The sequence below is a fragment of the Myotis lucifugus genome, unplaced genomic scaffold (genome assembly GCF_000147115.1).
Source record: "Myotis lucifugus unplaced genomic scaffold, Myoluc2.0 scaffold_386, whole genome shotgun sequence".
Lineage (NCBI taxonomy): Eukaryota > Metazoa > Chordata > Mammalia > Chiroptera > Vespertilionidae > Myotis > Myotis lucifugus.
Genome location: NW_005871434.1, coordinates 215,567 through 285,801, shown reverse-complemented (window position 1 = coordinate 285,801; position 70,235 = coordinate 215,567). Strand labels below are relative to the sequence as shown.

Here is a 70,235-nt window from a genome sequence, read left to right as displayed (position 1 = left end):
TTGCAGGCTGGAGGACAGACCTGGACTCCCCCAGGACCCTGGAGCCCTGGCCTCCCCACCATTACCCCATAATGGGGGCTCAGCCTCATCAGGGCCACCTGGTTCCTTGGGGACACACATCTCTGCCATCCTCTTCTCCTCTCTGTTCTTCTTTCCAGCTCCTCCCTGGACTATGGTTTTTATAACCTCATGAATTTCCTCAACAGCCCCTCCAGGGGCTATTCCTCCCAAAGTCAGGAAGAAGAATGAGGAACTATGTGGGGACACCACTTCCTCTTGGAAAAGTTGCGGGTAGAGATGAAATGCCTGACACAGCTATGAGAGAAGTCATCTAGGGTGGGGCAGAAGCTTGAGGTCAATGCTAGTGTCAAAAGGCACTGCTCCAACCCCCACCCAATCCTGGGAACTTCGGCCCCACCTTATCAGAGCCTCAGTTTCCTCATCTGTAAAATGGGACAATTACTCTGCTTCATACTGTTAATGTGAAGTCTAATACAGTGCACTAGTAATGGTTATAAATTTCCTATCTCAATGATAAATACTCAGTAGTAATGGCACTTAGCACATACACACCCCAGAACCCTGTGCTGTCCATTCTACCTTGCTGCAACAAATAAAAAACCACAGGTGTGCTCCTGGTGGTCTTTGGTTGAGGAGCACTGACAGAAAAAGGTAGTTATTATCCTGCTTTAGAGATGAGGACAGAAATAGAGAAGGCAGAAACTGCCTGAGGTCACACCGCCTATAAGTGATGGGCTGGGAGTTAGAACCAGGCAGGTGGACCTCTGAGTCCCTGCTTAACCACTGCACGGAGCAGGTACCCTTTCCATTTTGTAATTACTATCTTGTAGAGAGTTTCTTTGAAACTATGTGTATCAAGTTTTGAATTTATTTATGTATGGACTCCTGATTTCCTATCTGATTCAGTCAGTTTTATGTTACTATCTTTAATTTTTTAAATATACTTTTATTATTGATTTCAGAGAGGAAGGGAGAGGGAGATAGAAACATCAAGGATGAGAGAGTATCATTGATAGGCTACCTCCTGCATGCCCCACACTGGGGATCGAGCCCACAATCCGGGCATGTGCCTTGACGGGGAATCGAATCATGACCTCCAGGTTCATAGGTTGATGCTCAACCATTGAGTCAAATCAGCTGGACACTATCTTTAATTTTAATCTAAAGTGAATTTCTTTGTCCAATGGTGGGGCAAAGGTGTAATGGCTACTATAAGGAGAAGTTCTCTTCAGACCAAAGAACAAAGCAGGCAACTCCATAGAAATAACAATTTATTATAGGATTATTTACTTACAGGAAGGTTAGGCTGGAGCAGAGCAGACAACCCAGCAGTCTGTGCAAATTATTCTTTACGTCCTAACCGGTTTGGCTCAGTGGATAGAGCGTCCACCTGCGGACTGAAAGGTCCCAGGTTCGATTCCGGTCAAGGGCATGTACTTTAGTTGCGGGCACATCCCCAGTAGGAGGTGTGCAGGAGGCAGCTGATTGGTGTTTCTCTCTCATCAATGTTTCTAACTCTTTATCCTTCTCCCTTTCTTTCTTTAAAAAATCAATAAAATATATTTAAGAAAAATATATTCTTTACTACCAGACCCCTGTCACAGTACTTTTTTATAGTATAACTCAGGTACTGATGATTGACAAGACAAAGGGACAAAGAATGCAGTAGTACCATACCTCCTGATGGTCTTGTGACAGGTGATTTCTTAAATCAGTACTATCACCAGTTTGATATTTATCTGTTGTCATGCCATTGTGGCCACTACTAACAAAATTTTATGGCTACATTTTAAAGAACACATATAATCATCAACTAGAAGGCTTTGATGTGCTTGTTAAGGATAGTGAAGTTGATCACAGCATGAAACTTAAAAATGAAATGAAATCTGGATGCAGAGATGGAGTTGGTTTTGTTCACATCTAAATCTATGTACTCTATAGACAGCATATAATTAGGTCATTTTTATCCATTCTGTCAATCTCTGCCTTTGAATTGGAGAGTTTAATCCATTTATATTTAATGTAATTACTGATAAGGAAAGGTTTATATCTGCCATTTTGCTATTTGGTTTTTATATCCCCTACTAGAGGCCCGGTGCATGAAATTCGTGCATGGGTAGGGTCCTAGGCCTGGCTGGCGATCAGAGGCGATTGAGGCCTTCTGGCTGCCAGCTGCTGGCCCGGGCCTTCCTTTCTTCTATGCCATCCCCTAGTGGTCAGTGCAAGTCATAGCGAGTGATCGAACTCCTAGTCTCCCGGTCAAATTCCCAAGGGGACAATTTGCATATTAGGCTTTTATGTATATAGATATCTTTTTCTTCTTCAGTTCCTCCATTACTATCTTCTTTTGTATTAAATAAATATTTTCTAGTGTGTCATTTAAATTCTCTTATTTATTTTACTATATATTTTTTAATTATTTCCTTAGGGTTTGTCCTGGGATTACTTTTAACATCTTAATTTATAACAATCTAGTTAATATTAATAACAACTTACTTTTAATAGTATGCAAAACTTTGCTCCTATATAGTTTCATTTCTCCCCACCCTTTATGCTGCTTTTATCACAAATTACATCTTTATACATGTGTGCTCATCAACTTTGGTTTCTAATTATTGCATTATACAGTTGTCTTTTAAATCATATGGGGGAGGAAGGAATAACAAACAAAAATGTTTTATATTTACTTGTGTAGTTACCTTTATTGGTACTTTATATTTCTTCATGTAGATTTGCATTATTGTCTAGATTCAGATTTCATCCTGAAAGACTCCATTCATTTCTTTTATTGGTAAAATACACATAACATAAAACTTACCATTTAAACTATACAGTTCAGTAGCATTTAGTACATTCATATGGTTGTAAATGTTGTGCAGCCATCAGTAGCTAGTTCCAGAACATTTTCATCACCCCAAAAGGAAACCTCATATCATTTAAACAGTTGCTCCACATTCTCACCTTCCTCCAGAGTCTAAAAACCTAATCTGTTTTGTCTCTATCAATTGACTTATTTTGTATATTTCATACAAATGGAATCATACAATACCCTTTGTGTCTGGCTTCTTTCATTTAGCATAGTGTTTTCAAGGTTCATCAATGTTGTCACAGTACTTTATTCCTTTCTATGGCTGAATAATGTCATTTTTCTGGATATGGAATTCTTGGTTGACAGTTTTTTTCTTTCAGCATTTCATATATGTCTTCCCACTCACTGCCTTCTGGCCTCTGAGCCCTACTGGAGACCAGACCCTCTTCCCACCTTGCAGGCTGGAGGCCAGACCTGGACTCCCCCAGGACTCTGGAGCCCTGCCCTCCCCATTACCCCAGAATGAGGGTTCAGCCTCATCAGAGCCACCTGGTTCCTTGTGTGAGAATAAACAAGTGATCTTTTCTGTCAAAGAAGTTTAGACAGCCGCCATTTTGGCTCACGTGACTTGGCAGCCACCATGTTGGCCGAATGACTTGCAGCTCCCCTAGGGGCCGCCATCTTGAAATGTCAAAGGTCAACCCCTTCCTTTGAATTAGCCAATTGTGAAAGACTGTGAGCCTGAGCTCCAATCAAGAGTAAGGGACTGGGGGCGGGGGGGGGGGAGACATATGTAATACTCTTTGTAATACTTTAAGCAATAAAACAAAATAAAAAATAAATAAATAAATAAATAAATAAATAAAAAGAAAATAAGATTTCCTCTTCACTTTTGGGCTCAAAAACAAGAAGTACCAAATTTGCTTAAAACTGAAAATCTCACCAGACATTCTCTGTAATTGACTGTCAATTGAGTCTGGGAGAGAAGAGAAAGGGTCAGGCAATAGGCAATTTTCTCTGCTGAATTTCCACCCCTGAACGTTATCTTCCAGAAACAAAAGCCCAGTCTTTCCAGCTTGCCCAGGACTCTCTGAGCCGTCCTGATCCCTCAGACACGCCCTGGATGCATCTCCACTATGCCAGGACTTCACTCCACTTCCACGGTTTACTGATGCGGCCAAGCACAGCCATGTTGCTCAGAGAAGAAAAGAGCATAGTCTTCTTAGAGGCACTCTGTGATTTCTCCTGCAGCTGCATGCTCTCTATCCTCTCTCATTCCATCTCATGGAACCAGGAAGTTACAGTAGTGCTACTCAAATCAAATGTCGCATACAACATAGTTTTATGACAAACCTCCAAATTTCTACAAGCAAAAGCACAAAAGAAAACTTACAGATTGACAAATAATTGTAATTGTGGTGATATATGCATCATTTGGGCTGTGTTACTTCTTTTGATAAATCAGAAACAGCCTCCTAGAAGGTGGGCCAGGGGCAGGGTTTAGGGGATATTAGTAACTGGGCCCCCTGACCTTCAACCAAACTCAGACATTTCCCACTACCATTTGCCTCTGTGCCCTGTATACATGACCCATAACTTAATGCTAGAAAAGGCTGAATCAAATATGCCCAAGACAGCTTTTTTTAATTTTTTTTCTTTATTGATCCAAGACATCTTTTGATTAGTGTTTACTCCTTATCTAGAATCATCAGGTATACAGTAATCTGTTTTTCTATGTTTTTAATTTGATTTGGCTGCTGTGAGACTTACATGTATTTTCTTAGGTACAGAAAGTTCACGGATTGCATTTTAATGCTGAAATTGCTGTTGCACTAATAGATCCTCCTAGGGGTGTTGGAGAATGCTGGTGAAGAGAGACAGATATCAAGTCATTTCTTTTTCTTGTGTCATCTTAAACTTTTGGAAGAGCAAAGTGAGAGTTATTGCTATGGATGTAGTTTCTTCATCTTCATTACAGTATCATCATACATCTGATGCCTCTATGTGGTTATTTTATTAAATGTGTTTTTACTAAAACTAATAAATTGATACTTTGAGGAAAAAAAAGAGTAAGGGACTCACCCAGCCAGTGTGGCCAGTGGTTGAGCATCAACCTGTGAACCAGGAGGTCACGGTTCTATTTCCGGTCAGGGCACATGCCCGGGTTGACAGCTTGATTCCAAGTGTGAGGCGTGCAAGAGGCAGCCGATCAATGATTTTTTTCTCATCACTGATGTTTCTATCTCTCTCTCCCTCTCTGAAATCAATAAAAATATTTTTTTAAAAAAAAGCCCTAGCCAGTTTGGCTCAGTGGATAGAGCAACGGCCTGTGGACTGAAGAGTCCCAGGTTCAATTCCAGTCAAGGGCACATGCCTGGGTTGCGGGCTAGGTCCCTGGTAGGGAGCATGCAGGAGGCAGCCGATCAATGACTCTCATCATTGATGTTTCTATCTCTCTCACTTCCTCTCCTTTCCTCTCTGAAAGCAATAAAAATATTTTTTTTCAAAAATAAATAAAAAAGAGTAAGGGACAGCTCACGTGCATCAGGTTTATAAAGCCGAGCAGACTGCCTGTTCAGTGTGCGGTGCTTCCAAACCATGTGCGTGCGCACCCTCCTGCAGGAGTAAAGATATTTGCCTTGCTGCCTGGCTCCCGAGTGTGCTTTGTGTTCTACCAGGACCCCTGAATCTGAGGATTCGCCTTGTTTCTAACACTTGGGGACACACATCTCTGCCATCCTCTTCTCCTCTCTGTTCTTCTGTCCAGCTCCTCCCTGGACTATGGTTTTTATAATCTCATGTATTGCCCTCAGCAGCCCCTCCTCAGGTCCATTCCCCCAAACTTAGGAAGAAGAATGAGAAACTATGTGGGGACCCCACTTCCTCTCAGAAAATTGGGGTAGAGATGAAATGCCTGACACAGCTATGAGAGAAGTCATCTAGGGTGGGGCTGAAGCTTGAGGTCTATGCTGGTGTCAGAAGGCACTGCTCCAACCCCCACCCAATCCTGGGAACTTCGGCCCCACCTTATCAGAGCCTCAGTTTCCTCAGTGAAAAATAAGCTGTTAATCTTGTTAAGGATCACTTGTACATGATGAGACACTTCTCTCTTGCTGCTTTCAAGATTCTTTCTTTGTCTTTGATGATTAGGTATCTAAGTGTAGACCCTTTTCAGTTTATCCTACTTGAAATTCTTTGTAGCCTAACACTTTCATCAAATTTTCAGTTTTCAGCCATTACTTCTTCAAGTATTCTGTCTTTCTCTTTTCATTCCTCCTCTCCTTCTGATACTCACATTATGCATATGTTGATATGCTTGATGGTGTCCTTCAAGTCTCTGAATCTCTGCTAATTTTTCTTTATTTTCTTTTTCTGTTCCTCAGACTGAATCATCTCAATGGACCTATGTTCAATTTTTACTGGTTCTTGAGAGCTAAAATGGCAGCGGTATAGACGGACGTGTCCCGTGCCTTGTCCTGGAGCAGATAGGGTGAGCAGCTGAAACAAGGAACATCCAGCCCGAATAGGCAGAGTAGATTCAGCTGGGAGACAGTTTGCAGCTGGGAAAGGCAGAGGCCTCCTGGAGAAAGGGGACTGTTGGAGACTGCCGGATGGGGCTCCCCTAACCAGGCAGCCTCCACTGCTGCTGAAATCTCTCCCGGAATGCTGGCTCAGCCGCGGAGACCACGCCATCTTGAGTGGTTGTTATCGGAAGCGTATACATCCAGAAATCCTGCAACCACGGCATCCAGGGATTACCTACTAACTCAGAAACACCAGATCTCAAGCAGCGCGAATACGTGGACTCAGAGGAGCCCTGCTCCTCCTCACGGAAAGGTCAGATTTCGCCTAGATAAAGATGCGGTTTGCAATTCAAGTTGGAGAGAGGAATGCACGCGGGGGTAGTTTGCCCCCCACAAAGTCCGTGGGCCGTTGGGGCCAGCGTGATCCGCGAGTGTGGAAGGGGTCCCACAGGGCTGCTGGCAGAAGGGAACTCTAAAAATAAGCCCATAGCTGGACTGGATGCAAAAAGGCAGCATCGGATTTTGCCAGTGTACCGGCTGCTTAGTGCCAGGGGAGAGAGGACGTGCGGAAGAGACTGCACACAGAGCTGGACAGTGGAGGGTTGCGAATTCGCACACCTTCTCAGGCTCTTCTTTTTTTCTCTCCCCCTTAAATCTTTTCATTTGATTATTAAACCCAATACATAGGATCGCCCAATTGGGGTCACTCACAGAGACTGCAGGGGAAAGTTGTTTTTGTGGAACCTGGGAAACAGAGCAGGGAGTAATGATCAAAGAACCAGCTCTGGGCAGTTGACTCTCCCAAATCAGTATTAAGTGCGATAGGGAAAACAAAAACCTAACTACTGGCTAGAGAGGACTTATAGCCTCGGAGGTCAATCCAGAAACACTGCCACCCAGGGGCTGAACCACAAACTGTCTCTTCTGTAAACACAAATAAAGGCAGTCTGGGAAACAAATACAGCCTGCTTTAAAATCAGGACTGTGGTTTACAACACAGAGGAACAGTGTATCGCAGGGAACTTCAACATTCTCCTGAATACCTGACAGGACTAAGTCGTGCCACACAGAAGAGTAGACATGAAGGACCTTCACTACTACACATTTTTATTTTTATTTTCACCTTTTAATTAAGAAACTAATTTTTTTCTTTTTTTATCACCTGATTTTACCTTTTTAATTACTACCTTTTTCTTTTTAACCAGTATTATTACTACTACCATTTTACCTTCTTTTTAAGTGTCATTTTATTTTCTCTTTATTTTATTTTGGGATTAGTGTTCTACGTTCTATTTTCATCTTTCCTTTAGCATCATTTTTCTCTACCTCAACTTTACCTTTCTGCCAAAACTCTCTTCCTCACTTTTCCCCTTTTGTTGTCCTATTTCTCTTACCCTATTCCTGCTTTAGATTTTCCCTATTCCTTCTTTTTACCCCCGTTAAAAGTTCACCCTACTTATGTATCTAATTTCCAATCCCCTGCTCTAAATCCATATACACCTCTCTCTTATCTTTCTTCATTATCCAAATTTTTTTCTCTCTGTCATTTTGTTGTTGTTTGCTTGATTGTTGAGTATATTGGGTTTTTTATGCTTGTTTGTGAGATTGTTTTGCTTTTGCTTTTTATTTGTTTGTTGGTTTTTTTCCCCGGTTATTTTTTTGCTCCTGTTTTCCCTCGCCTCACTTAATATTAGTTGTTGTTTGTAGATTGTATTCATCTCCAGGGATCTGTTGCTAGAATTTGTTGGGATTAGTGGCTGTTCTATTGGAGTTTTCTCCTCATATAAATAGTTTCTTCCCCTCTTCTATTTCCTTCCCTTTCTTTTCTCTCTTACTTTTTTTTCCTTTTCCCAATTTCATTTTTGCACTCCTTTTTTTTTCTTTTTCTCTTCTTTCTTCCTTATCCCCTAATTCTCTTTGCTCTGGTGGTCACCTTTATTTGGGGTTGTTAGTATCGTGAATACATTTGTGTTCAGTGCATTGTGCCTTGTTGTGTTGTATTTTGTGCCTTTAAATCAACACAGCAGAAAGAGAACTACATAACCAAACACCTGGAGAAGAGAGATCATGGGGAGACAAAGAAACAGCCTGCATATGAAAGAAAAACAGGCATCACCAGAAAAGGAAGTAAATGAAATGGAGGCAATGGAGGCAAGCAACGTGTCAGAGAAAGAATTCAGAGAAATGGTCATAAGGTGGATGAAAAGAATGGAATACAAATTCAACAATATGTGTAAGAACCAAGAGGAAATGAAGAAGACCCAAGAAGAAATGAAAAATGACATCACTGCTATAAAGAACTCAATAGAAAGCATCAACAGTAGACTAGAAGAAGCAGAGGACTGCATCAGTGAGTTAGAAGACAAGGTAGGAAAAAATACCCAAGCAGAGCAGCTTCTAGGAAAAAAAAATTAAAAAACGGGAGGAGAGCCTAAGAGAACTTTGGGACAACACGAAACAAAACAACATCCGCATAATAGGGGTGCCAGAAGGAGAGGAAACTGAGCAAGGAATAGAAAACCTGTTTGAAAAAATAATGACAAAAAACTTCCCTGATATAGGGAAGAAAAAACTCACACAAATCCAAGAAGCTCACAGAGTCCCAAACAAAATGAACCCCAAAAGACCAATGCCAAGGCACATTATAATTAAATTGGCAAACACCAACGACAAAGCAAGAATCTTAAAAGCAGCCAGAGAGAGACAGAAAGTTACCTACAAAGAATCCCCCATCAGACTAGCGACTGGTTTCTCAACAGAAACACATCAGGCAAGAAGGGAATGGAATGAAATATACAAAGTCATACAAAGGAAGGGTCTGAATCAAAGAATACTGTACCCAGCAAGGCTATCCATCAAAATTGAGGATGAAATCAGGAGCTTCACAGACAAAAAAAGGACTACAGGAGTTTATTACCACCAAACCAGCAATGCAAGAAATGCTAAAGGGTCTGCTGTAAAAAGAAGAAACAGGAAACAAAGAAAAAAAAACAGGGGTAAAGAATAAAAATGGCGACAAACAAGTATCTATCAATAATAACTTTAAATGTAAATGGATTAAATGCCCCAATCAAAAGACATAGGGTAACTGAGTGGATAAGAAAACATGATCCATATATCTGCTGTCTACAGGAAACCCACCTCAAAAAAAAAAAGATGCACACAGACTGATGGTGAAGGGATGGACAAAGGTTTTTCAGAGGAATGGAAACGGGAAAAAAAGCTGGGGTAGCAATACTTATATCTGACAAATTAGATCTCAAATTGAAGGACATAAAAAGAGATAAGGAAGGCCACTTCATAATACTAAAGGGAGCAATCCAACAAGAAGAAATAACTCTGGTAAACATATACGCACCCAATATAGGAGCACCCAAATACATAAGAAAACTTCTGGAGGAGATCAAGGGAGAGATTGACAGCAATACAATCATAGTAGGGGACTTTAACACCCCACTATCACCATTGGACAAATCCTCTAAACAAAAAATCAGCAAAGAAACATCAATCCTAAATGACTCACTAGATCAGATGGAATTAATTAACATCTTCAGAACATTTCACCCCAAAGCCACAGAATATACATTCTTCTCAAGTGCACATGGGTCATTTTCAAAGATAGACCATATATTGGGTCACAGGCAAAGTCTTTTTAAATTCAAGAAGATAGAAATCATATCAAGCATCTTCTCAGATCACAATGGCATAAAACTGGAAATCAACTACAATAAAAACAATCCACAAAATCAACATTAAACAATGACTGGGTTACCAGAGAGATCAAAGAAGAAATAAAAAACATCATGGCAACAAACGACAATGAAAACACAACAATCCAAAACCTATGGGACACAGCGAAAGCAGTCTTGAGAGGGAAGTTCATAGCTTTACAAGCCTACTGCAAAAAAACAAGAAACAATGATAATAAATTACCTAACCCTAAAACTCAAAGAGCTAGAAAGAGAGCAACAAGAAAAGCCCAGTGTAAGCAGAAGGAAGGAAATAATAAAGATCAGAGCAGAAATAAATGACATAGAGACCAAAAAAACAATACAAAAGATCAACAAAACCAAGAGCAGGTTCTTTGAAAGGATAAACAAGATTGATGAACCTCTAGCCAGGCTCACCAAGAAACAAAAAGAGAGGACCCAAATAAACAAAATCAGAAATGAAAGAGGAGAAATAACAACGGACCCCACTGAAATACAAATGATTGTTAAAAAATACTATGAACAACTCTACTCCAACAAACTAGACAACCTAGAGGAAATGGACATATTCCTAGAAAAATACAACCTTCCAAAACTTAATCAGGAAGAATCCAAAAATCTGAATAGGCCAATAACTATGGAAGAAATTGAAGCAGTCATCAAAAAGCTTCAGCAAACAAAAGCCCGGGGCCAGATGGCTTCACAGGGGAGTTTTACCAAACATTCAAGGAAGAACTAAAACCTATCCTCCTCAGACTATTCCAAAAATTTCAAGAGGAAGGAACACTTGCAAGCTCATTCTATGAAGCCAGCATCACCCTAATACCAAAACCAGATAAAGACAACACAATGAAAGGGAATTACAGGCCAATATCCCTCATGAACATAGATGCCAAAATCCTCAACAAAATCCTAGCAAATCGGATCCAGCAATACATCAGAAAGATCATACACCATGACCAAGTAGGTTTTATCCCAGGGATGCAAGGATGGTACAATATCTGCAAATCAATGAACGTAATACATCACATAAACAAATTGAAAGATAAAAACCACATAGTCATATCAATTGATGCAGAAAAAGCATTTGACAAAATCCAACACCCTTTCTTGATAAAAACTCTCAGCAAGGTAGGAATAGAAGGATCATATCTCAACATAATAAAAGCCATATATGACAAACCCACAGCCAACATCATAATCAATGGGCAAAAACTAAAACCATTTCCCCTAAGAACAGGAACAAGACAGGGATGCCCCCTCTCACCACTCCTGTTCAACATAGTATTGGGAGTACTAGCCGTTGCGATCAAACAAGAAGAAGAAATAAAAGGCATCCAAATTGGAAAAGAAGAAGTAAAACTGTCATTATTTGCAGATGACATGATACTGTACATAGAGAACCCTAAAGACTCTATCAAAAAATTATTAGACTTAATAAATGAATTTGGCAATGTAGCAGGATACAAAATTAAAGCCAAGAAATCTATGGCATTTCTTTACACCAATAGTGAACTTGCAGAAAGTGGACTAAGAAAGCAATCCCATTTACCATCGCACCAAAAAAATTAAGATACCTAGGAATAAACTTAACTAAGGAGGTAAAAGACATATGCGAAAAACTACAGGACACTGAAAAAAGAGATAGAGAAAGACAAAAACAGATGGAAGAACATACTGTGCTCATGGATTGGTAGAATCAACATCATCAAAATGTCCATACTACCCAAAGCAATCTATAGATTCAATGCAATCCCCATCAAATTACCAACGGCATATTTCACAGATCTAGAACGAACATTCCAAAAATTCATCTGGAATAAAAAATAGACCTCAAATGGCTGCAGCAATACTGAGATAGAAGAACAAAGTAGGTGGGATCAATACCAGATATCAAGCTGTATTACAAAGCCACTGTTCTTAAAACAGCTTGGTACTGGCACAAGAACAGACATATAGATCAATGGAACAGAATAGAGAACCCAGAAATCGACCCAAACCACTATGCCCAATTAATATTCGACAAAGGAGGCAAGAGCATACAATGGAGTCAAGAGAGTCTCTTCAATAAATGGTGTTTGGAAAATTGGACAGATACATGCAAAAAGATGAAACTAGACCACCAACTTACACCACACACAAAAATAAACTCAAAATGGATAAAAGACAAACGTAAGACGGGAAACCATAAAAATACTAGAGGAATCCACAGGCAGCGAAATCGCAAACATATGCCGGAGGAATTTCTTCTCTGATACTGCTCCTAGGGCAATGGAAACTAAAGAGAAAATAAATAAATAAATGGGACTACATCAAAATAAAAAGCTTTTGCACAGCAAAGGAAACCATCAACAAAACAACAAGAAGGCCCACTGCATGGGAGAACATATTTGCCAATGATATCACCGATAAGGGTTTAATCTCCAACATTTACAGGGAACTTATGCAACTTAACAATAGGAAGATAAACAATCCAATCAAAAAATGGGCAACGGACCTAGATAGACACTTTTCGAAAGAGGACATACAGAAGGCCAAAAGACATATGAAAACATGCTCAAAGTCATTAATTATACGAGAGATGCAAATCAAAACGACAATGCGGTATCATCTCACACATGTCAGAATGGCTATCATCAACAAATCAATAAACAAGTGTTGGAGAGGATGTGGAGAAAAAGGAACCCTTCTGCACTGCTGGTGGGAATGCAGACTGGTGCAGCCACTGTGGAGAACAGTATGGAGTTTCCTCAAAAAACTAAAAATGGAACTCCCATTTGACCCAATGATCCCACTTCTAGGAATATATCCCAAGAAGCCAGAAACACCAATCATAAAGGATATATGCACCCCTATGTTCATAGCAGCACAATTCACCATAGCTAAAATTTGGAAACAGCCTAAGTGCCCATCAGCAGAAGAGTGGATTAAAAAACCATGGTACATCTACACAATTGAATACTATGCTGCGGTAAAAAAGAAGGAACTCTTGCCATTTGCAACAGCATGGATGGAACTGGAAAGCATTATGCTAAGTTAAATAAGCCAGTCAGAGAAAGATAAATACCACATGATCTCACTCATTTGTGGAATATAGAGAACAACATAGACTGATGAACAGGGACAGATCCAAAGACAGAGAAACATCGATCAGACTATCAATCCCCAGAGGGAAAGTAGGGGAGGGTGGGGTAAGGGGAAGAGATCAACCAAAGGACTTGTATGCGTGCATATAAGCCAAACCAATGGACATGAACAACAGGGTGATGAGAGCATGAGTTAGGGGGGGGGAGGTTGGGGGTTAATGGGGGGGATGAGGACACACTTGTAATACCTTAACCAATAAAGAAATTAAAGATTAAAAAAAATAAAAATAAATTTAAAAAATTTTACTGGTTCTTTCTTCTGCCTGAACAAATCTATTGGACTCTAGTAAAATTTTTATTTCAGTTATTGTACTATACAACTCCAGAATTTCTATATGGTTTATTTTTATAATTTCTCTCTTTATTGATATTCTCTATTTGGTGACATTGTTCTCAGACTTTTCTTTAATTCTTTAGAAAAGATTTCCTTTAAGGCCCTGAGCAGCCCCACCACCACTGCTGACCTAGTAACCATCACACCCTTGGAGAAGCCACAGCTGTTGCAGCTGGCCCCAGTCACCATCACCACAACCATGAGCAGCAAGACCAATATCCAACAGCTGCTTACCGCCCCGACCCTCAGTGCTGTCAACACCAGCCCAGCACCACAGGCAGCAGCACAGAGAGTGGTGGCCTGTGAAACCTCACATCAGCACACTTGTGGACAGGGACAAAAGGGTCATCACAAAGAAGGTTTGAGGAACAGTAAAATGGTTTAATGTAAGAAACAGATGTGGTTTCATCAACAGGAATGACACCAAGGAAGATGTATTTGTGTACCAGACTGCCATAAAGAAGAATGAACCCAGGAATTACCATTGCAGTGTAGAAGATGTAGAGGATTTGTTGAAGGAGAAAAGGTTGTGGAGGCAGCAAATGTTACAAGCCCTGGTGGAGTTCCAGTGCAAGGCAATAAATATGCAGCAGACTGTAACCATTATAGATACTGTCCATGTTGCAGGGGTCCTCCACGCAATTACAAGCAGAATTACCAGAATAGTGAGAGTGGGAAAAGAATGAAGGATCAGGACTGAGTTCCCTCCCCCTTTGCCGCCAGTCCACAGACCCTGGCCTGGCCTGGCGGGGCAATGCTGGGTGAGCATTAGGGCCTGCGGGCGCACTGACCAGGAGCTGGAAGCAGCAGCCACGCCGGCGTGAGTGGCTGGCAGAGGCAGAGGTCGCATGGGGTGGCCCTCCTTGCTCAGCATTATGGAGCCAAGCTTTTTGAGAGAACAAGAGCTGTTCAAAAAAATGAGCACTTTCCACTTTTGTAGTATGTTCAGTATCTTCTGAGTCATCAACATCATCATCATCGAAGAAGAAGAAAGCAAAACTAGAACATGGAGGATCATCAGGCTCTGAACTGGTCTGTCTCGCTGGGACTAGTGATACCTAAATAATAATAAACACACTGAACATCCAGGTCTTGGTTTCTGAATTCCATACTATACTTAAAACCAACCAGGGTATGTGGCGTGATCGTGATTTAATTCATTTTTTCCATATAGATCTACAACTGTCCCAGCAACATTTATTGGATTGTTTAACTGCTCCACAATGATCTGCTGTGTCAAGTCTGCATGAAATAAAATTTCCAGTATGCTTGGATTTGTTTAAAAAACAACAAAAAAAAACAAAAACCAACCAGTCTAGGCCTAGAAAAGCAGCAAAACCAGATGGGTGACACCAAGACCAGCTGCAATGACTAACAACCCCACCTATCAATGGAGACCACAACCCTGAAGGAGCACACCTCGAAAACTGATGAATGTTCTGCTGAAACCCTCCCCTAAGGCCTCCCCTAAGATTCCTGCCTGCAAGAGACATAAAAACCTCAAGACAAAGGACCCAGTTGTGCTCTCCTTCCAGGAGCACGCCCACACCTCCTCCCACCCCATCTTCCCCCACAGGCATGCATCTCCTAAACTCTAAGGGACCCCACGAGGTTTGTAACCTGGGCAGCAATGGGAAACAGCAGTTCATCCCAGATAAACCCTCTGAACCTGTCCCCAAGGCCCCTTTTCTCTGACTTCCCAGAGAGCCAAGCAGATCAATCTACTAGCCTCATTTCCCCAGCCCTTTCTTGTTTCACTGTCATCAGCTTTAATAAACGTCCTCTAAAATTCACCTTGACTCATGAAATTTTTCCTGCAACAAGTCAAGAACCCACACACTACAGGCTGGCCCTAGGTAGACCCATTCAGGAGCAGATTCCCTTTCCAGTAACACCAGGACCTCTCGTAGATAAATGGGAACACACAGACACACACACACAAATATTTCTCTATAGTTTTTTTCTAGCATATTTTATTTATTTTTATTGTTGAGTGTGTTAGGTCTGATCGAATAATTGAAGGGACACACCCTCCCCTGGAAACTGACCTTTATATCACTTCAGAACCGACATTCCCTTTTGCTTAGCACTTGCTAAGACCACATTCCACTTGCTAAGACCATTATCTTTCCCCTCAGGACCTGCCCAGAGAATTCTCCACCCAGAAAAAGCCTGCCTAGAGTCCTTTAAAATCTCTGAGTCCCTATCCCTGGGTGCTGGGGCCATTTTGGGGCTCAGCCCATCAGGCTTTCCAGAGGACCTAATAAATTCATAATTCTTTATCCCTTTTGGCCTCGTGCGTTCCTCCTTCGGTGACCCTAACAGAGAGTATTACAAATGTCCCCTATTTTCTCCCCTTTGCCCTCCTCCACCTGGTTCCTGTCCCACCCCAAGCCTTCATAACACTATTGTCTGTGTCCATGGGCTATGCATATAAATTCTTTGGTTAATCTCTCCCCATCCACCCATCCACATCCACCTGCCCTCTGAAATTCATCAGTCTGGTCCAAGTTTCTATGTCTTTGGATCTATTTTATTTTGTTTATTATTTTGTTTATTATATTCCACATATGAGTGAGATCAAATGACACTTATCTTTCTCTGACTGGCTTATTTCACTTAGCATAATACTCTCCAGGTCCCTCCATGCTGTCTCAAAGGATGAGATCCATCTTTTTACAGCTACATAGTATTCCATTGTGTAAATGTAACACAGGTTTTTTTATCCACTCATCTACTGATGGGCACTAGGGCTGTTTCCAGATCTTAGCTATTGTAAATAACGCTGCTAGGAACATAGGAGTACATATATTCTTTCTAATTGGTGTTTTGGGATTTTTAGGATATATTCCCAGAAGTGGGATCACTAGATCAAACAGCAGTTCTATATTTAATTTTTTGAGGAATCTCCATACTGTTTCCATAGTGGCTGCACCAGTCTGTATTCCTACCAGCAGTGTACTAGGGTTCCCTTTCCCCCATATCCTCATCAGCATTTATTTTTTTGTTGATTTATTGATAGTAGCCATTCTGGCAGGTGTGCGGTGATATCTTATTGTGGTTTTGATTTGTATCTTTCTGATGATTAGTGATGTTGAGCATTGTTTCATATGTCTATTGGCCATCTCTATGTCCTCTTCGGAGAAGCATCTATTCAAGCCCTTTGCCCATTTTTTAAATTGTTTGTCTCCCTGGTGTTGAGTTGTATGAGTTCTGTTTATTTTGGAAATTAACCCCTTAGTAGATGTATCATTGGCAAATATGTTCCCCCATACAGTGGGTTCCCTTTTCATTTTGAGGATGGTTTATTTTGCTGTGCAGAAGCTTTTTATTTTGATATATTCCCATTTGTTTATTTTTTCCTTTGTTTCTCTTGCTTTAGGAGATATATCGGTGAAAATTCTGCTACATGAGATGTCTGAGATTTTATTGCCTATGTTTTCTTCTAGGTTTTTTATAGTTTTGCAACTAACATTTGTCTTTAATACATTTTGCATTTATTCTTGTGTATGGTGTAAGTTGGTGGTCTAATTTCATTTTTTTTTGCATGCACCTGTCCAATTTTTCCAACACCATATATTGAAGAAACTATCTTTATTCCATTGTTTGCTCTTGCCTCCTTTGTCAAATATTGACCATAGTGGCAGGGGTCAATTTCTGGGGTCTTTGTTCTGTGCTAGTAGCAGGCTGTTTTCATTAGAATGTCTTTGCAGTAGAGTTTGAGATCTGTATTGTGATCCCTCCAACCTTTTTCTTCATTATCAAGGCTGCTGTTGCTATTTGGGGTCTTTTTTGTTTTCATATAAATATTTGGAGTATTTGTCTAGATCTGTGAAGAATGCTGATGATATTTTAGATTATAGATTGCATTCAATCTATAGGTTGCTTTGGGTAGTATGGACATTTTAATGATATTAATTTTTCCAATCCATGAACACGGTATATGCTTCCATTTGTTTATATCTTCCTCTATTTATTTTTTCAATTTCCTATAGTTTTCCAAGTACAGGTCTTTTATCTACTTGGCTAAGTTTATTTCTAGATATCTTTTTGTTGTTGTTGCAATGGTAAGTGGGGTTTGTTTTGTTTTTAGTTTCTATTTCTGAGAGTTATTGGTGTGTAAAAATAACCTATTTCTGAATATTAATTATGTATCCTGCTACTTTGTCAAATTCAATTATTAGATCTAGTAGGGTTATTTTTTTTTTTTTGGTGGAGTCTTTAGGGTTTCCTATGTACAATATCAGTTTTACTTCCTTCTTTTCAATTTGGATGCCTTTTATGTTTTTTTCTTATCTGATCACTGTGGCTAGAACATCCAGTACTATGTTGAATAAGAGTGATGAAAGTGGACATTCCTCTCTTGTTCCTGTTCTTAGGGGTAATTGTTTTAGTTTTTGCCCATTGAGTATGATGTTGGCTGTAGGTTTGTCATTATATTGAGGTATGATCCCTCTGTTTCCACTTTGCTGAAAGTTTTTATCAAAAATGGGTCTTGGATTTTGTCAAATGCTTTTTCTACATCTATTGATATTATTGTGTGACTTTTATCCTTCATTTTGTTTATGTGATGTATCACATTTATTGATTTGTGAATATTGCACCAGCCTTGCATTCTCAGAATAAATCCCACTTGGTCATGGTATATGATCTTTTTCATATATTGCTGGATGTGATTTGCTAATATTTCGTTGAGGATTTTAGCATCTATGTTCATCAGGGATATTGGTCTGTAATTCTCTTTCTTTGTAGTATCTTCATCTGGTTTTGGAATTAGGATAATGCTGGCCTCCTAAAAAGAGCTCGGATTTTTTAATAGTTTGAGGAAGATAGGTGTTAGCTCTTCTTTGAATGTTTGGTAAAACTTGCCTGTAAATTCGTCCGATACAGAACTTTTGTTTGCTGGGAGTTTTTTTATTACTGCTTCAATTTCATTAGTTATCTCTATATATATGTTTAAGAGCATGAGTTTACACCAACACTTTTAATTAAATACAATAGAGTTCATTGTAATTTTTTCTCTATTCATCTTTGTAACATCCTTCTCTAATGGTGAAAATCCTGAATCAATCCCCCTGTATATAACCAATCTCCTTTTTCATCACCATCCCCTACCTTGTGTGGATACCACCTCACTGTGCTTGGACATTGCGCTCTCCCACTAGGCAGACGACCCCCATACTGTTATCCTTCTTACCTCATTTGTGATCTCACAGCCCATAGTAGTAGACCATCCTCTCATGTGGATGCTCTCCTCACAAGAACTGGACTCCAATACCATTGTGAACACTTATTTACTCTAACCCTAATGGTCTCTCCATCCATGCAAGCCCACCCATACTCAGAGCCAGAGTCCGCCTGTTTCTTGGTATGGAAGCTGCCACTGTTCTTGGCTCATTTTATCTCTGAAATCCATCTCATTAAGGCTTCCTTGCATTCATCATCTTAACTAGCCCTGATGTAAAGCATGGATTTTCCTCTGGTTTTTTCTACTTGTCACCATGGAAGTGAGGGTCTTTGTGGTCCTTCTACATTCCAGGGGTGGGCAAACTTTTTGACTCGAGGGCCACAATGGGTTCTTAAACTGGACCGGAGGGCCGGAACAAAAGCATGGATGGAGTGTTTGTGTGAACTAATATAAATTCAAAGTAAACATCATTACATAAAAGGGTACGGTCTTTTTTTTTTTTTTTTTTTTAGTTTTATTCATTTCAAACGGCCAGATCCGGCCAGTGGGCCGTAGTTTGCCCACGGCTGTATCTAACCAGAGGCAGAAATCCTACCAGCATTCCTCGAGCACTTCTTTTGTGCTGAATGTTTTTTGGACATGATTTCAGTTAATCCCCATAACACAGCTATTAGTGTCCTCATTGTACCTATGAGCAAACAGGCTCAAAGATTACTTCACCTGCCCCTGGTCCATCAGCTTATAAATGCTACAGATGGATTCAAACCATGAAAGCACATTGTTTTTCATTCACCTCTCTGCCCCCAACTAAAACCAGCTCAAAATAAAGTGGGGGTAGAGGCTGATAGTATTGCCTCTCATATTTGGGAAGTCCAAGAAAGAGAGGGAAGGGCCCAAATTCAGGCTTAAAATTTATGTTTACTATCTGTCCCCCACAATGCAACCGTCTAGACCCGTGGTCGGCAAACTGCGGCTCGCGAGCCACATGCAGCTCTTTGGCCCCTTGAGTGTGGCTCTTCCTAAGCCTTAGGAGTACCCTAATTAAGTTAATAACAATGTACCTACCTATATAGTTTAAGTTTAAAAAAATTTGGCTCTCAAAAGAAATTTCAATCATTGTACTGTTGATATTTGGCTCTGTTGACTAATGAGTTTGCCGACCACTGGTCTAGACCAAGGGTTGACAAACATTTTCTGAAAAGAACCAGATAACAAATATTTTTTGGCCTTGTGGGCCATAAAGTTTCTGTCACATCTACTCAACTCTGCCACTATAACATGAAAACACCACGGATGATATATCAGTGAATGAACAGGGGTATGTTTCACTAAATTACAGTTGGCCTTTGACTAATTTGGGCTTGACTGCACGGGTCCACTTATACATGGATTTTTTTTCAATAAATACCTGTACTGTTTTTTATCAACAGTTGGGAGTTCACAGGGGCAGAGGAATGACAGTATGCAATGATCTATGCCATTATTTTTATTAGGTCATTTTTTAATTGATTTTAGAGAGAGGAATGAAGAGAGAGAGAGAGAGAGAGAGAGAGAGAGAGAGAGAATCAATTGAAGAATGGACCTTGAAAGAACTGACTGAGAGAGAGAGAGAGAGAGAGAGAGAGAGAGAATCAATTGAAGAATGGACCTTGAAAGAACTGACTCCGTCCCATCCCCTTGCCCTCTATCTAAACCATAGACATCCCATTTTATTCCCATAAATTTTGTTAGGACTGACTTTCAGGCACAGATGGTCCATTAACCTGTTAATTCCAGGGTATAACTAAACCAGATAAGTAACTAAGCTATTTCTAGCTTCTGTAAATATGCTTGCTTGAATAATGGGAAAATAAAAGGCGAGGGGGCTGGAAATCTGAGCCTATGGCGGGAATCTGGTGTACATTCTTATCAGTTTTGGTCTGCTCACTGCTCCCTCTTAAATTGTCTATCTTGGAGAACCTGTTTGCTTAACCATATTGAAAAGGCCATAAACTAAAATTCAGACGGAGTTGTCAGGGCTGGCACCAGGCCAGGCCTTGAGATAGGATCTCATAGCACCAATCCTAGAGTTTTTCCCCTCTTTTTGCCTTTATAAGCTTACCCCTAACTTCTGTTTGGGATTGTGAGGTTTAGAGTGGCAAAAAGCCCTTTGTGGTCCCGGTGTGTCAGTTTTGAAATAAAAGCTCCAAAATTCGACCCTCTGGCTGTGGCGTCTTGCTGAATTTCAATACAACACAATCAGTTGCCTCCCAAACGTGCCCTGACCAGGAATTGAATCCAAAACCTGGGTATGTGCCCTGACCAGGAACCGAACCTACCACCTTTTGGTGAATCGGGTAATGCTCCCACAAACTAAGCCACACTGGCCAGGGTGATCTATGTCATCTACACTAATAAAAGAGAAAGATGCAAATTGACCATACCTTCATGATACCCACCAGCCAATCAGGCGTGAGTATGCAAATTAACCTCATCGCCTCTGTGGAGACTGACAGCAGGGAGGCGGCAGCTCCCAGCACTGCACTGCCTGCTTGGCCGTCGCTGCGGCCCACAGGCAGCTCCCAGCACAGCCTGCTTGGCCATTGCTGTGGTGACCTGGGAGCAGGCAAGCACCAACTACAGGCAGCACCCAGCATGGCCTGCTTGGCAGTCGCTGTGGTGTGGAGCAGACAGGCCCCGCAGAGAGCAGAGAACCACTGGGAGCAGGCCTAAGCCATCAGTAGGACATCCCCTTAGGGCTCCCAGATTGGACAGGGTGCAGGTCAGGCTGGGAGACACACACACACACACACACACACACACACACACATGCACAAATTTCATGCACTGGGCCTCTAGTTTTATATAAGAGACTAGAGGATCTGTGGATTTTGGTATCCACAAAGGATCTTGAAACCAACCCCATGGATATCTAGGTGCAACTTAGAAGTTTTGGGAAAGTCAAAGTTACCCGTGGATTTTGACTATGTAGGGTGTCAGCACCCTTAACCTCTGTGTTGTTCAAGTATCAACTGTTTTTATAAAAAGAGCTGGGGACTGGCTGTTCAGAAGGAAGAGACTGAGTCTATTTTCTTCACTGCTATACCCCCAATGTAAAGAACACTGCCCACCACATAGTAGACACTCCATCAGTGTTTGTTAAATGAATGACTAAACGAATTATTTTTGTTTGTATGTTGTTGGTGGAGAAGAGGTGACATGACCAGAGTGAGTGGTGCTGGTGGATTTGTTGAACAGACATTGCAAGATCCAACTTGGAAATATGTTACAGGTCTTCTGGAGGAGTTTTATTCCTTTAAGAAGAGGGAAAGAAACAATTTTTATTTGGCATCTGTTTGGTGCTAAGGACCTGTTCTTTCTCATGACAGCCCTGTGAGGTAGTTTTATGCCAAAGACTAAATGTTTGTGTCCTCCCAGAATTCCTATGATGAAACCTAATCCCCAATGTGATAGTATTTGGGGGTGGGGCATTTGGAAGTGACTAGGTCATGAATGAGATGGCTGTCTATGAACCAGGAAGAGGATTCTCACCACAAATGGAATCTGCCAGTGCCTTAATCTCAGACTTGCAGCCTCCAAAACTGTACAAACTAAATGTTGGTTATTTAAGCCACCTAGTCTATGGTATTTTGTTATAGCAGCCTGAATGGATTAAGACAGTCTGTGTCCCATATCACATTGGGGAAACTAAGGCTCAGAGAGTTGAGAAGACCTGCTCCTGGCTGCATGGCGTGAGGCAGAGCTAGAGTCCCCAGCCAGGTCTGTCTGATTTGGCATACGCTTTGTGCTCGGCTAAACTTCCTGAGGAGGTGGTGGCTTTTCCATCTCCAGAGGCACATCAGCAAAACTGGAACATCAATCCCTCAGGAAGGCCAAAGATGATACTCTCTCTTGGGTGTACTATTCCTACCAAATTCATTATTAACCCTTCTGCCTGGTATTCCATACCTTGTAATTAGATCCCAAACTAGCCATCTAGTTTTTCTTCCTAAGGCCCTAGAGTCCTGCTGAAAACTTTCAGTTCCTCTAGGGAGTCACGTTCTCTTTCATTTCCTAATCTTTGCAGGTGCTGACCACTCTAACAGAAACACTCCTTCCTCCACCCCATTTCAACACTTCATTCTTCAGAATGTAACCCTTACCCTAGAATGTAACCTTCTGGAAGTTCTGGCATGTTTTCCTATATCACCAAGCAATTCTAAAATTCTTGGCCATCCCTGACTGGATGTCCTACAAATTTAAGTCAATTTGGACATTATCAACCTGGTTATAGCATCAGAGCTATTTTAAAAATTCAACTGAGCCCTAGCCGGTTTGGCTCAGTGGATAGAGTGTCAACCTGTGGACCGAAGGATACTAGGTTCGATTCTGGCCAAGGGCATGTACCTTGGTTGCAGGCTTCTCCATGGCCTGGGTCCTGGTCAGGCTGCATGCAGGAGGCAACCAATCGATGTGTTTCTTTCACATCAATATTTCTCTCTGTCTTTTCCTCTTCCACTCTCTCTAAAAATCAATGGAAAAATATCCTCGGGTGAGGATTAAAAAAAAAAAAGTTCCACTGAGTGAATTTTAATGATCTCATTGGCTTTATTCAATGATTTGTGAATCAAACGGCATCTAATCTAGCAGTTAGAGCTCTGAAGAGCTATGCAAAGCAAGAGATTTTAGAGAGAGGGGAACAGAAACAAGGAAGTTGTACAATGCAGACAAAGTGGGTTGGTTATTGCAAGGTTACTTTCCCTACAGGAGATGGCTAGTGCTGATCAGGCGATTCTTGGTTAAGATTCCATTTCTGGGAGAGATGAAACTGTCATTAATTTAAGTCTCAGTTTGGTGACATAGAGCTTAGCATAAGCGACTCCATTTGGGGTCTGTTGTCTTGTTTTTAACAGATCCCTCAGTCCCACAAGACTGTCCCCAATTTCAGACACCAATTGAAAGTCCAGGCCACCCATATTTCTGATGGACTGGCTATAAATCAGAGGTTGTCATGTCACCCTCCTCAGTCCAATAATTTGTTAGAACAACTCATAAAACTCCAGGAAACATTAACTAAACTTATGTTTACTAGGGGTTTTTTTAATGTTTTTAATTGATTTTTAGGTAGAGAGGAAGGGAGAGGGAGAGATAGAAACATCAATGAGAGAGAAACATCCATCCTGCATGTCCCCTACTGGGGCTCGAGCCCTAAACCCAGGCATGTGCCCTGACCCAGAATCAAACCAGTGATCTCTTGGTCTGTGGGATGACCAAGTGCAATCCACTGAACCCATCGGCCAGGCAAATAATTGGTCTTACTTCTTTTGTTTTTTAATGTATTTTTATTTATTTCAGAGAGGAAGGAAGAGAGCTAGAAACATCAATGAGAGAGAATCATTGCTTGACTGCCTCCTCACACTCCCTACTAGGGATCGAGTCCAAAACCCCGGCATGTGTCCTGACTGGGAGTCGAAACATGACTTCCTGGTTCATAGGTCAACACTCAACCACTGAGCCACACCAGCCAGGCTTACTAGTTTATTACAAAGGACATGCTAACGAATACAGATAAACAGCCTGATGAAGAGGTACATAGGATGAGGTCCAGAAGGATCCCAAGCACAAGAGCTCTGTGTCTGTGGAACTGGGATGCCTCACCAGCCAGCTCATCAACTCATATTTCAAGAGTTTTTGTAGAGCTTAATCTCCAACCCTGTAATCACTTGACCAACCTAAGACTATAAAGTGGCCCTACTCTGAGTCATCTCATTAGCATAAACTCTGGTGTGATCAAAAAAGACTTCTTATTCCCAGTCAGTGTGGCTCAGTGGTTGAATGTCAACCTATGAACCAGGTCACAGTTCGATTCCCAGTTAGGGCACATGCCCAGATTGCGGGCTCAATTCCCAGTATGGGTTGTGCAGGAGGCAATCGGTCAATGATTCTCTCTCATCATTGATGTTTCTATCTTTCTCTCCCTCTCCCTTCCTCTCTGAAATCAATAAAAAAATTTTTTTAAAAAAAGAATGAAACCCCATGCTTTACATCTATCTCCCCCTCTAGACTGTGAGTTCCACATGGAGAGACTGAGTTCAACAAATGTCTCGTGAACAAATGAAGTGAGTGAGCAAATGTTGGCTCATTCCACTGTCCAGTTAACTTCTACATTATATACAGACACATCTTTTTTAAATTTTTTTATTTATTGATTTGAGAGAGAGAGAGAGAGAGAGAGAGAGAAAGGAAGAGAAAGGAAAAAATCAAATTTTTTGTTGTTCCACTTATTTATGCATCCATTGATTGATTCTTGCATGTGCACTGACCAAGGATCAAACCAATTGGGCTACCTGGCCATGGCCCAGACACATCTTTTAATACCACCTCCTCCAGAAAGGCTTCCTTCCCTATCCACTTGGAGTTCTTTTCCATACTAGTTGAGCTGCACAGACTCTGTCACACCCTGTAAACTTTGATTGGCAGCAGGAGTTTTTCCCCAAGTCAAACTGTTAAGGGCAGAAATAGACTATTGGGGACTAACTATAATTATAAGAAATATTAATCATGCTCTATTAACCATGATGGTTCTGTTCTGATTAGGGAAAGCACATTCTCACCTGGTTGAGAGTTGTACACCCTGGGACATGGGAGCTAACATCAGAATACAGTCCATCCTCCTGTCCCAAGAACTGCCTATAATTATGGAGAGACTTACAACCTCGTGGCTGAAAGAGTCTAGTCCCAGAGGTGCCTGCCCTTTGCGACCCCCACCAGCCCACATGGCTTGTAACCTGTAATGATTATACTGTGCCTACTTTCCCATGCCTGTAATTCCTACTTTCCTGTGTAATCATTGTACTTCTACCCAATATAACCATCTGGCTTACAGGGAGAGGCAGAGCAGAATTTTGTGGATGACCTGCTGCTCTCCCATACTGCCAGCATTATTGGAATAAACGCTCATATATCATTCAACCCTGACTCTGCGTAATTGGCTCAAGTAGTGACAGGCAGTCTGAACTCCTCGGTTATCTGGTTACAAGACCCCACTTAACTCCTCAATTCTTAGACACAAGCCTCCTGCTCCTTTAGAGGTATGTCTCTCCTTCTTTGAAATGTGAGACAGGCTGGGCTGGCCTCTCAGAAACTTGCCCACAATGGAATTATAGAACCTCAGCTAACATCCACTGATCAGAAAGAGACCCCCGTGGGGCTGTGCACAGGAATCAAAAAACAGAACAGCAGCGGTGGCAGCCCTTTCACCGTGGCAGCCATTGAGGAGCAGAAGCCATGGCTTTGTGCTACCCAATGGCCTTGGGCCTCAACAAGGGCCACATGGTGACCAAAAACATGAGCAAGCTGAGGCACAGCAGAGGCATAGCCGCCACTGCACGCACCTCACCAAACACACCAAGTTGGTGCAGGAAATGATCCAAGAGGTGTGTGTGTGTGACTTTGCCCCCCATGATAGGCACACTATGGAGCTGCTCAAGGTTAAGGACAAGAGAGCCCTGAAATGTGTCAAGAAAAGGGGACACATGCCCTACCGGCAAAGCTCACTGGTTGAGCATCGACCTATGAACCAGGAGATCAAGGTTCGATTCCCAGTCAGGGCATATGCCCTGGTTGCAGGCTCAATCCCCAGTGGGGCGTGCAGGAGGCATCCGATCAATGATTCTTTCTCATCAATGATGTTTCTTCTCTCTCTCCCTCTCCCTTCCTCTCTGAAATAAAATTTAAAAAAAGAAAGAAAGAAAGAAAAGGGGACACACATCTATGTCAAGAGGAAGAGAGGAGCTGAGCAATGTCCTTGCCATGAGGAAAGCAGCAACCAAGAAGGACTGAGCCCCATCCCCTCTGTGTGTAATAAAACCTGTTCAGGAAAAATAAATTTAAAAACAGGCAGCTTGTTCGGGTGTCTCGCCAGGCTAGACAGCGCCACCCAGAGGTTTGAGGTGGCTTCAACACATGTTTACAGAACAGATACCAAACTTTCCTACCTCCTTGCCTTAGCACTGGCTAGAGCCACTAGAACCTCTGCCTGGCATGCCGCCCTTCTCCCACCTCTCCGACATTTTACCTGTTCTTGAGAGTGATGTCACGGTCCTCCAGATTTGCTCATTTCCCTCACCTTGCTCCTTAGCCCCTCCTGGTCACTGTTGCCCTGGAGAGCCCTGGGAAGGAGGGTATGCCCAGACACCTGCCCTGCAGTAGTTGGCTCCTGGGTCAGCTGCTGTTTTCAGCCCCAAAGGCTCCATTCCTTGTGTTGCAGATGCACTGTGCCCCGCATACTGGAACAAGGAGACTTCTAGGAACTTGGTTATGCTTCTCTCATCTTTGGGGAAAAACCTCCCCAGTCCTCTAGGTGTCACCAAACAACTCAGAAAAGGGTTGTCCTCATTCCTGCCGTCACCTCCTCTCTCTTTCCTTCTCCTGGCTGCTCTACCTCCCACCACTCTCCAAAAATGACCAATGACAGAATTTACCTTCCCCCAGAACAAACCAACAGATCCATTTTTGTCTTGGTCCTACCCTGATAGGGACAGCCATTCCCTTCTCCTTGCTTGAGCCCTACTCTCACCTAGGACTCTTCCTACCTTCCAGGCTGCTCCCGCTCCACCTCTTTCACAGGCTCTTCTGCCTGACAGCTAACATCATATTTCTTAAAAAAGAAAAACAAAGTCAGAGAACTCACACTTTCCAATTTCAAGAAATATATATATACACACATACAATATATATATATATATACAGTAAAATCTTGGACATTTCTTATAGCAATATTTTTTCTGATATATCTTCCTGGTCAAGTGAAACAAAAGAAAACATGAAAAAAATGAGACTACATCAAACTAAAAAGTTTTGGCACAGCAAAAGAAACTATCAACTAAATGAAGAGACAACCAACCCACTGACTGGGAGAACATATTTGCCAATGATACATCTGATAAAGGATTACTATCCACAATTTATAAAGAACTTATAAAACTCAACACCAAAAAAACAAACAATACAATTTTTAAAATGGGCAAAGGAACTAAATAAAAACTTCTCCAAAGAGGACATACAGATGGCCAATAGATATATGAAAAGATGTTCAATGTCCCTAATCATCAGAGAAATGCAAATCAAAACCACAATAATATCACCCCACACCTGTCAGAATGACTATTATCAATAAATCAACAAATAACAAGTGTTGTCCAGGACATGGAGAAAGGGGAACTGTCTTGGTGGGAATGCAGATTGATACAGCCACTGTGGAAAGCAATATGGAATTATCTCAAAAAATTAAAAATGGCCTGGCCAGCGTGGCTCAGTGGTTGAGCATCGACCTATGAACCAGGAGGTCACAGTTCGATTATCAGTCAGGGCACATGCAGGGGCTGTGGGCTTGATCCCCAATAGAGGGTGTGAGGGAAGCAGCTGATCAATGATTCTCTGTCATCATTAATGTCTCTTTCTCTCTCTCTCTCCCTTCCTCTCTGAAATCAATAAAAATATATTTTTTAAATTATAGCCTAATTTGCTCTCTATGCGACAAGCATGAGGTGCAACTCACATTAATCAATATTTACAACAAATGAATTGAGTCCAGAAAGTTTAACCCAGAAAAAATTTTTGATTGTGCTAAAATTTGTTATGGCTGAATACTGAGAGAGAGAGAAAGTATTTCAATAAATTTAAATATGCAAAACTTGACTCTGAGGAAATGACAATTACACAAAAAATCACAGTGATAGAATCAACAGTTGGTAAAAATTGGACAAAGGAGACTGCTTGATGAATCAAATGTTTACTTAAAAAGTCACATGAAAAAAATGTTCCTCATAAGATTATTTCAATCAAGTAAAAATGAACTTTGAGAAAAATTTGGGAAGGGTTTAACTGCACTGAATAGAAAAGTGATCTAGGAATCTAATTGGCTAAGTGCAATTTATGATTCAAAAGTATTTTCCAACAAAAATTTGCTGGATTTTTTTTTCCATTAATGCTTATTAAACTGGAATCAAATTGTCCCCAGAATTAAACTATCCTTTGTGTGGAAATGGCAGTATAAAAATGAGAGGGTTAAATATCCTGTGCATCTTCCTGGTGTTCGACTTTTCAAAATATATTTTTATTGATTTCAGAGAGAAAGAGAGAGATAGAAACATCAATGATGAGAGAGATTCATTGATGGGCTGCCTTCTGCACACCCATGGGATTGAGAATACAACCCGGGTAACCCCACCGGAAATCGAACTGTGACCTCCTGTTTCATAGGTTGACACTCAAGCATTGAGCCACACCAGCCAGGCTGGTGTTTGATTTTATCTCCTAGCCACTAGATGTCCCTATCTCCCAGGCAAGGCCCCAGAACAAACTGGTTATGACCTCTTTCTGGGGGGCCCTTGTACCTCTGCAGTTCCCACATCTTGGCTACCAGTCCAGGTTTCTCTGTTCCTCTGAAGTTGTGTCTCATACCAAACTGTTCTTTCCTGAGAGACAACCTTTGGGAACAAGGGCAAACCCTGAGACTTTGGCCCTCATGATGGCTCCTCAGGCTTCCACGCTCAGGGATTGTCCTTCCCTAGTTACTTGGCCCCCACCACATCCTGATGTCACCCTTGCCCTCCTGACTCAACACCCTTGTCCCATCTCCAACCATGTCCATGGGGATCTGTGACCCCCTCTCCTAGGCCCACCCAGAAATCAGGAGACAATGTCCATAAATTCATTTCAACTTCAAACTCACTAAATCCAAAGTCACCTTGTAACTGTCAGGACTATAGAATGCCCAACACAAAAGCTGACTTTTAAAGGAAGGAGGTAAAGATCTGTTCTTTCAGGAAACAAAAAAAAAAGGAAGAAGAAGAAAGAAAATGAGGGAGGGAGCTATGGGCTTGTGAGGGAGACAGAATGCATATTTATTTTTACCACCTGAGTTTTTAGAAATATGTTTTGGGGCTTTTCTTAACAGTTCCAGAATTTTCATAGATACAATGTAGGTAGTAAGAGAGAGGGAGACAGGAAAGGTATAAAGAGGCAAAGGAGCCAGAACCGGTTTGGCTCAGTGGATAGAGCGTCGGCCTGCAGACTGAAAGGTCCCAGGTTCGATTCCGGTCAAGGGCATGTAGCTGGGTTGCGGGCACATCCCCAGTGGGAGGTGTGCAGGAGGCAGCTGATAGATGTTTCTCTCTCATCGATGTTTCTAACTCTCTATCTCTCTCCCTTCCTCTCTGTAAAAAATCAATAAAATATATTTTTTAAAAAAAAAGAGGCAAAGGAAGAGTAGAGACAGCAGCAGAGAAAGTGTAGACAGAAACAAAATGTAGATGGGACAGAGTGTAGAAAGATGGTCAGGGACAGGGAGCAAAGGATGTCAGTCATTGCTCCCCAAACCAGACAGAACTTCCTACTATTTAGAAGGTTGAGATCTAGACCTTAGAAGGTCCTGGAACGTCCCACTCTGGTCCCAGTCCTCCTGTTTCCAATTATCAGTCTCCATTCTGAATTTATGATGTCACCCTCTTATGAAAGGGTCATTCCCTGCCTCACCCTTGCAAGGTCCATCCCTGCATCTTGGGGTGAAATATATGTCCTTTTTGCTAAGTCTTGCCTTCTGTCAGTGACTGTCCCTACATATCCTCCCCAGCTGAGTGATCCCTCCCACCCCCACCCCACCCCCGCTCTTCCCTTCCCTGTCTTGGGCCCACTATTCATTTAATCATTCATTCATCAAACATTTATAAGCAGTTCCCATGTGCCAGGCCCCTGCTCAACAGTGAGACCTGACTTAGGCCCTACATGTCCCCTAATCGCCCCCCCAACCCCCGCAGCCATCAGTCTGGGGAGGGTGGGGGATGGGAGGAGTGCAGCAGTGATAGCACAGCCTGGGGGAACATAAGGCAGTGTGAGCCTCAGAGAAGATACTTGACCCGGCCAAAATAGACTTGGGCAGGGGACCAGCCTGAATCTTCCGTGTGACCCATCCCCTACCGCCCCGCCCCCAGCACAGGGTCGGGCTCCAGGAAGATGCGTCCCATCATCTCCCCTTCAGGGATTTCGGGCAAGGCCTCTCCTCAGACTCAACCCATAGCCTCTCCCTTATCTGACCCCGCCCCATCGCTGTCTAGGCCACGCCCCCAAGTCCCTCCCCTATGTCATTCAATGTAGGTTTCAAGTCCCACCGCCCAGAGGTTAACCGCACACCAATCTCACGATCCCATTGGCCACAGAGTGTTACTTCATCGCCCTCCTTCAGTTGTCAATCTTCTTTATATAGTCCCAACAGTTGCCAAGGCTTGGTTTGAGGGACAGACGATAATGGACATATCAGGACGTCTCTTTATTGGGCGAAAGCCGGTTATGGGCGGGGCTTAGTACCAAAAGCTTGACTGCCTCAGTAGGGGGTTCTCAGGGCCACAGCCTTCTCTCAGAGACACACCCCTCTTTCCTCGCTATTGGCCACGACAGGTGTTGATCAACAGGATTACACATTCCGATAGGCAAAAGCACCCATCCTTCACTACTTCCCTAATTTCGATTCGCTTCTCTCCTCAGAGGCGGCAACCTTCTGGCCGTAGTCAGGGCCTTCCTTACGGAATGGCCAAATATCCCGTCACTCCTGGTCTGTGGGCGGAGCCATGGTAACTGGGGGCGGTGAATTGGTTGACTGGGCTTTGGGGGCGGGGCAGCGGCTCCTGTCAGCGGGTGAAATGGCAGCGGCGAGCCGGCCGGGGCAGCGGTCCCGGGGGGCGGCTAAGGGAGCTGGGCCAGGGCTGCGGGGCTGGCAGCTGTGGGGCTAACGGGACGGCAAGGCTCGGCACGGCGATGGCGGCGCGCTCGGCGCAGGTAGGGAGGCGGCGTGGCCCGGGCCTCCCGGGCCCCTTCACAGGCAAGTGGCTTCTCGCTGCGGCCCGCCGGGGCCAGGCAAGACCGGGAGTCGGGCTGCCTCGCCCCGGAAGCCGCGCTGGGAACCCTCTGCACTCCCAGCACGGACCCTGGTTGTCAGCCTCGGGCCGGACCTCCACCCACTCTCGTTCCCGACGCTTCCCGACTTCTCAGGGCCCTTCCTCGGACCTTTCGGGCGCCTCCCACCTCCACCCGCCCCGCCCAGGGAGTGCCCCAGGCCCGTGACCCCCGCCCACCCTCTTTACTGACCTTCAGGACCCCTCCCAGGACCTTGCAGGGCCTCCCCAGCCCCGACCCCGCAGACCTTCCCCCTGCGCGCCCAGGACACCACCCACCCCTTAGGATCTCTCCCATCTGCAGACCCCTTACCACCCTGCCCCTCCTCTCACTTCCCATCCTCTCTCTGGGCCTAGACCCACCCCCATCCTCAGGGATACCAGCCTCAGAGTCCTCCCTGCCCTTCCCTTCTGACCCACAGGACCCTTGCCTAGCCTCTGTAAATTAGGATTCCTGCCCACAGGCCTCACCTCAGCCTGCTGGCCATCTCCTACTCTCAGCACTCCTGGGGTCCTCCCCGCACACTCCAGGAGCTCCACACATACCCCTGATCTTGACTCGTCTTGATCCCTGTTTCCTGGAAGCCCACCCTCACCTCATGCTCAGCACTACCCCCCAGTTGTTCTGAGAGCCCCGCACAGCACACACATACTGCCAACAGTTCCCAAACAGAGAATACCCATGAAACCCCTCCCACCCACCCTCCAAAAAACATTCAGGCACACATCAGACACTTGGATCCCCAACATACACAGAGAAACTCAGACCTCCAACACAGACCAGGCAATTGGTACCACACACACACACACACACACACACACACACACACTCTCACACAGGGCTCTTCAACACCCCTTCTCGGGCCTTCCCTTCGCAGGTCCTCCTGGAGTCCCCAGTGCTCCCAGCTCTGGCAGAGACTCAGATGTGTGAGCTGACTGCCCTGCCCCAGGCAGCCAGTCTGTCCAGCCACACCAGCCTACCTGAGGCAGCATCCCCACTGGAACCCTGGAGGTGGTTGGGTGACCCAGAATCTCCCAACCCAGTGGACACCTGCTGCAGGCTTCTTCCCCTTTATCTGTTTCTCCCCACTTTGCCCTTCTTCCAAGGGAAGGACACTCTCTCTCCTACACCCGTCCCCCTAAAAGAACCGCTGCCTGGCCCCTAATTTATCCCCACCCCCTGGCGAGGAAGAGGAGTTCAGACTGCTCCTGGTCCTGAAGTCTGACCAGACTGGTAGGACCAGCATGCTGACCCTATCACACCCACCTACTCAGATGGCAGGGCCAGTGCTGGTGCCCAGGGGCAGCCCAGCCCCTGACAGTCCCTGTGAGTTCTTTCACCCACAGGACCCCAGGAGTGCTGAGAGTAGGAGATGGACAGTCCCTGTGAGTTCTTTCACCCACAACCAGTATGTTATGCCAAAATGAAACAGCTTCCTCCTCTCCTGGCATCTGGGACCCCGCGTGTCTGGGTTTGGGCCTGTCAGAATCAGCTCTTTGTTAAGGAATATTTTCAGAAGGGGGAAATGGGCTGTTTTTTTCCCTCAGCTAGGCTGTGATGGAGCTAAAAGCCCCTGTGCCTGTGTCTTTCTGGGTTGTGTTGTCTCTTCCTGTCTGTTCTGCCACCCCACCACCCTCGCCCTTGGGTCCAACCTGTGGGTTCCCCTGAGCTTCTGCGGTTAACTGCTGGTGGTTTGAAAAAACTGCAGGTGGCTTGGCCCTGGCACAAGAATGAGGTGAGATAGAGAAGACAGGAGATTACAGAACTGGCAAGCTGGCATGGCCAGGCTGCAGGGAGTAAGGAGGAGACCCGGGCCTCCCCCCATGCAAATTTCCAGATCAGTCCAGCCCTAGCATTGCCCATCGAGGCTTCTTCAAGCTACATAAGCATTCCTAGACAATCCCAAGTAAACAGGACCAGGCTTCTTTGTGGGTGTTCACCAGTGTATTCTGGATGGCCTAGAAATAAGCACATCTTGGCTTGGGACTTCAACTTCTCCACCTGGAAAATGGGGGGATAAATCCTTAGAACAGTAGTTTGTACTGCATGGGAGCCAGTGAGGTTAGGATGTGGCTTTGACTGTCTCTGGGCACGGTGTGGAAGGAGTCAATGGAGTTCAGGAGGGCAGTCACCCATCTATGGGTGCTAGCAGAAGCACTAGCCACCCTGGTTTCCTGGTTGTAATTAGTTGATGCCTCACTAATGAATATCTCTGTGGCCATGCTGCCCCTCAGGAAGCCAGCTTGAATCAGGGCTGAGAAATAGTCTACTGTGTTGGGGGACAGAGGGCAGTAGGAGGCCTGCTTGCTGGCAGTGCCCACCCCCACCCCCTACATGGACCCCTGATGCTGAGTAGGGAGAAGTTTGTTCTACCCACTTGCTGAAGGGAAAAAGTGAATGAAAAGACTGCTGAAGGTCATGAGGTACACAAGAAATGAACCCCACAGGCTCCCCAGGGTGGGACCTTGTGTGGAGGCAGTGAGGTCAGAAGGCTCCCAGGGAGGGCTTGTGGACAATAGCAATGCACTTTTACCCTAGACTGGAATACAGGTCTATGTTTTTGTGTATGTGCTTTGATGGGTACAGGGGCCAAGGGGGAACATGATCTCAACTTTCTTATGCAGAATATAGATACTGATCATTCTGGGGGAAGCCCCATCCTGGAAGTTGAGTCAGATATTGGGGTCTGAAGGAATGTCAAAGGTGGTCCCTGCTCTGCATCTAAAGACCCTCTCTACATCTCAAGACAAGAAGTAGAACCACTAGTGCACACTGATCACGCCCATGCCATGTCCTAGGCCAGTGATGGCAAACCTATGACACGCGTGTCAGAGGTGACACGCGAACTCATTTTTTTGGTTGATTTTTCTTTGTTAAATGGCATTTAAATATATAAAATAAATATCAAAAATATAAGTCTTTGTTTTACTATGGTTGCAAATATCAAAAAATTTCTATATGTGACACGGCACCAGAGTTAAGTTAGGGTTTTTCAAAATGCTGACACACCGAGCTCAAAAGGTTCGCCATCACTGTCCTAGGCCCTGTGCCAAGCGCCATTTACATAGTATCTCATTTAACCTTCCAGGCAACCTGGAGAAACTGGGATTTCGGCACTATGCCCTTAACATCACATCCTGCTATCTCCTGTGTGGAAACTTGAGACAGAATTATGTACGGTGTGCTGCTGGGGGAGTGCAGAAAAGGGCCCTGAGCATTTCTGGGGTGTTAGGGAAGGTGGAGCAAGTATGATATATGGAGCATTCTAGGCAGCCAGAGTGCTTGGACAGAGGCCCAGGAAGCAGGAGCAAACATGATGCATTCAGGGAAGCGTACCTCGTTTGGTGGGCCTCATCCTATAAGCCTTCATGTTTCAAAGGTGATCCATGAGACACACACTATGAAAACTCCCTGGTCAGAGCAATCATAGTTGGAAGAATCGGAAAGGCAGCAAAATCCACCTGCCTGGGGGAGCCTGCAGTACACATGCTCTAGAAGCCAAACGAACACAGTGGAAGGAAGGAGGTTTAGTTAGGAGAACTAACCCACCAGAGCTAGGAAGAGATTGAACCCTACTGGGAAGATTTCCAAGGCCCTGTTGGCATGACTCACTACACTTTTCTTCCACTTTACAGTGCACCACATATGTTTGTGAGATTGTTTCATCTGTGTCTCTCTCCCATACCAGCCCATGAGACCCACAAGAGCAGGGCTCGTATTTGCTCACAGTTGAGTTCCAGGAGATTCTAGGGCACATAGCAGATACTCAGTAAGTGACTGGTTGGTTTAGAGCTGTCATTCTTCTCTAAACACTTGCTTTTGAATTCTAGCTACTCTCCATGTTACCTAGGGGGGCAGCTGGCCCATCAGTTGCCTACTCCTTGCCAAGGAATAGGACCTGAGACACCAGGACATTTCCCCCAAAGTTAGAGCCAGGCAGGGCCATGATGGTCTGCTGGACAAATGGAGTCAGCTGTCATCTTTCAAGGCTTCAGATTCAGAAATGATTTTGTGTCCCCATAATCATTAGAGGTGGAGGATCAGAAGCCAGGGGGAGAGGAGAAGGGAGCCAAAATTAAAGGACACTTGAGGCCTTTATTCCTGCCTCTGAAAATACCAGCCTCTGAAAGATGGTGCATACACACTCAGTAGCTTTCCCTGTTAAAAAGTAGTGACTGTGGCCCTGGCCGGTTTGCTCAGTAGATAGAAGATCGACCTGCGGCACTGAAGGGTTCCCAGGTTCGATCCCAGTCCAAGGTTGCGGTCTCCCAACCCCAGTAGGGGGTGTGCAGGAGGCAGCCAATCCCATGATTCTCTCTCATCACTTCTCTCTCTCTCTCTCTCTCTCTCTCTCCCTCCCTCCCTCTCTGAAATCAATAAAAAGAAAAGAAAGATTGAATCTTTAAAAAAAGGTCCTGGGTTCAATTCCAGTCAAAGGCATGTATTCTTGGTTGCAGGTTCCTCCCTGGCCAGGGCCCTGGTTGGGGCGTATGCAGGAGGCAACCAGTTGATGTGTTTCTCTCACATCGATGTTTCTTTCTGCTTTTGCCTCTCTCTTCCACTCTCCCTAAAAATCAATGGAAAAATATCCTCGGGTGAGGATTAACAAAACCAGTAATCCTATATAATAAAAGGCCAGCCACCAAAAGCATAACGACCAGAATGACCAGAGACCAGAACGACTCCGGCCCCTCGCCGGGCTGGCCCCGCCCCCAAGCAAGCAGTTAGGGGCAATCAGGTAGGCAGACATCCCCTTGCAGGGCTGGCCCCGCCCCCCAGCAAAGAAAGAGGGAGGCCCAGGCCAGCCAAGCCATCACACCCCTTGCCTGTCGCTTGCAGAGGGAGGCCACCAGTGGCAGGGGAGGGGGGAGCAGCGCTGCACAGATGGCAAGCAGTGGCAGTGGCAGGGGTGGGGCCAGCTGCCTGCAGCCGGGGGGAAGGAAAGCCCTGATAGGCCCTGATCTCAGGCCAGGCCTAGGGACCCTACCCAAGGGGTCCCGGATTGTGAGAGGGTGCATGCCAGGCTGAGGGACTCCTGAGTGCACGAATTTTCGTGCACCCGGCCTGTAGTAGTAATAATAATTACTGCCATTCACTGAGTGCCCACTACACTCAGTGCTTCATGTATATTATTTCTAAAGTAAAAGAATGCGGAGAGATTGGCAGCACAGCAGATCAATATAGGGCAGAGGCTCGGGAGTCAGAAATCCAAGTGTGAATTTTTCTTCCCCTACAGCCTAGTTAAGGGACCTTTTGAATGACCTTCTCTCAAGGTGACACCTCTCATGTGTTAGACCTGTCCTTTACTTTTCTGTCTACACTGGTATATAGTCACTTTTTTATCTTTAAAATAGACTTTATATTTTAGAACAGTTTAAGATTTACAGAAAAAGTCAAAAGATAGTCCAGAGAGTTCCTGAAGACTCCATACCCAGTTTCTCCTATTAGTAACATCCCAGGTTAGTCTGGTACCTTTGTTATAATTAATGGACCAATATTGATTTGTTATCATTAACTATACCCCACACTTTATTCAGATCTCCTTAGTTTTTTCCTAATATCCTTTTTCTGTTCCAGAACCCTATCCTGAATCCCACACATTTCATCATCATATCTTAGGCTTCTCCTGACTGGAACAGTTTCTCAGACTTCCCTTGTTTTTTATGACCTTGAAAATTTTGAGGACTAGTCAGAATTTTCTAAAATGTTGCCTAATCAGGATTTGCCACCAGTTTTTCTCATCGTTAAATTGGGTGATGTTTTCTGGGGAGAAAGACATAGGGGTGAAGTGCCCTTCTCATCTCATTATATCAAGGGCACATGTTCTTAACATGACTTATTACTGTTGATGTTGACCTTGATCCGCTGCCTGAGCAGCACAGATATTTTTATCTTCATTTATTCAGCAGACCTTTATTGAGCACCTAACTAAATGTCAGTTGCTGCATTATGGGCTTGGAGTAGAAAATTAAGAAAACAGGCCTTATACTCAGAATGACCCAGTAGGGCAGGCAGGCATATATAGAAGTAATTGCCATAGAATATGTTTTGGGCTGGGGTGTAGGGAGTAGGTATTTTCAGGGAGAGAAAAGAGAGAAATGAACCAGGACATGAGAGGTGGGGTTTTGGCAGGAAATATTTCACAGAAAAAAAACTCAAACCAAGTCTTGGAGAATTCCTTTCCAGTCAAAGGGAACAGCATGTGCAAAGACAGGCAGGAAGAAGTAGGTGCTCCTTGTGGGTTAAGTGCGGAGGGACTGCGATATGGGAGGAGGTGAGGTTGGCAGGGGTGTGTGCACCATGCAAAAATGTTGGGATTCCAAGATTCCAATATTCCAAGTCATATTAGGGAGTGGCTAAAGGGTTTAGAGCAAGCACCAGGAGGGTAGTACCAGGCCTTGCCTGAGCCATTGGGTGGCAGCATCAGGGACCCAGGTAGGCCAACCTGCAGCAGGAGGAGGGGCTGGCTTTAGTCAGGAGAGAGTTGGCTTGGAGGAGCATCTTCACACTGCAGGTCAGGAGAGATTTCCTAAAGTGCAAGCCCAGTCAGGTTGCTGCCTTGGCCCACAATGCCCTGTGGGGTTCTGGCCCCTGCCTAGTCCCTTCTTGAGTTGCACCCACCCCTCCCCCACTTCTTCTGCACCAGGTCCCTCTGCCAGCCCACCCCATCCCTTACCTTCTCTTAACTGGAGTATAATTCACATATCATAAAATTCACCCTTTTAAAATGAACAATTCAGTGGATCTTAGTATATTCACAAAGTTGTGCAACCTCCACCACTAATTCTAGAACACTTCATTACCCCCAAAAAATCCCATAAACAGTTTCTTCCCCACCCCATTCCTCCCACTCCTAGGCTCTAGTTCCTGGCAACCACTAATTGACTTTCTGTCTCTAAGGATTTACCTATTCTGGACATTTCATATAAATGGCATCATGTCACTTATGGTCTTTTGTGTCTGACTTCTTTCACTCTGCATGATGTCTTCGATGTTCATACGTATCAGAGCTTCCTTTCTTTTAATATTCCATTATATGGATGGACCACATTTTATATATCCATTCATCTGCCAATGGACACTTGGATTATTTCCACTTGTTGGCTATTAGGAATAATGCTGCTGTGAATAGTCATGGACAAGTTCACATGTGGATGTGTGTCTAGGAGTAGAATTGCTGGGTCATGTGGTAACTCTTGTTGAACTTTTTGAGGAACTGCCAGACTGTTTTCCAGTCTACCTTATCTTTTATTCCAAGCATTTGTCTCCATCTGTAGTAGGAAGTTTGGGTGACCATTTCTTAGTCTCTTCCCCTGTATGCTCTGGGTGGGCAGGGGCTGTGTCTCTTTGCCCACCAGCCTTCAGTCCTCAGCATAGTACCTAGCACCTGGTAGACATCCAGTAAATATTGGTGGTTGAGCAGGTTGGTTCAATTCCTCAAATATTTATCAACTCTTAGGTTGTACCACGTCCAGCGGGGGACACTCCAGTAGCAGAGACCCAGACAATGACAATTCCTGCCCTGGCCAGGGGTCTGATGGAGATGTTCAGGAGTCATTTGGCAATCTGGCTGGTTCTCAAGAGAAAGGAAAATCTGGGAATGGAGGTGTCACAATCACTGACATATATTCAGTCATTTAAGCCGTAAGAGTGAGATCACCAACAACATGAAGGGACAATGGCCCAGGCAGAGCCTATGGAGGAAGAGGCACCATGTGGGAGGCTAAAACGGGCAAAGAAGCAGGAGACCCAGGAGCCCAGCCTCTTGGAAACTAGATGGGAGAGGACTTCAAGAAGGAAGAGGAATGACTGACAGTGTCCAAAGTTCCCTAAGAGGGAGAGGGAAAAGAAGATGGGAGATGTCTGGCAACTGGACTTCTCTGTCCCCATGCTCTCTGCCCAGCTCACCAGCAGAGTCTTCTTCCCACCCCTCTTGCTTGGCTCAGCTTTCTAAGCCATGGGAGCGATGTGGATGGTGGTGCCAGCAGGAGCAGGGTTAGGTGGCTCATTGCCTACTCTGCAGGAGCCAGGATCCCCCTTCAGGTGGCTGAGTTAGAGTAGGGGCAAATGGCATTGAAGTTGGGACCCCAGACGTAGAGGGAACCTGTGTGTGGATTTTAGAGGTATGGCCCCTTGGCCCTAGAGGAGACCTGCCTTGTCTCTGCATCTCCGAGCCCATTTAGCAAGGTAGAAATGGCTGCATACCCTGTGGAGTTGTGTTCTCGTCACCTTGTTCCACTCAATGCCTAGAACAGCGCCTGGCCCTCAGTAAGTGCCAGGAAAGAAATGGTTGAAACAGTAAGAGTCATGGCACTCTGGGGAGGGAGGTGAGGTTGCTCACAAAGCTAGGATGGCAGCAAGCCAGTGTCCATCTGAATCTACTCAGTTCCAAGGGTGGCAAGATCTTGTCAGTGCAGAAAGCATGCATGCCTGTGTGCGTGCAAGAGTATGCATGGGTATGAGATAGTGTGTGCATGTGAAAGTGAATGTGTATGAGTGTGTGTCTACCTGTATATCAAGTGTGAGTTACATATAAGTGTGAGATTGTGTGTGAGTGTGTATATCTGCCTGTATGAGTATGTGTCTGAGTGTATGTATGTACATTCACCAGGAGATGGCTTCCAGGGCAAAGCAGTGTTTAGAGAGTCCAGGGATGAGTCAAAAGAAAGTTCCTGAGGGATCATTAGTTTCTACCTTTCGGACTGCAAATTTCAGCCCTATGCATTGAGTCAACTTTATTTTCTGAATGAAATACACATTACTATATGATAAATTGCTGAACACACTCTCCTGGTGGATGGTTCCTGGTGTGGTTTTTAATTTTTAACAGAAACTCAGACCTGAATCATTTTCTCAGGCTCTTTAGGGGAGAGGGTGGGCCAATTATGCTCTGGGCTCAGCAAGGAAGAGGCATGACTGAGAGAGTGTCCCAGGTCATGACCCTAGCTACATGTAGTCTCTTTCTCTGTGGCCCCCACTGCTCCATAAATCCAGGTGTGCTTTTGAGGCTCCTCCCTATCTCCCAACTCTGAAGCTGGGAAACCCATGCAGCCTTCCCAGCCCCTTCCTTCACAGAGAGATCCTTCTAGGTCAGCACTTCTTGTCCACAGACTGACTCTGCAGGAGGCCTTGGTGCAGCCCCCACTGTTCCTCTGTCAGGAATGATTAACTCCTAGCTAGGTGGTACATGTTGCTTGATCTTTGGAGCAGGTGGTCCCTGGCCAGCCGGTTCTGCCAGGACCTAGAGTTCATACCACTCACCGAAAGCCAGAGCCCTTAGTACCCAACAGACTAGGGGAGCTCTCAGGAACCAGAGGCAGAACCAGTGGCCCTGAGGAGTCTCAGAGTCCTGGGGAGGGAGGGTTATTGCCCACCTCCTTAAGGTGAAAGCAGAATAGTACCCCCGTGACAGGGCAGCATGAGGGAAGGCAGCCAGAATCAAGTGCATGGCTAGGATCAAATCCAGCCAACCCCTGAGCCCTTGGGTGTTGGCTGGGGGCTAAGCTTAGACTGCAGGAAGGTGCCCAGTGACCTGAGGTGGCCAGGCAGGTGTGATAGTTCATTCTGTCACTATCCCCCTGCTGCCCAGGGGACCAGTTCCCACCTCTCCAGAGACCAGGCAAGGGCCCCTATGCAGGCAGAGCTGTCAGAGCCAGGTCAGGTGGGGTCCAAGAGCACATAGTGGACTCCTGGTACAGAGCATGCAGGAGAATGGGTGGGCATGAAGGGACTGCCCACAGTGGCAGTAGGGGAGCAGGATTTTCTTCCTGCCACCATGACCCTGGGGATCACTATCTTCTTAGACCCTTTGAGCTAACGTGGGCTCACCAGAAGCAGAATGACTGAGTAAAAGGAACACTATCCCCAGCTCCTAGCAGCCTTCCCTTTCCTAGCCATTCCTGATGACTAGAACCTCCTACAAGGTGATGCCAACCCCCACAGATGTCCCACAACAGGCATAGCGGAACCCCGAAGCCCTGGTTCCCAGCTAGCCCTCAACCTTGGCCCAAGGATAGATAATAATAGAATGTTTATGGAATGATCACTAAATATCAGGCACTGTTCTCACACACCACGTGCATAGCATACTCAGTTCTCACAGTCAGCCTCTGAGGCCTGTGAGACTCAGAGAAGCCTACACAGCTGGTTGAGAGGGTGCCACGCTTTAGGCACACGTCTATCTGAGTCTGGAGCCATAGCTTTGGGTATGGTGCTGAGCTGCCTCTCATGACACTGGCAGAAGGTGAGAGGCCAATGTCCTTGGAGCCCCCCAGGAGGGTGGGGCCAGACCATCCCCAGGAAAAATAGGAGAGATGGCCTGACATCTGCATGGCACACGGCAAGCCAAGATCAGGATACCCATCAGAACTTAAAGCTCTTACTCTGTATCCACCAGGGCACAGACTCCCAGAACTTTGATGCATCCCTGGCTTCCCAACCCAAGTGTAGTCAACTCTTCTGGCAATTGGCAGCACCAGACAATTAACAATAAAGAATAATTGCTTCTGGCTGTGCTAGCAGCCCACTTTGGTTGATGAGACAGGGAAGATCAGATGCTGAGGCAGGCCTCCCAGGGCAGACCACAGCAGGAGACAAGGACCAAGGCTATCAGAAAGGGCCACCAAAGTAGGGGCTCCTGCACCTCAACGTCCCAGCAGGGGTCTTGAGTGACGGAAGTCTTGGCCTCAGGCTCTGCTGAAGACTCCAGGGTGTGGAGATGAGCCTTGGCCTTCATGCCCATGGACAACAGGACAGCTTGGGCCCTGCTGTGGTCCTATTGTATCTGTCCAGGCATCTGGAGCACACTGGCAGGGGTCCTGGTAGTCAGCATCTGGAATAGAAGGTGCTGGCATGGCCATCACCTGAACTGGGGTGCATGGGGATGAGGGGTACACCAAGTGTACAGAGCAGAAGTGGGAGCCCAGAGTGAGGAAATGTGCACAGGTGAACAGCAGGCTCAGCTGGCCCAGAGCTGGCAGAATGAGGTGGAAACCCAACCCAATGCTAACCATGTGTGTCTCTGGCCCCCAGACAGAGCTGTGACCTGGCCCTGCTTGCAGTTGATGAGCCTGCCCACCATGGCAAGCCCCACTCTGAGCCCTGACTCCTCATCCCAGGAGGCCCTGTCAGCCCCCACCTGCTCCCCCACCTCTGACTCTGAGAACCTCAGCCCCAATGAGCTGGAGCTGCTAGCCAAGCTGGAAGAGCAGAACCGGTGAGTTGGGGCCTGGCGTAGGAGGAGGGTGTGCAGGGTACAGCTTGGGCCCCAAACAGAAGCTCCTGGATGCTCCCTCACACTCATGCCTGAGTCTGGTCCTGGGCAAAGTAATAGCTCCCACCAGAGGCAATGTCATCCTCCTAACCCTGAGTAAACAGACAGTTCCCCATTCAGATGAGAAGACCAAGGTTTCTAGAAGCAGAGTGAATCTTGGAACCTGGCTGTGTTTCTCAAGCCATTGTTAGACAGAAGAGTAAAGCCTCTGACTCTGGAGTCAGGCCTTCCCACCTTTTTTTTCTGGCCCTCCCCTTGTTTAAAATGTAGGTTTATTCCCTACTAATTGGAAAGAATATATGCACCCCTATGTTCATTGCATGGTTATTTACAATAGCCAAGATATGGAAGCAACTCAAGTTCCCATCAATAGACAAGTGGATAAAAAAGCTGTGACACATGTCTCAGCCAGTTTGGCTCAGTGGATAGAACATCGGCCTGTGGACTGAAGGGTCCTGGGTTCGATTCTGGTCAAGGGCACATACCCAGGTTGCGGGCTCTATCCCCAGTAGGGGGCGTGCAGGAGGCAGCCGATCAATGATTCTCTCTCATTGATGTTTCTATCTCTCTCTCCCTCTCCGTTCCTCTATGAAATCAATGAAAATATATATTTTTAAAAAGCTGTGATACATATAAAAAGAATGAAACCTTACCATTTTCGATAGCATGGATGGACCTAGAGGGTATTATGCGAAGTGAAATTAAAGTTGATCAGAAAAAGACAAATACCATATGATTTCACTTATATGTGGAATCTGAAGAACAATGTAAACGAACAAAACAGAAACAGACTCATAGATACAGAGAACAGACTGATGGTTACTACAGGGAGGGGAATGGGGACTGGGTGAAAAAGGTAAAAGGATTGAGAAGCACAGATTGATCGTTACAAAATAGTCATGGGGATGTAAAGTATAGCATAAGGATTTGGGTCAATAATCCTATATAATAAAAGAGAAACATGTAAATTGACCATCCCTCCACGTTGCTCACCAGCCAATCAGGAGTGGGTATGCAAATTAACCTGACAAAGCTGACAGGTTAATTTGCATACACAGGCACCAGGTGGAGAGCAGAGCGGGAGAGCTGGCGGAGAGTGGAGCGGCTTGGGGAAATTGGCTCCCCAAGCTGTCAGACGGAGAGCAGAGAGGGAGAGCTTGGCAGAGTGGGAGGCCATGGGACCGAGACAGCAGGAAGGGAAAACCAAGATTGCAGGGAGCACCAGGAATTCTGGGAATAGTAGTTTTGGTGGCAGCCCCAGGACCAGAAGCGGAAGCCCAGAACATGGGGAGCACCAGGAATGCTGGGAATCATAGTTCTGGTGGCAGATGGATCTCCTAGACACTAGAGCAGTGGTTCTCAACCTTCCTAATGCCGCGACCCTTTAATACAGTTCCTCATGTTGTGGTGACCCCCAACCATAAAATTATTTTCGTTGCTACTTCATAACTGTAATTTTGCTACTGTTATGAATCGTAATGTAAATGTCTGATATGCAGGATGTATTTTCATTGTTACAAATTGAACATAATTAAAGCATAGTGATTAATCACAAAAACAATATGTAATTATATATGTGTTTTCTGATGGTCTTAGGCGACCCCTGTGAAAGGGTCGTTCGACCCCCAAAAGGGTCGCGAACCACAGGTTGAGAACCGCTGCACTAGAGCAAAGTGAGCCTGGAGCAAGTTACTGTTGCGGTGGGGGATGGAGGAAAAACAAAGGTGAGAGACATAAGTAAAATCAGAGTGTCTAGGAAAAATTAAAGGGAAGATATCCTAAAACTTCCAGGAAATCTCCACCAATGAAGCAAAGAAAAAAAAATGCCTCTATTATTCTGTGAGCAACAAACCAAACTGAGTTGGGGTCTCAGACAATTCGCTCATATGATTGCAAAGACAGACAGAAACTCCCAGATTGGAGAGGGTTCCCCTGAGGGCTCCCAGATTGGAGAGAAGGCAGGTTCGGGCTGAGGGACCCCCACAACCCCCAGTGCACGAATGTCGTGCACCAGGCCTCTAGTATTGTAATAACTATGTATGGTACCAGGTGGGTACTGGAAATATTGGTGGGAACACCTTCTTTTTAAAAAAAAAAACTATTTGGGGGGGGAATGGGGGAATAAAGACACATATGTAATACCTTAATAAAGAAAAAATTAAAAATAAATAAATAAACTCATTTTTAATTATGTTTTTATTGAGTTTTAGAGAGAGAGGAAGGGAGAGGGATAGAGAGATAGAAACATCAATGAGAGAGGAACATCTTTGGTCAGCTGCCTCCTACATGGCCCCTACTGGGGGCTGAGCCCGCAACCCGGGTATGTGCCCTGACCAGGAATCTAACCGGTGACCTCTTGGTTCCTAGGTCAATCCTCAACAGCTGAGCCACACCAGCCATACACTTTCTAAAGTATATGATTGTCTAATCACTATGCTGTACACCTGAAATTAATATAAAATAATGTTGAATATAAACTGTAATTGAAAAAATAAAAATTTTTTAAAAAGGGAGTCAAATTGATGCTTAGCAGACAAGTACTCCTTGAAGCCCTTTAAATCTGCTCTGGCTTTCCTCCTTTGACATGTAAGTACTTTTAATTTTCCATAGAGTTGTAGAAGAAGAATAATTACATTCATGAGTATGAGTATTTATTAAATGAAAGGTAACTAAAATAGTAACACTTTCTCAGTGTGTGCTTAGTGAACTTTTCTGGAACAGAGGCAACAATTGAAACTACTTTTAAATAATGGTTCTTGAGCTTTTGAAATGAACCTGTTATATTACTTCTTTTTTTAAGATTTTTTATTGATTTTTAGAGAGAGAAACATCAATATGATAGTAAAACATCAATCAGCTGCCTCCTGCATGCCCCCTCCCTGGGATCAAGCCCACAATCTGGGTATGTGCCCTGATCAAGAATTGAGCCAGCAACCTTTTGGTCCATAGGACAACACCCAACCAACTGAGCCACATTGGCCAGGGCTGACCTCTCCTTTTTCATAAACAATGTATTTTTTGTTGTTGCTGTTAATCCTTACCAGAGGATATTTCTTCCATTGATTTTTAGAGAGTGTGGAAGGGAGGGAGGGAATGAGGGAGGGAGAAGAGAGAGAGAGGAAGAGAGAGAGAGAGAAAAACAAACAAACAAACAAAAAACATCGCTGGGAGAGAAACATACCGATTGGTTGCCTCCTGCATGCGCCCTGACCCGGCCAGGGATCAAACCTACAACCCAAGTATGTGCCCTTGACTGGGAATTGAACACAAGACCCTTTAGTTCACAGACTAACGCTATAACCACTGAGCCCACATCAGCCAGGGCAACAATGTTTTATAACAAGATAAGTTTGTAAAAAAGTTACTGTATTAATTTAATTGTGATTGAAATTTTAATCAGTTATGTTTTCTTATTTTTAAAACTTACCCTTTTTTTCCAGAAGTATAGCTTTGAATTTTAAAAAAATGTTTTTCAAATATTATTAAAAAATAAAATAAAATGTAGATTTATTATCATTCAGCTATTACAAAGCCAACAGATCAGGAGAGGACTGCCACTGAGAAGACAGAAGCAGGAGGCAGGGCACACCATGCAGGGCCACTCAGGGAGGCACGAGGGTCAGTCAGGAGGCAGAGGGAGCCAGGGGGAAATGCAGGCAAGTACTTCTACTGTGGTTTCTGAAAGAAGGAATGGGCAAGGCAGGGTAAGCAGGCCTGTGTTGGGCTAGTTTGAATCATTTCAGCCTGCTTTGGGGCATAGGGGTGGCCTGTGGTGATCAGGACACATAGTAGCCCTGAGTGTGAGAGCCTGGTAATGGAGACTTGGTGGGTTTGTGGGTTCTGGATTCATTGATTTGCACATGAAAGATGCACTAACAGGTGGTCCTTCACTAACTCTAGGAATTAGCTAGGCCTGGGAGGGACAGGCCCTCTAGAGTCAGCCAGGACCTCGCTGTCAAAGCATCAGAAACCCAGGTTTCATAAAGCTTCTCATAGGCTGAGTACTCCCAGCCACCTGCTCACCCTCTCTCACCCTCATCCATAAAACATGATTCTTCACAAAACCTGCCCTTCATGGGTGGTACAAGACTCAGTGAGCTAATCCATATGTTTCTCAGCCCAGTACAGGGCACAGATTGAGACAAACAAATGCAGCCTCTGCAGTGACCCAGGGAGATGGACCATAGCTCAGAGAGGTTAGGGCTCTGGCCGAGGTCACTCGGCAAGAACAATTAGACCAAATCCCTGGTGGCCTCTGGAATCCCTGAGAAGAGGTGCCAGGCTCCTCAGCAGCTACCTGTTCCCAAGGAGTCACTGAAGCCCAGGGACCAGGGTGGGCGATGCCTGCAGCCCAGAACTGCCTCTACCTGCCCTCCCTACCTAGGCTCCTGGAAGCCGACTCCAAATCAATGCGCTCCATGAATGGCTCCCGGCGAAACAGCGGCTCCTCTCTCGTATCCAGCTCCTCCGCCTCCTCTAACCTGAGCCACCTGGAGGAGGACACATGGATCCTATGGGGCCGAATCGCCAATGAGTGGGAAGAGTGGCGGCGTAGGAAGGAAAAGCTGCTTAAGGTGGCAGGGATGGTGGAGGTGGGTGGGCGGTGGGAGGGCCAACAGGGACAGACAGCAGGTCACACTCCGCCAGCACCAGGGCCCCAGCACGGGCAAAGGGACAGAAGTGGAGTTGTGCAGGCACTTTCAGGGGGCCTTGCCAGGTCAGGGGGAGGGAGGGAAGAGAGTGTGAATGGGGCTGGCCAGGTAAGTAGCTGTCACACTGACGTCTCAGGCACCTATTTGTTTCCTGCCCCACTATGTTCTGTGACAAACTGGGGGAAGTACATTATGCAGTGTGGTCTCCGTCTGCAGTGCAAAGGCTCTGCGGAGCTCTGAGCCACATGCATGGCATAGGCAAGCCCCATCTTGGGGGCTGGACTAGGTAACCCTGGGGAGACTGCACTGGGCCAGCATCCAGTCTGGCCTCCTGCTGCCCACCCCGTCCCCAGGAGCTTATCCACAAGGGCATCCCGCACCACTTCCGGGCCATTGTGTGGCAGCTCCTGTGCAGCGCTACAAACATGCCAGTCAAGAACCAGTACTCAGAGCTGCTCAAGATGTCCTCGCCATGCGAGAAGCTGATCCGCAGGGACATCGCCCGCACCTACCCAGAGCACGAGTTCTTCAAGGGCCAGGACAGCCTAGGCCAGGAGGTCCTCTTCAATGTCATGAAGGTGAGGCCCCCACTGCTGAGGACCCCCCAACCCTACATGAAGAAGCACTGTCCACATTGCCTGCTGTCACTGAGCCTGGCAGGACCCTGCCCTGACACTCACGTTCCCTTACAGGCATACTCTCTGGTGGACCGGGAGGTGGGCTACTGCCAGGGCAGTGCCTTCATCGTGGGCCTGCTCCTAATGCAGGTAGGTGGCCTGGGGCCAGGCTTATGGCAGGGCCCAGCCCATCTAAGCTCTGCTTCCAGGAGGTGGACAAAAGCAGAATGTAACCCTCTATCCAGTGTTCTACTGTCAGAGCCTACCCCTGCGTCCAACTGTGACCTCTGACAGTCCCCAGGCCGAGCCCCCAGTGGGTGAACACAGAGGGGCTGACTGCCTGTTATGTCCACTGTACTGTCCAAGGTCTAGAGGGGCAGGCCGTCCTACTCAGTCACCTCCCAGGGTTGGACAGGGAATTCCAACAGGGAGCTTAAGTTAGCCAGTGTGGAGTTTATGGGGCTGGGGTTTTGTCCAGAGAATTCAGCAGGCTTTGGAAGAGGAGAACAGAGACACTGAGAGTGGACCAGTTGGTGTCCCAACCATGGGCTCTGGAGGTGGCCAGACCTGGGGATCAAGTACCTGCCAGGTGGCCTTTGGTAGGTGACTTCAGCCTCAGGAGATTTTCCATCAGTAAACAAGAGTGACCAGAGGTTCATTGTGAGAGTTCAGACAACCCACACAGTCCACGTTCATTAAACTTAAATAGAGCAGAAACAGGCCTAGCACAGTAGTCCAGGTCCAAAGGAAGAGCAGTAAGTGTCCCCTTCCTACCCTGCCCACACTCAGCCCCCTGCCCACCTGCCCATCCCTCAGATGCCGGAGGAAGAGGCTTTCTGTGTGTTTGTGCGGCTGATGCAGGAGTATCGCCTTCGGGAGCTCTTCAAGCCCAGCATGGCTGAGCTGGGGCTCTGCATCTACCAGTTTGAGTACATGCTGCAGGTGAGTGGGGCCGGGGTGGCCCATCACCACCCACTCCTCTGCAGCCCACAGCCATCCCAGTGGGTCTATTTAACTGAAAATTCCAGGGCTGAGAAATCATATCCAGAGGTCCCAGCTCAGAAAAGGGCTCTAGTCCCCAGGGAGCCATGTGGCATTGCCCCCAAGCACACTTCCAGGGATAGGACAGAGCCAGGCATTTATAGTGGGGGCTCCTGAGAGCTCTGGGCTTCCAGAATCCAAGGGCAGAGGGGTCAAGGTGTCTTTTGCCAGACACACCCATAACGCCCTCACTGTCTGCTCCTATCGTGGTATGGCAGAAGGAGGGAAAGTGTTGTCTGCCTGCCTTTGATGATTACAGGAGAGCCACAGACCTTTCTGTTTATAAATAGCAGTCCCCACAGGGCACAGGGGCCACTCTTGGCTGGCAGACAATTTCCCTGTGCATGCAAGGGAAGAACACACACACACACACACACACACGGCCTGCTCCAGAAGTCTGTCACAGATGGGGCTGTGAAACTGCACAGCAGTTGGGGATGAGAGTTGAAGGGGGAATGGGAGGTAGGCCCTGGGATAAGCCTGGTCATAAAAGCCCCATTCCTCAGGCCTGGAAAACTGGGAGGTGCTGTTGGTCAAGGGGACCTGGTAGTGCCAACAAGCAAGGGGCCAGGGCCTGCAGAGAAGAAGTGGCCCTGCCCAGGCTGGGTAGCTGAGAGCCCCTACAGCAAAGTAGCCGGACAGTGCCAGGGAGCTCCTGGGCCTGCAAGGAAGCCTAGGGCAGGTTGCAGGAAGGGGCACCAGGGTCCCTTCTTCTAGTAAATGACATCAAGGGGGTCCTAATACTTTCTCCAGCTTATTTCCCCAGTTTCTGTCACTTTTCAGCAATCTGAAGTTCAGGCCAATCAGACCGGCATCCCCTGAGCATTGCTGGGCACAGAGCATCATGAGGGGGCAGTGGGGAGACACAACGACTGGCAAGTCAAGGAATACAGGTTGACCAGCAGTAGGTTTACACTGCACCCCACCGCTCACTCTCTGAGTGACCTTGAGCAGTTAAGTAAACCCACCCCAAGCCTCAGAAGCTCCCTGTCAGGCTGATCATGAGGATCCTATGAGCAGAAAGGAGAGCAGATGGGCCACTTCCTACCCAAGGTGCACATCCTGCACCCATGAGCTGCTGCTATTCCTGTCACCCCTGCCTGTGTCCCCACCTCATGCTACTCAGAGTTCTAGAATATTTCAGCCTCACCCAAACACAGTGCTGAGGGCACACAGAGGAAGGGACCCAAGGGCAGACCAGAGAAGGCTTCCTGGAGGCAGAAGCACCAAGACTCAGCACTTCCAGGTGGAAGGAGCCTGTGGGCACGGACAGCTGTGCCTGGTGCCCACAGGCTCCTTCTCAGTGCTGGGCCTCCTCCTCTGACCCCTCAGGAGCAGCTCCCGGACCTGAACACTCACTTCCGCTCCCAGAGCTTCCACACGTCCATGTACGCCTCGTCCTGGTTCCTCACACTCTTCCTGACCACCTTCCCACTGCCTGTCGCCACTCGTGTCTTCGACATTTTCATGTATGAGGTCAGGACCCCTTCACCCTCTTGCTCTCCCAAAGGCCCCACACTGGAAATAAATTTCAACCAAGGAAGGGCCAGGGTTTGGGGAGGGATCGGAGAAGCACTGTCCCCACTGCCTTTGCAGGGCCTGGAGATCGTGTTCCGGGTAGGCCTCGCCCTGCTGCAGGTGAACCAGGTGGAGCTGATGCAGCTGGACATGGAGGGCATGTCCCAGGTGGGCCAGGGGCCCAGGAAGGGTGGGATTGCCCCCCACCCAGGGTAGGTGAAGTGAGACACTTGGAGTTCCTGAGCAGCCTGATCCTTTTCTATCCCCTGTGACCCCTGAGGCCTCCCTGGAGAACCAGGCTGGGCACTAAGGAGCTCCAGACACAGTCCAGGGCCAGCAGCCTGGCAGTGGGGAGAGAGGAAGGCCCAGGCCCTGGCTCTGGGAGGTTTCACCCCCCTTTCTCTTGCCCCCAGCTTTGTGTCCCCCAAAATCTTTGTGGTAAATAATTATACTAGCCAAACCACGGGGCCTTGGGTGTGGTTTTTGGCCTAGGAACTGGGCCAGGTGAGGACAAAGGAGGGAGTGAGGGGTCTGGGCAGCCTCACTGGCCTACGCAACCCTGGCTTCCCTGCTTCTCACTGCCATGTCCCCACCATGCAGGCTCCTGCCCCCTCCCAGTGTCCTCCAGCTGGTACTTCAGAGAAGAATACACAAAGGCCACAGTTGTGTCCACAGACACGAATGTTCATTGTCTGCAGCTGCTAGAGCGGGCCAGCTGGGCTGGGGAGCAGGAGCCAGCCTGGCCCCAACCAACAGCAAGCTGTGTCCACCAGTGGCTCACACTTAACCCTTTGTAGAGGCCCCAGGCGAGCAGACCCACTGAGGGGTCTTCCCTCCAGGTTGCTCCTGGCTGTCCCAATTCTACAACCTTTTCAGTATCCTCTCACCGCCCTGGGTGCAGCACGCCTCCCCCTTCCTCTAAGAAGGTGCCCTGTGCTCAGACCCTACCTCAACCCACCCCCAGGCCTTTGCTACTGCAGCCTGCTTTCCCCCTGCAAACTGAAGTCCTGGCTTCTGGCAGCTTCTCTCCAGATGCCTTCTCACACTCACTCACTTGCTCCACAATGATAGAGCACCCACAACAGGCAGGCCAGGCACTGCACTGGGTACATGGTGACATCCCAGGCAGATCTGCTTCTGCCCTCCCTCCCTCCTCCAGGGCAATGGGCACAGCAGACACAGAGGGGCTCAGGCGCCCCCCTACACCCTTATAATCAGTGACTGCCTATGTTTCCACAGTACTTCCAAAAGGTGATACCCCATCAGTTCGACAGCTGCCCGGATAAGCTGATCCTCAAGGCTTACCAGGTCAAGTACAACCCTAAGAAGATGAAGAGGTCAGTACCCAGCAGCCAGGGCGCTGGTGGAAAAGAGGTCCCTGGTGGTGGGATAGTGACCATGTCAGCCTTCTCCTCTGCAGGCTCGAGAAGGAATACGCAGCCATGAAGAGTAAAGAGATGGAGGAGCAGATCGAAATCAAAGTGAGTTCCTAGGGAAGGGGGACAGGGACCAGAGGACCTTGGGAGCTTCCATCCCAAGGCAAGAAGTGGGTGGCCACTAGGGGGCAGCCCTGCCCAGCACATGAGGCACACCAGACTGCCCTTAGGCTCTGAGGGGTTGACTCTCTGTGTGAGCGAGGGCTCACCTGGAGCTGGGGACACAGAGGTGGACAAGGTGGACCTGGCCTTGTGGGGCTCCCATTGCAGTGAGAAGACAGTCAGTGAACCAATAAGTATAGAGTATGAACTCTAGAAAGAACTCTGGATAAAATGTGTAGGGGAGATTGCTGCAGGTCCAGGGAACTGAGTGCTAAAGGCCCGAGCAGCCGCAGGCCTGAGGGGCTAGAGGAACATCAGGAATGCTGCCCTCAGTGGTGGGAGCCCCGAGGTCAGGAGTAAGGGGGAGCCCCGAGGTAGGCGGGGGCCATATGCAGGGAGGATAGGCCAGTGTACTGCACTCATGGCCCCTGGCTCCCCCTGGTGCCTGGCCAGCCAGCCCTACTAGGTTTGAGGGTACAATTCTGTCACCAACTCCAATATGTGGGGTTTTTCCCCACACCACCAAGCAATTTTCCAACGCCAGCTGAGTGTCCTACAATTCAGCTCAATTCTGACACCATCTACTTGGAGATGATGTCAGATCCCACAGGTTAAGGGCATTGTCTCACAAGACTGCCACTCCCCCCTTCAGAAGCCAGTCTCAAGTCCAGATTGTCACCTATGCTTCTGGCCAGCTGGCTGTAGATCACAGGTTCCTGTGATTCCCTTCTCGGGTTCGATTAATTTGCTAGAGTGGCTCACAGAATTCAGAGAAATATTACTACTAGATCACTGGTGTGTTATAAAGGATTTAGCTCAAGAACAGCCAGATGGAAGAGATGCATAGGAACAGGTTTGGGGACAGGGCACAGAGCTCCCTGCCCTTTCCATTTATACCACACTCACAGAACCTCCAACCATTCATCAACCTGGAAGCTCTCCAAACCCCATACTGTGGGGTTTTATGGGATTTCATTACACAGGCATGATTGATTACATCATTTGCCATCAGCAATTTATTCAACCTCCAACCCATCTCCTCTCCCTAGAGATCTGGGGATAGGACTGAAAGTTCCAACCCTCTGACACATGGTTGGATTCCCTGGGAACCAGGCCCCATCCTTAGGTGGCCAAGGGACTTTCCAAAAGTCCTCATTAACATAACAAAAGACACCTTTATCTCTCTCCTCACTTAGAAAATTCCCAGGGTTTTAGGTGCTCTGTGCCAGGACTGGATGGAAGACCAAATATATATTTTTTACTGTAAATCATATCACAAGGGATTTTTTGAGTGTGCAGAGTCTCTGAACCCAGTCTTCCCTCCTCTCCCCCTGCTTTCATCCCTCCACACGTGATTTTAGTTATTCATTCAACAAAAATTTATTGAGCACCTACTTTGTGCCAATCACAGCAGAGAGTAAGGGTCCTCAGTCCAGTGGGGGTAGGGGGACAGACATAAACACAAACCCCAACACAGCCTGGCTCTGTCCTCTGTCTATAGACTGGCAGACTACCACAGTGGCTGAGACTGGAGTCCCGCAGACCAGGGTTCAAATGCCAGCTCTACCACAGACCAGCTGTGTGACCCGGGAAAATGAATTCACCTCTCTGATCCTCTCAGTGTCCCCTTCTGCAAAATGGAAATGATACTTACTCTACTGTTCAATTTATTATTATCACCACCACCACCACTATCATCATCATCCCCTCATCCCCACGTCCTCTAGAAAGGCAAAGGCAAAACCTAGATTAGAATCCAATCCTGCCACCCATTCCTGAGTGGGAAAGAGAGCATCATTGTTCTGTCCCTGGTTGTAGGATTTCCAGAAATAGTTTTGTGTCTTGAATTTTTTAGCATCTCTGTTTCTCAGAAGTGGCACCCTGACTGATGCACTAGTCCAAGCTGTGTGTGTGTGTGTGTGTGTGTGTGGTGTCTTACTCATACACAGACAAGGCCTGCTCCCATCTGGTGACTATGAGGGCTCAGCATTAGGTAGGTATACAGCAGACCATTGGACCACATGTTTAGCTTGGAAATTTCCCATGAGAGGAGGTCTTAAAGGATTCAGGCAGGTGCCTTCTCCCTTAGCCCTGTCCTTTGCTCTTTCACCTTTAGCCTGTTTTAAAATATACCTGGGATTTGTTTTAACTGCCTTTGAAAGAAGAGTTTATTACAGTTTCAAAGAGGCAGGGCACACCAGGCCATGAAAGGCCATATGGGGAAGCATCAGGGTTGGTCAGGAGGCAGAGAGATCAAGGGGAAAAATAGGGGCCAGAGCCTTTATTGTGGTTTTCAAGCAAAGGAATGGGCAAAGCAGGGTGGGCAAGTTTGAGCAAGTTTAGGATTGACTAGTTTGAATAATTTCAGGGGCTATAGGAGTGGTCCCTAGTTGTCCTGTGACGATTTCGGAAGGGAAATATTGGCTTATATGTAAGAATTAGATAAGAAAGGTGTGTGTGTGGAGGGGTGGGGAGGGGGCACACTGGATTGGCTGGTTTGCCTTGTCAAGCAGGTTGTTTACTATCTGTAGGAATTAGCTAAATCCTGGGAGGGGCAGTCTCTCCAGGATTAGCAAGGCCTAAGGATGTCCAAGCATCAAAAATACAGAAAAAAATGTTAAGCTCTTACTAGTACATAGCCCCCATAGTTTTTGCACACTCTCTCTTTCTCTCTCTCTCTCTCTCTCTCTCTCTCACACACACACACACACACACACACACACACACACACACTTTCCCTTTGGAGTAAGCAGGAGAGAGGTGAGTTGTCTGCAGGGCACATCCAGCTCCTCCAAGGATGGCTGTGTTTATGCCAAAGAAATCCAAGGTCATGGGTCAAGACTCTGGGTTCCAGATCACTTTGAGGGACAGAGACCTACCCTCTGAAACAGCTTGGGAGGCTCAGGCAAAACACTGCCTCATTCCAACTCAGTTTCCCCATCCATGATATAAATCAAAGGTCATCAATCAAGTCTGCCATCTCTCCGAGCAGTTGCTTCATAGGAAAACCTAAAACCACAAATATCTAACCAGAATCCACGAGCACAGGATGGAAGACAAAAGCAAGGGAGATGGCCTCCCCCTGGCTGGGGGGAAGTAACGATTGTTGGGCACAGCTAGCTGGCTGTCAGTGGGTCACAAAGATGTAGTTGTCGAGCCGAAGGAAGTATGGGTGTTCAGCAAGACCTCCTACCCTGGACCCAAATTCTGAGAGGAGTTTGTCAACTGAAAATTGAACTCTGAGGCTGGAGGCAAAGCAGTGAAGGATGGGGCCTGTCTGATAGCAGCTTCCCCCAAAATGCAGAAGCCTTTGCCCTGTGGGAAGTGGACAGGCCCGAGCATGGAGTACTAGCAGATTCCCAAGGAGGGCATGGGTACAGACCACCCACCTCACACACATTGTGTATCCACAAAAGTGCTCGCATTATCTTTACTGAACTAAGGCTTATTTAAAAAAAAAAAATCTACCCAACTGGCATGGCTCGGTGGTTGAGCATCGACCTATGAACCAGGAGGTTACAGTTCGATTCCCAGTTAGGGCACATGCCCAGGTTGTGGACTCAATCCCCATTGCGGGAGCGTGCAGGAGACAGCCAATCAGTGATTCTCTCTCATCATTGATGTTTCTATCTCTCTCTCCCTCTCCCTTTCTGAATCAGTAAAAATATTTTTTTTTTAATTTAATGGGCCGTTCTGAATGGGAATTGGCCCTGTTTTTTGGGATCACTGACCCAAAATGTAAGCCTCTAGCTCTGTCCTTCTGGGAGTTGGCCTGGCCCCTTGGGGGATAGACCTCTCTATAGAAGTGGAAGGCAGGATCTGATATGCTCTCCCCTCTCCCCATATAGAGGCTTCGAACAGAGAACCGACTTCTGAAACAGCGGATTGAGACCCTGGAGAAGGTGAGGGGTATGCCACCTGCCTGTCAGACACTGAACTCTCCAGGCCCCAAGCAGGACCCAACAGCCAGAGGGCCAGCAAGACTCCTGCCCTAGGCCTTACCATGAACCCCACTGATATTTGAGCTGCCATATAATCTGACCGTGGGGAAAATTAGCTTGGAGCTGGAGGTTGAGTGATAACCTAGTTAACTGCAATCACCACAACCCATTTGTGTCCGGTGCCCTCCAGGGCTGTCTGGGTGGAGAGGAGGAGGTAGAACTGCTACTTTGACTGAGGTGCCTGGAACTGGGCCACAGGACACCCCACCCTGTAATTTGAAAGCCTTGCCCTCAAAAGGAAGGAGATGGGAGTGAAGGAATAGGGGGTGGTCTTGCCACTGGATCCATGATGGGGTGCCACAACCTTGACCATGGCCCCAATCTTGTTTTAAAAATGAAAGTAGAGTTGGAGGCCCCTCTTTCTGCTCTACCCTCATTTTCACTTGACCCTGCATGGACCACAGGTTGTCCACAGGATTTTATTGCCCTTGCCCCAAAGCCTCCATTCTTATTCAGTCTCCAAATCAAAGTTGCTGAGTTTTCCCAGTTGACCTTAGTTGGCCCCAGTCGTGAGCCCCCCTGACTTCCCACTCAGCTCACACACAGACCCCTCTCCTGGAAGGAACTGGCTCTGGCATTGGTCTTCCTCCAGGTCCTGTCCTGCTGGTTTTCTGGTTCTCAGGTTTCACTCCTGTCTCCCCTGCTTCTAGACATAGTTCACTGCGTTAGTGACAAGTGGTTCTTGTCTGTCTCTCCCCCTCTCCTGTCCCCGCACCTTCTGCTCTGCCTCCTCCCCCTGTTGCTGGGAACTCCCTCGCCGGGTAGGAGAGCGCTGCTCTGGCTGATAGGTTAATCCAGGTACTGTAGCTTTTCTTCTGACTCTCCTGTTTCCTTCCTAGTCTCTACACATGACAGCCAATACTGCCTCCTCCCTGGTTGCTGCCATGGGTGAGGGGGACAGGCCTGGCACCATGCATGGGGGTGGCTGGGGACTGCTTCTCAGGAAAACAGAGGTTCCATCTAGAGGAGGTGGCTGTGCGTGTGCAAACGTGGCAACCGAGGGTATGTCTCTGTGTCTGTGAGTGTGTGTACACACACAGGGACACAACGTTTCCTCCCTCAGGGGATACGGTGGGGACCAGGAGGGCTCAGGGAGCCTGAGGGTGCATCAACAGCAGGCCTTAGTGTGTGCATTGCTGAGCCTCCCCCACCCACACATACACACCATCCCTTCTGGCCTTTCACACTCTCTGCTTCCACCTGCAAGGCCTGCCATCTTCTCTCATTCACCTGCTTCTGCTGCTGCCTTATCTTGAATGGCTTTATCTGGAAGCTTCTGCCTGCCACCTGGTGGCTCCAAGCATGGAATGGGGGGACCCACATTGGATGGGGTGAGGGGATGAGGCTGGGTGGGGTAGATCAGAAATGAGGAAGGCCAGGGGAGAGGCATATTCCACCTCCCAACCCTGCCCTGGGGAGCCAGGCCTCAGCTGCCCCACCCTCACCAGCAGAGCCTGAGCTCTGGTGTGCCATCACCCTGGATAAGGACTTGCTTCTCCTCCCCTGGGACAGAGGTCAACAGCCAGAAGTCAGGAGGGAACAAAGCTGTCAGCAGCCCCAGCCTGTGGCCCCGTCTTCATTTAAGCGCCACAGAGCTTGGACCCCGGGTTGAGAACCGGTGTCTTCCTCCAGGCTCCTCCTGGTGTCCTGTACCTGCCTACCCCTCACCCTTGTTCCGAGGTCCCGTGGGCGCCCCATCCCAGACTCTGAGTGAAGGAGGCCTCACCCCCTCTCCCACTACTCCTCTGCCCTCCTTGGGACTCACTCTAAGGTGGGCCTGAGGCAGGGCCTGGCGTGTGAGCAGAGGGTCATGCCCTATCCTCCATCGGCTCAGGGACAGGTGACACGGGCGCAGGAGGCCGAGGAAAATTATGTCATCAAGCGGGAGCTGGCGGTGGTGCGGCAGCAGTGCAGCTCAGCAGCAGAAGACCTGCAGAAAGCGCAGAGCACCATCCGGCAGCTGCAGGAGCAGCAGGTACCAGCAGGCCACCGTGGTGAGGCCACACTCCAACCCCCCGCTTGGGTGGGGAGAGCACCCAAAGCTCAGTGCATACTCTCCCCCAGCCCCACCCTCAGCAATCAACCCCTGACCCGAGGGAGAATTCTATGGTTTCCATGTTCCACCACCCTCGGGGATGCTTGGCAGGACCCTCTTCCTGGCACAGGCATTCAACCTTGACTGATGGGCCTGTGATTCCTTGGTGTCTCCCCAAGGTCTTCGGAGCTATTGGGCTTCCCCAGGGGTCAACCATGAAGGCTAGGAGCTAGGATGAGGGACAAGGGAGGGGGCTCCCTTCTCCAGTACCCAGGACTTTGCCCTCTCAGAGGAGATTCTGGTCTATGCCCACTACGCTGAACTGGCAGGGTTGGCATGAGTGGGCAGTGCAAGTCTGTTATGGGGTCTTGAACTCAGTGGTGGGAAGGGCTCACAGGCTAGAGCACTGTGAAAAGATCTGCAGAACCTTCCTTCAGATTTACCCAGCAGGCTTCTTCCTTATCTATTGACCTGCCAGCAGCTGCAGCCCCCAAGTTCAGAATGCACATGTGCACACATGCCCTGGACGGACAGAGAAAGATGCTGTAGGTTCCCTGGGCCCCTACACTACAATCCAGACCTGATCCCAACAAAGCCTGGCAGTGAAGTGGGCTCCCTGATTTGGAGAAACCTCATGTGTCAAGAAACAATGGGTGGAGAGAAGGAAGGGTAGTTCCCTGGGAGGACCTCTCACCCAGGCCTGGAGACCTTGGCTCAGGCTTTAGTTCAGGAATTTAAGTTGATTCTTTGTCCCTGGAGACAGGGACAGAGAGCTTCGCCATGTCTCACCTGTGTCCACCTCCCACCCCTCACCTGCCAGTGCTGTGGCCCCCAACTTGCTCTGAAGCAGCTGGGCCAATGGGGAAACTGGGGCTGGACTCATCCCACCACTGGCATGATGCCCTCTTTCAGGCTAAAGAGACACCTGCCACTCCTGAACTCTGTCCTTTGGGGGATGCAGAGATGGGTGAGGCAGGTAGTGCCATAGACACTGGCCCTTGAGCACCATCTCCTTGGGTGTGAGCAGAGGGTCAGCCTGGCAGAGCTGGAGCTTGGTATGAGGCCTGAAGCCCGCCTGGGCCAAGGGAGGGCTACTGGCACCCATGGATGTCAGAGGCCCAAAGTGGTCGAGGGCAGCAAGCAGGCCTGGGTAGCTGGACAGGAGGCCAGTGGAGGGGGGGTGGTAGTAGAGGGCAGGGGCCACCTTCCAGAGAATGCCCTGCCAGGCCACCAGGGCAGTGAAATGGGGACCCAGCAAACTCTTTTCCCATCCTTTCCTGTTTAGATATGGGGGAAGAGAGAGGAGAGAGGTGAAGAAAGAGGGCCCAGAGTGCCATAGCCCTGAGCCCCACCCTCTCCACACCCACCCAGCAATCCTGGGAACCAGCCATTAGCATCCCTCAGGGAGTATCCTGAGACCATGGAAGGTCCCCTTCAGTAGGTTCCCTCTGTGTGACTTTCTCAGGAAGGAGACTAGGCCTGGTCATCAGGGTCCCCATGATGGGGTTCCACTCTCTTCCCATGAAGGCAGAAGGCACAGGAAGAGGATCTAGTTTTTCTCCTGATTCCTCACTCTATCCACAGCCTGAGCCCCCTCCCAGCCCTGGGGCTCTGGAGAGTAGGAGGCAAGTCCTGAGCTCACAGCCAGCTGGCAGGAAGGCTGCCCACCCTCCAGCTGCAGCCTGGGAACTGATGCAGCTCTCCATCTGTCCCCAGGGTAACCCTCGCCTCACCGAGGACTTTGTGGCCCACCTGGAGACTGAGCTGGAACAGTCAAGGCTGCGGGAGATGGAGACATTAGGGGCCCTACGGGAGATGCAGGACAAGGTTCTAGACATGGAGAAGGTGCAGCTGGGCAATCCGGTGTTTGGGAGACTCTGGGGGAGGGAAGGTGGGGTGATGCATGCACTTAAGGAGGTACATAATCAGTCCTGAACAAGGAAAAGGGGCTGCCAGGGGAACCATGGGGGAGTGTCCTGGGATCAGATCCTCCTGCTTCAGCAGTCCCAAGGAACCCAAGATTGCTTCCCCCATGGTCTCTACGGGAGGGTCTGGGCAGATAGGAAGTGGGCCGCTCACCCCTAGACCCTTCCCAAGTCCTAGACCTTCCCAAGTCCTAGGGCCCCTACTCCCTCTTCCCCCACAGAGAGACCACCCCCCCATCAGGGCCCGCCCCACCCTTCATGCCCCAGGTAGAGAAAGCAGTGTTCTGGCTTTCATGGGCTTCCTGGCTTTCATGCCCCCCCCCCCCCCGCCTCAGGCCCTAGGTTCCAGGAGGGAAGGAGGGGAAGGGAAATCCCAGGTCCAGCAGAGCTGCTCACCCCACCTGAACCTCCATGGAGACTTCACCAAGGGGGAAATTAGGGGCCACCCTCTCCTGCCTGCAGCTCTGAAGGGGACCCCAGGCCTCCTAGGTCAATCCCCAGCTGCTTTCACACTGACTATTGACTCATCTTCTACAAAGCTGCCAAAAGAGGGCAGGCAGCAGGACATAGTCACTCTGGCAGAAGCCGCCCACCCTCCTGGAGCCTGCACTATTCTGGGTGCCTCCCAGGTGTCTCTGCCACAGCCCTCAATCCCCATCAGCTATCCAAGAGCTGGGCTTCCCTCCACATTGGAGGGAAATGTGTACCCAGTAGATCCTGGCTCTCTCCCCTGATTCTGACCCAAACAAGGGTCAGTGAGGTCCCAGGGTGGCAAACTGGATTTTGTTCCCAAAGGCCAGAACACAAATCTCTCATCCCTGACCCTTGGGAAGCCAAGACAGGGCCTGGGCTGACCCTAAGTGGGTTCCCAGGAAGAGGGGCTACCTGGGAAGGAGTGGGTACAAGGTGCCAAAGTCCAGTCTTCTCAGCTTCTGCTGGGGCAGGTCCTGGCTCTGGCCCCATATGAGTGGATCTGAGATTCCCAGGTGGGAAGGCACTGGTCCCAAACCCAGCCTGCCTGGTGTCCTCAGCAGTAAGATTTATGGTGTTGCCCTAAGCCAGTCCTGTGAGAGAGCAGGTACTGTTTTTATAGCCATTTTATTTTTATTGATTTTAGAGAGAGGAAGGTGGGGAGAGAGAGAGACAAACATTGACATAAGAGAAAAATCTATGGGGGGTGCAGGGTGGAGGGAGTCAATGAGGAAAAAAGGGGGAACATCTGTAATACTTTTAAAAAAGAAAGATCAATCTGTTGCATGTACCCCAACTGGGGTTGGATCTGCAACCTGGGTATGTGCCCTGACCAGGAATCGAACCCACCACCTTTTGGTGTACGGGATGATGCTCCAACCAAATGAGCCACACCGGCCAGGGCTCTGGCAGCCATTTTATAGGTGAGAATCTACAGCTGGGGCCACAGAGGTGGATCTGCTCCCATGGGCCTCTCCCAGCTGGGCTACCCCAAGTAGAGCCCACAAGAAATAAGGGAAGGCATCTTGGCCTACAGGAAGGGGATGCATGGCTACCAGCTGCCCTAGGCTCTGACCGCTCCTGTCCCCCTCAGAGGAACAGTTCACTGCCTGATGAGAACAACGTGGCCCAGCTACAGGAGGAGCTCAAGGCACTCAAGGTGCGGGAGGGCCAGGCGGTGGCCTCTGCAAGGGAGCTGAAGCTGCAGCTGCAGGAGCTCTCGGACACCTGGCAGGTGAGGCCCTCGCCAATGGACAGGAAACTGCGGTGCAACCAGGAGGTCGGCCACCCTCCATGCTTAAGAGCCCCTGGCTGACCACCGGCCTCTCTTGGCAGGCCCATCTGTCCCGCGGGGGCCGCTGGAAGGAGTCCCCACGGAAGCTGGTCCTGGGCGAGCTGCAGGATGAACTGATGAGCGTGCGTCTGCGCGAGGCCCAGGCTCTGGCCGAGGGCCGAGAGCTGCGGCAGCGCGTGGTGGAACTCGAGACGCAGGTGGGCCGCAGTCGCCCTCTCAGGGTCTTGGTGTTCATGGCTGCTTCCTTGGGTAGGCCATAACACCCGCCCGCACGTCCTCTCTCCTCCAGGACCACATCCACCGCAACCTTCTGAACCGCGTAGAGGCAGAACGCGCGGCTTTGCAAGAGAAGCTGCAGTATTTGGCTGCGCAGAACAAGGGGCTGCAGACACAGCTGAGTGAAAGCCGCCGCAAGCAGGCAGAGGCCGAGTGCAAGGTGCCCCCTTCCCGGATCCCGCCTTCCCACCCCAACCCCTGCCTGCCTCGCTCTTGACCAGCCTTCTTCCCACTGCCCTCAGAGCAAGGAGGAGGTGATGGCGGTGCGCCTGCGAGAGGCAGACAGCATGGCTGCGGTGGCTGAAATGCGGCAACGCATTGCAGAGCTGGAGATCCAGGTGAGGGGGTCGGATGGGGTGAAGCGTGCTCCAGGCCTGCATGCTGCCTGACCCCCTGTAACCTGGCTCACCCACAGAGGGAGGAGGGCCGCATCCAGGGCCAGCTGAACCACTCAGACTCTTCGCAGTACATCCGGGAGCTCAAGGACCAGATAGAGGAGCTGAAGGCCGAGGTGAGCGCGGGAGAGACCTGAGAGCCCTGCGTGTCCTCATTTGGTGTCCAGCCAGAAGTCAGTGTCTGCCTGGGGTGCGGGAGAGGAGGGTGCCCAGGGACAGGTGGGTCCACACATCCAGTGTGCCGTCCGGCCCCAGGTGCGACTACTGAAGGGCCCGCCATCCTTCGAGGACCCACTGGCCTTTGACGGGCTACATCTGGCACGGCACCTGGATGAGGACTCGCTGCCATCGTCCGATGAGGAGCTGCTGGGCATGGGCGTGGGCGCAGCACTGCAGGATACACTCTACCCGCTGTCCCCCCAAGACGCTCGCTTCCTCCGCAGTCTGGAGCGGCCAGCCAAGGACAGTGAAGGCAGCTCAGACAGCGATGCCGAGGAGCTGGCCACACCCTACAGTCAGGGCCTGGACAACTGAGGCCCTGCCCTTGAGCCTAGAGCTGGGGGTGGGGGAGGGCCTCCAGGGCCACACTTAAACTCCAAACCCACTCCAAGGGACACAGCAGGATGCAGAGGGTAGAGCTGGAGCCTGAGGATCCTCAGGGTACCTGTCATACCCACCCTCCCCAGCACTGTTTAACCATCTTGGTCAGTACCCCTCTAGGCCCAGTTGCCTGGAAATCTGCCCCTCTTAACAGAAAGGGCACGAGAGGACACAGAGGTCCCAGGACTGGTAACAGAAAGCTCCCTCCTCCCACCAGGCCTGGGTAACAGGAGGGTAGCCCTGCTGGGAAGGGCCAACGAACTGGAGGAGGCCTGAGGAAGAAGGGGCCACTCTGGGCTGGATGTCAACACCTCACAATGTTCCTGGGGATCCCTGGCTTCCAGGGACAGATGGCCAAGCTGGGCTTTCCTGCCTGATGCAGGCCTCATGGCCCAAGCAGAAACCAAAGTCCCCCTTACTGTGTACAGGGTCACCTGGGGTGTGCACAGCCAGCAGGAACCAGGCCAGGGCAGTGCCTGTCCCTGCTTCTTGGGAGGAGGGGGGGCCAGAGCAGCTGAAAGGATGTCATGAGACCCAGGTCCCCAGTGCCCCTACATCTTCCTCTGTGAAGCACCTCATCACCCCATCTTGACCAGTGATGGAAGGGCTCCGCCACCCAGGCTAGCCTCCTCTCCAGGGGTCCCCAGCCTCCACTTCCCTTCCTTCCCTCGGTTCCCCAGCCCCACCCTTTTGCCAGGTCCAAGCCCCAGGAGAGGAGGCTGCCCAGAGGAGTGGCATCCCCATGCCTCCTTCCTCATGATGGTCCTGTGGTCTCTGTAGTCAGAGCCAAGAATGGTGCCAAAGTCCAACAATGCTCCCCCAGACCCCTTCCCTTTCAGGGCCTTTTGACTCTTGGGGCTCCTGGAGCCTGAAGCGGCCTCCTCGGCACCTCCTGGAATGGGGATTCATGCTCAGCCCCCCACCCCTTCCCACTTGCCCACTGCTCAGTGTTACAAAGCCTGGGGACCAGGGTGGGCATCGCGGGGCTCTTCCATGTGCCTCTCACACTGCCCACCACCATTTTGCACACTGCCTGTTCACACTCCACATGTCGCCCAGGAGGGGATAGAAAATAAAGTGTATTTACACAGTCACAAACAAGGGACACTGAGTAAGGGGACTGCAAACAGCCTCAGGGCCACAACCCCTTGCCCAGCTTAAAACAATAGGGAGAGGAGCAGGCTATCCTTGTCTTGGGAGCCTCCCAGAAAGGTAGAGGTTAAGCAGGATAGCAGGGGTGCCAAAGAAGTGCCCGGGTTGGGGTGCAGCATGAAGAGGGAGGAGCACTTGCTGGTTCAGAGTGAGCAACTGTGTGAGGTTTGGGAGAGATGGTTAGTATGGGGAACAGGTCACAGAGGACTTGGATGTCAGGCTCACAGATGGACCCTGATAGCCTGGTGTTTTCACAAGGGTGGCTCGAGATGGTGAGGACAAGGGGCGTGATTTCCCTCCTGGGTGACCCAGCTTGGGCCTCTCCTGAGAGATGTGGAGCAATTTGGGGTCTCGGAATCTGATTGTGTTCATTAAGCCATAATTCCTGAGGCCCTCCTGGTGCTCTGCCCCGTGTCTGGCTCTAAGGGATCCCCAGGGTAGTGGAGGTGACAAACACTGGTGTGGGAGAAGGAGTTGAGTCTTCATGCTGATGTGACAAGTGATCAGTAGATGAATGAGCAGGAAGATCAGGGAAGGCTTACTGGAGGAGGGTGCCACAGTCAGTTCCAAGGGCAAAAGCATAAAGGCAAGACATGGCAGGGACCAGCAGGAAGCACATGATAGAAGGAACAGGAGAGAGTTGGCATGGCCAGACCAGGAAGTGGTTCCTCTAGTCAGAAGCCAAGTTTGCTATTTGAACTGAGGGCAGTGGGGAGCTATGGAGAGCTTAGGTGGGGGGAACACCATCAGATGGACCATAGTGTTGGGGATCAGTGAGGAGGCCAGGACAAAGACCAAACTGAGCCGGGCAGTGGGGAGAGAGAATATGAGCTCCCCTCAAGGAACCGGGACTGCTGAGGAGCAGGGCAGGATGCTGTGGTGCACTGGGACAGCCAAGTTCCGTATATTGTCCCATCACTTAACAAACAGCTCCTGTGGGCCCATGCACCATTCCCATCATACAGAATTAACACTGAGACCCCCAACAGTTACTCTGTTTCCTGCTTTCATAGGGTAATTCCACCCCACTGGCTTCCCAGGTGGGGTAGGGCCCCAGGGGAAACTGAGGTTCTGCCCTGCTCCCTGTTGGGGCTGGCCCTGAGGTCCTGACTACACAGTAGGTACGGAGCCAGCACCCACCTTTGGGTTTGTCTCACATTCTGGAAGGAAAGACTCATGGGTCCTTGCCAGGGCTCAGCTAGAAAGAGAACCTCTGTTTTGCCATGGAACTCGACCTTGAATGAGGGAGCATGCTATGTGCCCTCAAACAACACGTTGACTCTCAGGGGTGGAGGTGGTAGGGTCCTGCTGGGATAGGGCCAATTTTCTCCTCAGACCCTAGGTTGGGAGGTCACCATATCTGGGGTGGGGACAGGCAGAACTGGGGTGATCTGTGTCTGACAAGAGCCTGGCTGCAGGGTGGACTATGAGGACTGGGTCTATGGGCACAAAAAGGGCTGAGGACCCAACAAGGAGTCCTGCTCTGTCCTTTTACCTGCCCTGGGGATTGTGGTCCTTGCCAGGCCTCCATCATTCTTGGTGTGAAGCAGGAAACCCTTATGGAGGGAGGAAAGGCCTGGGAGTGTTTCCTGAAGGAGCACTTAGGAAGAAGGGCCTGGGCTGGGGCTTGAGGAATCCAGGGTCAGGGTGACTGGGTTATGGGAGGAAGGGCAAGGAATTATGATCAGGGGAGACAAATGAAGATATTGGTTGGCTCTAGTGAGGACCCCTGGTTTGGGGAGAATACCCTAAGTTGGGAGGATAAGTGAGGTCCCTGGGTTGTGAGCCATAAAGGGGCATGGTGAAGACTCCCTGGTCTCCCACCCAGCGTTGGAAGAGGTTGCCCTACAGGCACCTCCCCATACTGTCCCAGGAGGGTCCTGCTCCCTATAGGAGGTCCTTTTGAGGAGGCCCCTGCACTGCAGCCTCCTGGGTAAGCAGAGGGCAGTGTGCCCTGAGTAGGGAGTCCCCAGAGGAAACAGAGCAATCCCCCTCTCCCTCCAACACACCGGGGCATGCAAGGTAAGGGGGTGCACACTGGGAGGAGGGGCCCTCCGACCCCCAGCGAGCCCCTCCCACGTGTCTTCCCCCTCTCCCAGGAGTTGCTGGCTCCCCTGGCCCAGTGTGGGAAGAGCTTGAACGCACTAGTTCACCCATTGGGACCCTCCTAAAGTTTCCAACAGAAGTCAGACGGGGAAAAAACCTACATTCACGCACATGGGTGGGTGTGTTTTTTTTTAGCCACGTCTGGTTATCGCCGATATCAAGGAAGGTTTCGTTTTTGCCCTTTCTCTTTCCCCCCCCCCCCCCCCCCCCGCAGCGACAAAGACGCACAGGCGGCAGTGTCCCGGCTTTATTGCAAACTATACACATGGAATGGGGGCTAGGCTGAGGGAGGAAGCGGGGCTCCTGGGGAGCGTGTCCCAGGCCAAAGGGGCGAAGCTCGAGGGGAGGGCCTTGGCAAAAGGTGTGGGTGGGTCGCGAATTTGGGCCAAAATTCTACGGAGACCTGGATTCCAGAAGGAGGAGACCAGGGTCTAAGACCAAGAGGTGTAACGGGAGGGTCGGATGCTAAGGCGGGGGTGGAGTGTGGTGGGCGGAGTTAGAAGAATCTGACTCAGTGGAAGGTCTCCACCTCCACGACGGTCCAGTCACCCTGCGGGGAAGCCATGTCGTCCGGGGAGAAGCTGGTGACAGAAGTGATACTGGCGCGGGACTCGTCCAGAGGAGACAACAGTTCGGCCCAGCGACCCAGTTCAGCATCGCTGAGCGCAGTCCGGGCGCCGCCCGCGCTGCCACCACCCCCAGCGCTCCCCGGGCCACAGCCGCTGTCGCCTGTGGCACCTTCCGTCGCCGCTAACAGCAGCGTCCGGCTCAGCAGGTGCTGCACGACGCTCGCCTGCAGAGCCCCCAGTGGCAGCTCGCCCAGGCGCGCTGGCTTCACGCCGCGCGAGGCCACCCGCGTCCCTGTCCCGGCCGCCACCTTCCCACCACCCGCGCCGGGTCCGGGCCCGGGATCCAGCGCTCCTTGGGCGGCGGTCGCCGACTCAGGCCTTTCAGCCTCGTAGATTGTGCACAGGCCGTCAGCAGAGCCAGGCCCAGCAGCTGGAGGCCAAGGCAGGGGCACTCCTGCAGCGAGAAGAGCCAAACTAGCCAGAGGGAGCGATAAGCCCCGCCCCGCCCCTCAGCTCCGCCCCGGCCCCAACTGCCCGCCCCGAGCGGCGAAGCCTCGCCTTCCACCCGCCCGTCGACATTCCAGTGCCTTGCCCCTCCCACAGCTCCGCCAGGTCCCAGAGGCTGCTCACCCGGGGTGCGGCGGGCGGCCAGCGGCGGAGCGGGCCCTCGGCTCCAGGCGGCCGGATGGCAGGCGGCGAGCTCCGCGTCGGCGGGTGGGGAGGCTGCGGCGCCCTCAGGCCCGCTGTCGTAGCCGCGCAGCTCCTCCGGGGTGCTCGTGGCGCTGCTGCTGTGGCCCGCCAGGTCCGGGCCGCTCAGAGTACTGGACGGGCTGCGCGAGGGCGGTGGCGGCGGGGCCGAGGCCAGCGCCAGGGTCAACCGTGGGCCCGGGATCGGGGCATCGGGACCCGGGGTTGGGGGGCGGCGTGGAGTCTGAAGAGGGGGTGAGGCAGGGGGAGAGGGAAGGGCCTGCAGAGGGGACAAGACTAGAGAAGGTGGAGCCGGAGGAGGGGGCGTGGCCATTGGAGGGGGAGGGTCTTGCAGAGAAGGCAAGGCCAGAGTTTGGGTTTGCACAGGGGCCATAGCCAAGAAAGGATTGGACGGAACAGGAGTAGCCTGCAAAGGTGGTGAGGCCAGAGAAAGTGAGACCTGTAGGGGGGACAGGGTCTGAGAAGAGGGAGAGACCTGTAGAGAAAGTGTGTCCAGAGAAGATGGACTCTGTGGAGGGGGCGTGTTCAGGGGAGGGGCTTGAAAAGCTGGTGAGGCCAGAAAATGTGGGGCCTGTAGAAGAGGCAGGACCAAAGAGGGAGCGGCCTGAAGAGGGGACGTGACCAGAGGTGGGGTCTGCATTGGGGGCGTGGCCAGTGAAGAAGGAGGAGCCTGCGGAGGGGATATGGCTAGAAGAGGGTCCTGCGTGGGAGGTATGGCCAGTGTATAGGCCGAGGGCTGAAGATGGGGCGGAGACAGAGGACTGGCCAGTGCGGGGGGAGTGGTCAGCGCAGAAAAGTCCTGCAGAGGGGCTGTGGCTAAGGGAGAGGGTAAGTTCCGCAGAGACCTTGACTGAGAAAGAGGGACTCGTGGAGGGGGCGTGGCTGGTGGCAGACCAGCTGACGAAGGTGGTGTGGTCAAGGGAGAGGGGAGAGTCGGAAGAGAGGGCAAAGCCGGAGAAACCTGGGTAGGGGACGTACTCTGCAGAGGAGGTGAACCTGAAGGAGAGACTGGAGCTAGAAGAGTGGCCGTGGGAGAGGCGGGTGCCTCTGGAAAGGATGTACTCAGGTGTATGAGTGGAGCTTGCAAAGGGAGTGTGGCTGGCGGAGAGGGGAGGTTCTGCAGAGAGAGTGAAGCAGAGGGAGGAGGAGCTAGTGGAACGGACGTGGCCAGGGGACCCGTAAGGGCCTGCGAAGGAGGCGTGGCGGGTGGAGATGTAAGGGGTGTGTCCCGCAGAGTAGTGGCTGTGATAAGGACAGGCGGTGCCAGTTGTGCGGTCTGAACCCGTGGAGATGACGTGGCCAAAGGGGGAGAAAGGCTCTGCAGGATGGCTGCGCCCTTCCTTGAGGGTGCGGCCTGTGGGGGGCGCAGAGCCTGCAGCCCTTTCGACTTGGCCTGCGAGGAGTGCCCCAGAGCCCGGGGTGTTCCACCCAGCGAGGCCGGGGAGCGGGCTGGGGAGGACAAAGGGGTGGCGCTAGAGCCCAGGAGGCGTGAGGCTGGCCTCTGGAGGCCCCCGCAGGAGCTGGGTCGTCTCCTGGCAGCAGGGCTCGGCTCCACGGTGCTGCGCTCCGGGGCATTGCTCACTGATTTCCTGGGGGCTTCCGCCAGGGGTCGTGGCCGGGCATTCGAAGCTGCCCGAGGGAGTCCCACATCAGCACCCCCACCCCGAGACCGATGGGAGATGGCTGGGAAAGGAGCGCCTGGGGTGGGACCGGAAGAGTCTAGGGACAAAGCAGAAGGCAAAGGGGTCATCGATACTTACAGGCTGGTCCCCCTCACTGCCCAGGAGCCCCACTCCTCCCCAGATCAGGTACCTCTCCGTGTCTCCACACTCAGGGCACTCATTCTGGGAGTTTCTGGGGGTTTTCCTCTGCCCCTAGGTTCCTCAGCTGGGAGCTGGAGTCCTTTCTGCCCAAGAGGGCCTAGCCTGAGGGTGGGGAGGGCATGCTCAGGGCAGAGCCCACCTCCCCACGCCCCCCCCTTCCTTTTTGACCTCCAAAGTCCACATTTTCTTCTTCATCTGTGAAATGGGGCACATGGACCCTCTGCAGCCTTAGAATGGCTTTCACCCAATTTGCACCCAGTCATCTGCAAGTGTTCCCACATCCCAATTCATATGTAAAATGATTCCAGAGAGTGACACTGACCCTTACCTAGGAAGGCAAGGCGGGGGGGGGGGGGGGGGGGGCGGGGGGTTTAAGAATTACCCTGGGGGTACCGCTGGCTCGTCCAGGGCTAGAGATAGAGCCTGGGCCAGGGATCTTGGCAGGGGTCCGCTCCCCTCTCCCTGCCGCTGCGAGCCTCGTGGCTGCCCGGAGAAGGCCTAGTTAACAGAGTGCCCGGAAAGTAGAGGAAGTCTGATAACTCAGAAGGAAAGAGGTACAGGGAGATGGGATCGAACTCGG

The 70,235-nt window shown here is 48.7% G+C and overlaps 3 protein-coding genes and 1 pseudogene across 14 annotated transcripts in view; 2 read left to right on the top strand and 2 right to left on the bottom strand.

Moving 5' to 3' along the window:
• The window catches only part of CD209 (CD209 molecule), a 3,016-nt gene extending 2,802 nt beyond the window's left edge, over window positions 1-214 (bottom strand). For 2 of the 5 annotated variants that reach the window (XM_006101897.3, XM_023743371.1), the window contains exon 1: window positions 66-214. In XM_006101897.3, coding sequence (XP_006101959.1) covers window positions 66-129 — 64 coding nt within the window. In that variant the 5' untranslated portion in view covers window positions 130-214. Of the gene's footprint in view, window positions 1-20 lie in introns of all 5 variants that reach the window. The other 3 variants (XM_014467273.2, XM_014467274.2, XM_006101899.3) reach the window with 2 other exon arrangements.
• A 25,784-nt stretch (window positions 215-25,998) lies between these two features.
• On the top strand, window positions 25,999-26,553 carry LOC102431627 (annotated as a pseudogene).
• Window positions 26,554-31,400: 4,847 nt separating this feature from the next.
• Window positions 31,401-64,395, top strand: EVI5L (ecotropic viral integration site 5 like). Of its 7 annotated transcripts, XM_023743361.1 has the most exons (21): window positions 31,414-31,545; window positions 42,694-42,877; window positions 45,445-45,520; window positions 47,319-47,508; window positions 47,940-48,164; window positions 48,279-48,353; window positions 49,020-49,145; window positions 50,577-50,720; window positions 50,841-50,930; window positions 52,002-52,099; window positions 52,183-52,243; window positions 56,149-56,202; window positions 57,067-57,099; window positions 58,136-58,276; window positions 60,053-60,181; window positions 61,826-61,966; window positions 62,068-62,223; window positions 62,316-62,462; window positions 62,545-62,640; window positions 62,718-62,813; window positions 62,953-64,395. In XM_023743361.1, coding segments are annotated over exons 3-21 (2,283 nt in total). In that variant the 5' UTR covers window positions 31,414-31,545; window positions 42,694-42,877; window positions 45,445-45,518; the 3' UTR covers window positions 63,232-64,395. The 7 variants fall into 7 exon arrangements, with proteins under 7 accessions (XP_023599127.1, XP_023599125.1, XP_023599128.1 ...); XM_023743359.1 differs by lacking the exon at window positions 45,445-45,520 and having other exon boundaries at window positions 31,401-31,588; window positions 62,769-62,813; XM_023743357.1 differs by lacking the exon at window positions 45,445-45,520 and having other exon boundaries at window positions 31,401-31,588.
• A 2,392-nt stretch (window positions 64,396-66,787) lies between these two features.
• The window catches only part of PRR36 (proline rich 36), a 4,349-nt gene continuing 901 nt past the window's right edge, over window positions 66,788-70,235 (bottom strand). The window contains exons 3-6 of one of the 2 annotated variants that reach the window (XM_014467278.2): window positions 70,038-70,153; window positions 69,645-69,756; window positions 67,755-69,551; window positions 66,788-67,578 (exon numbers count right to left, since the gene is read on the bottom strand). In XM_014467278.2, the coding sequence (XP_014322764.1) occupies window positions 67,067-67,578; window positions 67,755-69,551; window positions 69,645-69,756; window positions 70,038-70,153 (2,537 nt within the window). In that variant the 3' untranslated portion in view covers window positions 66,788-67,066. The remainder of the gene's footprint in view (window positions 67,579-67,754; window positions 69,552-69,644; window positions 69,757-70,037; window positions 70,154-70,235) is intronic. The other variant, XM_023743367.1, reaches the window with a different exon arrangement.

What these genes read in the sequence shown, in the direction of transcription:
- EVI5L (XM_023743357.1), top strand. Translation starts at nt 31,525, where the DNA reads ATGGCGGCGCGCTCGGCGCAGGTAGGGAGGCGGCGTGGCCCGGGCCTC. An exon ending in ACATGGAGGGCATGTCCCAG is followed by an intron (nt 50,931 to 52,001) that starts GTGGGCCAGGGG and finishes ATGTTTCCACAG; the next exon opens with TACTTCCAAAAGGTGATACC. An exon ending in AGCTCTCGGACACCTGGCAG is followed by an intron (nt 61,967 to 62,067) that starts GTGAGGCCCTCG and finishes CTCTCTTGGCAG; the next exon opens with GCCCATCTGTCCCGCGGGGG.